The sequence below is a fragment of the Barbus barbus genome (assembly GCF_936440315.1).
Source record: "Barbus barbus genome assembly, chromosome: 13".
Lineage (NCBI taxonomy): Eukaryota > Metazoa > Chordata > Actinopteri > Cypriniformes > Cyprinidae > Barbus > Barbus barbus.
Window position 1 is genome coordinate 20,296,996 of NC_136741.1, and position 72,089 is coordinate 20,369,084.

Consider the following 72,089-nt stretch of genomic DNA (forward strand, 5'->3'; position numbering starts at 1 on the left):
AGCAACATCATATGACCCCTTTAAATGATGGATTGGAGTCATGTGGATTACTTATGTCTTATTGTGATGTTTTTATCAGCTGTTTGGACTCTCATTCTGACTGGACCCATTCACTGCAGAGGATCTTGAATGGCCTGAAGGTAAGTTAATTTTCAGCCAAATTTTCATTTTTGGGTGAACTATTTCTTTAACATTGCACTTTTTAATGCAGTGATAGTAAAATAAAAGTAAAATCAAATTTATCTCTCTACAGTATCTCTCTCAAAGCTATAATAGCACCTTTCCTTCCTTTGTTCCATTGCGAAAATTAAATTTTGAACTTTTGAACCTGCTGTATGTTACTGTAAAACAGAAGAAAATATTTGGTATAGTGGAGTGATTTAAAATCAGTTTGTATATTTCATTTGTATTATTTCATTTCCCAGACAACTCAAGGAATGAAGCTTGACACACAATCAAACAGACAAAACATTTTCAGCCAAAAAAAACACAAACCAAGACTGTTCGAAGTGACATGCTTTACTTGATCTAGTATCATCACAAGAACATGTCGGTGTAAACCATCAGAACATCAACACGTGAAATAAGCTTAAATAAATTAATAAACAACAAAATAAACACACATACATGTTACATTAAAAATATCACTTCTTCAGAGAAAATATAAATATATTCAGTGTGCGTATGTGTGTGGGATTAAAGTATTTTTAGATTTAAATTTTAAGGGAATCAATGAGAGACGTTTGAAGGCCGAGGCTGCATGCAGTAACACAGCAGGCATGTCTTAAGATGTTTTATCGAAATATATCAGTGTTAATGTGTACAGAAGTTACATTGAAGATAAGAAAAATAAACGATCATACTCTACTCTTAAATATTGCCCATTTAGAGACTGATTTACATTTACATGCTTGCCAGTATTCAGAAGAAACATTGACCATTCTATCACAATTGAAGGGAGAGAATATAGCCACATGTTACAAATAGAACTGGGCAAAGAAGCACAGTAAAGGGTCATGTTTAACTTTAGATGCACAAACTAGCAAGGAACTAGTTCGTCTTTTGACCTTTGTTATTTGATTATTCTCATCTAATTATTTTGTAAACACACAGACTATGCTATATTTTACAATTAAAGTCTGCTCAATATCTCAATATAATCTAACCAGGCAAGCAAATAAACATTCACTTTTAAACAGATTTCCTCTGACGGTATATCTGTGTCCTGTTCAGTAAGTCCTGATAGATCTTTGATCTTATAAACCGAGGATAGGAGTCTTTCTCCATGAGGCTGTACACTTTAGCTTGGACTTCACTGAGACTGTTGGGAGTTGGTTCCAGAAGCCTCTGTTTGGTTTCTTCTCTGGTCCTGTGGTCAATGTTAACCTTCGAAGATACAAGTTAGAGAATATTAAATTCTGTGCAATTGCTCTTATCACTTCTTAAAATTAAAATAATGTTTGGCAAAGCTACTTCACACAAAAACTATCACTATCTCTGGTGATCATGTTTCATGCTTCTAAACTTTCACAAATTTTAATCAGTTCATGGATTTTTTGAGCAAAGAGACCAGGATTATTCAATTTGGTAGGTACGTCCAATCTTAAAGGAGCTATTTGTATCTTCTCTGACCCACACAGTCAGGATGCTTAAGGACAGGGCTGTGCTTCCCAAATAACAAGCAGTGAATCACAAAGTATCTGAAGGTCATGCTGAACAAGAAGATGATCTTCAGGTTTGAAGCCAGGGAAGAACTGAAGTGAGTGTAAGCGGTGCTATAGTACAGACTCAGAGGGAGGAAAAGTCTTTATAGCACAGGCCTCAAACTTGGAAGTGCATTATATAAGCAATTTAAAACAGTACAGTTTTATAAAATGTTTAGATTATATTATAAAACTGCATGGTTTTAATAAATGTTAGTGTTAATAGTATATATACACACACTACCTTAAGTAAAAACAGTAATATTGTGAAATGGTATTGCAATTTAAAATAACTGTTTTCTATTTGATACTTTTAGAAACATGATTTGAAAAAAAAAAAAAATGCTAGGAAAGACAGCCCAATCTTTTAAGTTATGTTTGGCTGTAATGTCTGGAAATGCTGCATATATACAGATTGAAGTGTTTTTAATATACTCTGTAATTATTAGCAACATTATGTAGGCCTGTAGCTCTGGTGATTCAAACAAATTCCTTTCAAGCAGTAATGAACATACAGTACCCACAAAAGTACTATATGTTCAGGTGTAGTTGCTATGGTTTTATAGAAGCAGTCGACATACCTCTCTGGGCGCATGAACGTCAATAAATTCCTTGTAGATCTTATTAGCCTTAGACATCATCTTAGCAGAGGATTTGATCTTTTTATAGTCCTCACAAGCCAACCAGAACTCGATGTTTTCATCACTGAACTCTGTTTTGAGGAAGGTTCTGAAGGCTGCCAAACCATCTATGAAATAAAGATGAATAAGATTATGGATAGGCATCTTGCTATATTAAAACCAATATATCTTTGTCATGTCTAATATATCATATCTAAGCCACACTGGATACAGGAAATGCTTCCCAAGGACACCAAGCTAGTTGCTTTTATTCATCAAAAACATATATTTTCTTTGTCACATTTGCTACGTGTTTCAAATGAGAGATTATAGAAACACTGGAAAAATGTGCCTTTACCTATATTGTGACAAAACTACAAAACCGTACCTATAATTACAAATCAGCCAATGGCAGCAACATCTTTAATTAATTTTCACTCAAATATTGATTAGAAGGGCATGATTATTGATTAATTAAGACTTACTTTCGTGTGGTTCCTTGCACACACAATGTTATGACTACAAAATATTTTACCATAGTGCATATGTAAACTAATACATTTTGACATTTGCATCACATAACCAGCTTCACATGTATGACTTTTCTGATGTAGTAAACTTGCTCTTAAGCTCACCTGGTACAGAATTGTACTCATAATAATAGAACTCAAAGACTGGTAGAAGCAAACTAAAATGGTATGGCTGCTTCAGCAAATCCTGAAAAAAAGATGGTACATTATTTCCAAACACAACTGAGCATTAGCCTTTTAGCACCACTCACCGGACATTTTATTTCTGAACTGGCGCATGGAACATTGACAGATTCCTATTAATCTGTTCCAGATAAAACTGAACAAGCTTTTAGAGTGACTCACTGCACATTTCATTTTGAAAGTGTCACGAAATGTGATAGAAGCAGCATATATAATGTGTTCTGCAGAAATTTCGCCCCAGGCATGTTTTTCCATTGAGCCTCAGTTCTATTAAACACATTTTATGATCATCATATGGTCTTTTGTGCTGTAAGGCACATTTTTTACACTGTATCCTTTTTTCTGTAAGGTAGACTTCTCTTGGATACAGTTAAAGTCCATATAAACAGCAGGGTGGGTAAATGAGACAATAGTGCTTCTCAGGAAATTCAATGAAAAGACAATCAAGAGGCAGTACAGAGGCAAAATGTTCTCTTGCTGGCAAGGGAACAAAATGTTCTCCTTTAGCATGGCCATTGCTTGTTTTAAAACTGATTTTCTGCATGAAGTATCTGGCTCTATTGGACACAGGAAGCCATTTATATCTGAAATGCATTTAAAGATTGTGCTACATGAAGGAGAGATTTTACCCAGCATACACTGGTAATTAATTGACAGTCAGTGAAAGACACAGCCATAACAGTCAGTGAAAGACATAACATCAGTTATTAACATTATATCATCATCATTATATCAACAGTTTTGTTATTCAGTAGGACAATGAGTTTTTGTGCTTTGTTAGCTACATTATGTGATAAGATGTGTCTAATAGGTTGTGCTGCATTCAATGTCACAAACACGCAACAAATAGAGCGCAATAGAGAGTTTTTTATTCTCTTGTGAAAAAGAAGTACACTTTAGGATACTTCTTTTTTTTTTTTTGTTAGCAACTGTTTATTGAATTTTATTCTGTGGAACAGTAGTACAAAACGAAAAGCAGCTGTACAAATTTAGAACCCACCCCAACCCATCTCACCCCCTGGTAGACTTAAAAAAATAAAATAAATAAAATAAAATAAATAATAATAATAAAAATATATTAATTAATATTAATAGATAAACAAATAACAAAATATTTTTTACAAAGATTTTAGAAAAGAAGACACAACATTAAAAGCTAAATGCCATGAATTAACAGTTTTCACGTTAGATCCATGTATACGAGAAGTAGAGAGTTCCATCGAGATAATGTCCTACAAATACACAGTCCAGGTTCGTCAGTCCATTGTGTGAGGAGGATTCCAACGGTTGACCAGCAATTTGTTTGCTGCTGTGAGAGCAGCTAACAGTAAAGATCTTTGTTGGACGGGCAAGGTGAAGTCCCAAAAGTCATTCATGAAAAAATGGCGCAGAGTCAAAAATATCTCAGTCCCCAACAAATATGATAGGTCCAGTGAGAGCTGAGACCAAAAAGGTGAGAGAGAGGGGCACTCACCAAAAACATGTAAAAACGTGCCTAAAACTCCTTGGGAACAGAGATTACACTTAGGAGAAGACGACAGATTCATATAAAAACGTTTCATTGGAGTCAAGTAAACCCTATGCAACAATTTCCAATTAATCATTTGGTGATTACGGTTTTTAGAAAACAATTTAAACATACCCCATACCTGATCGGAAAATAAAACATGCACATCCTCATTAAGATCCTTAGCCCAAACAGTAGTAATAGACAATGGTTTGTATGACTGCTCAAGAAGAAAGAGATAGATGACTGAAGCAGAGGAGGGAGATTCCTCAGAAGGAAGGATTAGTTTGCGCAAAGGGTGAACAGGCAGTTGAGAGTTCCAATTCACCCCATATGCCTGCAGGGCCGATCGAATATGCAAATACATAAAAAAGGAGGTGCCTGGCAGATTATATTGAGTTTTAAGATTCTGGAAGGATTTTAAATCACTATCATCATAGATATCTCCCAGAGTGTTTACTTTATTATGAGTCCATTGCGGACAATGAAATGGAGTACTGCCTGACAAAAGGTTATTATTGTGGAAAATAGGCGAATGCCTATGCCACTTTGTAGCTAGTTGTGAACGTTTTTCAACATCCCTCCATGTGGAGAGGAGATGGGTTACAATGGGACCAAACCGAGATTTACACTGCCTAAGCAGAACTCCCGAAAAAACAAGATGCATCAATTTATACGGAAAAACAATAGATTCCTCAATTGCTCTCCAAGACAGAGAAGCGTCAGGATCAAACCAAACTGCTAAAGTGCGAAGGGAAAAGGCTTGAGCATACAGTCTAAAATTAGGGAAAGAAAGACCTCCATGTAATCTACATCGTTGTAAGGTAGTCAGTTTAATACAAGAACATTTCCCATCCCATAAATAATGTGAAAAACATGCATCTAGTTTGTTCCAGTAGCCAACCGGTGGAGCGAGAAAATAAATTGATACATGGGAGAACATTCATTTTAATCACCGATATACGGGCCTGAAAAGAAGTAGGAAGACGAGACCAATTTTCCAAATCTGAGGATACTTTGGCTAGAATACCATTATAGTTTTTTGAGACGATTTCCTGCAGGGAAGGAAAAACATCTATCCCCAAGTACTTCAAGTTTTGAAACAATGGAATAGATATAGAAGGGGACATGGAATCAATTTTAGAATTGAGTGGAAGTAAACATGACTTACTCCAATTAATTTTAAACCATGAGAGAGATCCAAAATGGTCATAAGGAATAGAATGTGACGGCTTCTCCAAAAACAATAAGATATAATCAGCAAACAAAGAAATATGATGAGTATTCCATATATTTATGGGAGAAATAGTTTCAGATTGTCAGACCGCTTGAGCTAAGGGTTCCAAGGATAGGGCAAATAACAGAGGAGACAGCGGGCAACCCTGATGAGTACCTCGATGTATAAAGAATGGGTTAGAGCGAACAGCACCTGTGAGAACAGTGGCTGCTGGATTGGCATACAGAACTTTTATCATATTTAAAACTTGATCCTAGACCCAGATGCTGTAGAACTGCCCATAAATAGTTCCATTCTAGCTGGTCAAAAGCTTTCATCGCATCTAGAGATAATACTGCACAAGGAGAGGACAAACTATTTTTTTGAATTAATAATACGATATAACCTGCGTAAGTTATCCGAAGCAGAGCGAGATTTAATGAATCCTGTTTGGTCATGATGAACTAGCCTATTCATACATTTCTCTAGATGATGAGATAGTACTTTAGCATATAGTTTAACATCAGTCCCTATCAAAGAAAGTGGACGGTAAGTAGAACAGGAAGTTGGATCTTTATCTTTTTTAACAAGAGAGAAATAACAGCTATATTAATGGATGGGTGAAATGAGCCTTGAGTAACTGAAAGATTTATCATATCTAACATGAGGGGGCCTAAATCCGACCAAAAAGTAGTATACAATTCGATTGGAATGCCATCTATGCTTGGGGATTTCCCCATGTTCATAGATCAAATTGCTGACTCCAGCTCCTGAAGAGAGATCGGTTCAGCCAGGTATTCCGAATCCGAATCTGACAGCCTAGGTAAATCAAGGTTGGACAGAAAAGATGCAAAAGAGTCAGAGTCAGAGTCACCATCAGCGGAAGAAGTATAGAGGTTAGAGTAAAAAGAGTGAAAGGCGATATTAATTTCTTTTGGGTCTGTCATAACGAGCCCAGATTGGGATTTCACAGCTGAAATATTAGCAAACTTTTCATTGTTGCGTAATCTTAGGGCTAAAAGGTGGCTTGGTCTACTGCCTTGAAAACAATAATTCTGCCTGGATCTTTGGATCAGGAATTCTGCCCTGAATCTCAGTAATGAATTGAGTTCGAACCTAACCGCCATGCTTTTACTGAGTGTATTGTCTGAGAAAAAAATGCTGATTATCTCTAGTCAGATTCTGGAGCTTTGATTCCAGTTCTTTTTGTGTTGGTTTTTCTGAAGGAAAGAGGCATATGCAATTGAGTTATTCCTTATAAATCCTTTAACTGCATTCCAAAGTGTTCGAGTATCATCCACTGAACCTTGGCTAATTTCAATAAACTCAGCAAATTTATTTCTGAACTGACTGCAAAAGTTTTCATCCTGTAACAATTTAGCGTTGAATCGCCATCTAGTGGCACGAGATGGCCGAGGGATCAAAGATAATCTGCACAAATTTCCATCATGATCCGACAGTGATAAGGAACAGATATCGGCATCACGAATAGCTGAAGATAAAGAAGTAGAAATGAAAATATAGTAAATTCGCGAATAGGATTTATGAGTAGCAGAAAAGAAAGTGAAAGACTTCAGAAGGGTTTAATAAACGCCAATTGTCCACCAACGAGGATGAGGTTACACATTGCCAAAGTTTGTCAGAACACAAAGCTTGAGAGTGTGATTCCTTTGATCAGGTCCAGATCTATCTAGGATATGCAACATTACAGAATTCGTATCTGCACCCAATACAATTTCAAAATCTGAAAACTTCAAGAGATAGGTTGACAAAACAGAGAAAAAAGTAGGGTCAGGAGTACAAGGGGCATAAACTGAGAGAAATACAATATTCCTATTCTCCACTATTTTTTTATATGTGTTATTCTACCATCTGTATCACAACCTTTCTCTAAAATAGTAATATTTAAAGTCCTCCGCACCATTAGGACGCCCTTGGTTTTAGTATCCGAAGATGAGTGAGATACCACTTCATAAAACTTATTACACATGTGTATATCCTCCTCTTTCAAATGGGATTCTTGAACTAACACTATGTCAATCTTTCTTCTTCGCAAAAAATCCAGAAAACCTGTACGTTTCTGAGGGCCATTTAGCCCATTAATATTACAACTCAGAATATTAAGGTCAGTCATAGGTATCAAACAGAATTACTGCATAATAAGACAAAAAACAAGTTTGAAAATAAAACCAGTTGAGTCTACCATTAAACCACCCCCCACCCTCCCCGTTACCATTAAAAGAAACATAAACACATTCCCATGAACTATGGCAGATCCAACCAAGAACAAACCATAGTTACATATTGACTAGGTAGTATTTCTATTTAAAAAAAAAAGAGAGAAGAGAGATAAAGAATACAACTAAAACAAATAAAATATCATAATCAGTAAGCGATACTGTATGTTTCAGCAGATAGACACAGGACACCGAGGTAAGTGCAATACAAGCAACAGGTTTATTGAGTAGTAGCAGAGGGGAGTGAGATGAGCAGAATGTCCAGGTAAGCAGGTGAGGTAATGGGAATGTCTCTAGGGGCTTATCTGAGTGTGAATGTCCTTTTTCATTTTCCAGGGGATCTGGAGGTAACCGTGGAGCGTGGAGACTGTGGAGAACAGGAGCGGTGGAGAAGAGGGATGGGAACACTGGAGCAACTGGTAAGTAGACAAAAGGTAAGTGGGTCAGGTTAGTCAACATGGAAAGTTTGAGACCAGACAGTGAGTGAATGGGAGGAGTGCAGAGATATAGTGCTGCTGATTAGTGCTGACAGGTGGCGGTGACCAGAAATCAGGGGATTGGGATCTGATGAGTGTCTTTGGTGGAGATTGCGGTGACTGTGGTGACTCTCTGACAGTATGCACAATGAACTCTGAATTAAGAAGTGAACATTAAAGTGAACAGTGAAAGACAGTCACGTAACCATTTAGAGCATCTCTTCTCCGATTAGACAGCAAATGCCCAGCTGGAGTTCACTAAGAGTTGGTGGATGAATGGGATCTGAGAAAATCTCTTGCTTCTTCTGGGGAGTGTAGCATTTTAGGTTCACCTTGATTGAGAATGACCTTCAGCGTTGCATGATAAAGGAGACAATTCTGGATGCCAGCGTCTCTCATCTCCTTCCTAATTGGCGCAAATGCACTTCTTCTTTTTGCGGTGACCGTAGAAAAATCTGGAAAGAAAGACAGCGTTGCTCCGTCGGAAGTTTTCACTGGGGAATGAAGTCTGGCAGCCCGCAGAATGAGCTCCTTGTCCGTGTACCACAGCAGTTTAAAGATGAAAACCCGTGGTTTAGCGCGATCTGAGGAGAGCCTTGTGTACACGCGATGCGCTCGCTCCACTTCAATGTCTTTGCCCGCCAGAGACGGGAGACACGTCGGTAGCGATCTTTTGAAAAAGCCCATAGGGTCGTCCTTTTCGGAACCTTCAGGCAATCCGACCAGACGCAGATTGTTGCATCTATTGCGATCATGCAAGTCCACAACCTGTTGCTCGAGCGCGGCTACTCACCTATCGTGATCTGCAACAACTTTCTTTTGTTCTCTCATCTCCCTTGTACGAAGATCCAGTTTAGAGCATAGCGACTGAACTTGTGAAAAGCGAACTCGTTCCGCATCGCCATCAACTCGGTTCTTAGAAAGTGTGTAACAGTGTTCGCCATCTTGTCCATCATATCGCTTGCGGTCGGTGGCTTGGATTTCTTCTTAATCGGAGAAGCCGATGGAGACAACTCCTGCTGTTTACGACTGCATGCCATCAGGTAAAGCACCACCAATGAATAAAACTTAAAACAAAATGAAAAAATCTGCAAAAAGAGGCCAAACGTATGGAGCTCTATACTTGAGTGCGACTAGGTTCATGAGCACGTCACGTGACTCTCCTAAGATATTTCTAAAAGACTTTTAAGAAACAGTCATGGATGTGGACTCTCTGAGTGTGCTTTCATTTTATTAATATTATTTGCAAGTACATTTTTTTAAAATATACTCTTAAGACTTTAAATACATTCAGTACAATTAAGTATTCCTAAGGTGCACTGAGTAGTTGTAAGTTTGTTGTTTTGTTGTTTTATCATCCACCACACTCTTCTCAACAATTTGCATGATTTGAGGTACCAGTCATGTTCATGGTATAACCAGGTGGGATTTCCTGCTAATAAATGACATCTGAATGATTTGTTGTCTGTCGTTTCAGAGTACTACTATTGACAGATTTCAGAAGTCTTTAGCATGAACAAATGTCCTGTTAACAGCACAGAGAGAGGCTATTTGTGGCACGTCTGGGGTGTCAGTGCTGTGAGATTCAGGAAAAGACACACACACACACACACACACACACACACACGTTGGTTTTTGTGGTTTATGGGGACTCTCCATAAGCGTAATGGTTTTTATACTGAACAAACTGTGTGTGCTATTGCCCTACACCAACCCTACACCTAAACTTAGCCCTCACAGGAGACTTTGTGCATTTTTAGATTTTCAAAAAAAAACACCATTTAGTATGTTTTTTTAAGCCTTTTGAATTACGGGGACATAGGCAATGTCCTCATAAACCACCTTCTTATTGTAATACCTCTGTCATACCCATGTCATTATACAAATTTGTGTCCTCATAAACCACATAAACATGCACACACACACACACACACACACACACACACACACACACACACACACACACACACAGTTTTAATTGAAGCTGGAATTAAGCCTGAGGAAATAAGGCCTGTCATTTTGTGAGCAATCGACAAGAGAAGTCACAGCCAAACGCGTGACTCACAGGGAAATGGCGTCCTTCTTATTAATATGGAAAGCTTCTTACATAAGTTGCTGGTGAACCATACAGTATCATGGTAGAATTACAGTACATCTCTGTAGACTTGCAACTGACCAACTAGCCAAGAACAAAAGTTTTAAGCAAGTCTGTTAGTACTGGGACAACATGTAGCATAATAATACTACATTTCATAATATTTCAATACAAACATCAGCTTTAAGAATGTATTGAAGTGTGGTTGGTGAACAGCCTTAAAATCTATACATTATGGTCCTATTTAGATTAAAATAAGCAATGTATATAAGTGGTTTTTGAATTAGGTAAACTTAAAATTTTTTACCTTAGGGTGAATATAAGGGGAAAAAATTTAACTAAAGGCCACTTAAGTGCACTCAAAGAATACACAATCTTTGCTGTTACATAGCAACACCCTGGCAACACTTGTGAAAAGGAGTGTGCTTAATTGTGTAGAATGTGGGCTTGTCACGTAATTCAAGTCTCAAAAGTTACTAGTCATACAGTTAGGCACATCAACTATAACTCCTTCAAAAACAGCCAGAAACCTTGGAGTTGTGATTGATGATCAGCTGAGTTTCTCAGACCACATTGCTTAAACTGCCCGGTCCTGCAGATTTGCTTCATACAACATCAGAAGGATCAGGCCCTTTTCTTTCGGAACATCTTCCGGAAATCCTTGTTCAAGCTCTTGCTCTGTCCAGACTGGACTATTGAAATGTTCTCTTGGCAGGTCTTCCAGCCAGTTCTATCAAACCTCTACAATTAATCCAGAATGCGGCAGCACGATTAGTCTTTAATGAGCCGAAAAGAATGCACGTCACATCTCTGTTCATCAGTTTGCACTGGCTACCAATAGCGGTTCGCATAAAATTCAAGGTATTGATGTTTGCCTACAAAACCACCATTGGCTCTGCACCCCTTTATCTAAATTCACTACATCAGACATATGTGCCCTCTAGAAGCATGCGTTCTGCAAGTGAACAGCGCATTATTGTGCCATCAGAGGCACAAAATCACTTTCACAGACTTTTACACTAACTGCCTCCTGGTGGAATGACCTGCCCAACTCAACTGAAGCAGCTGAGTCCTTAGCCATCTTCAAGAAAGGGCTAAAACACAGCTCTTCCATCTTTATTCGACCCTCTAACTCTAGCACTCTCTATTCTAATTCTATTTTATCTATTTGTTGACTTGAGCCTCTAACATTTGCACTCTCTATTTGTTTTCTAACTGCAGGCTTCTTAAAAAAGAGCCTCTAACACTAGCTTTCTCTATTCTTTTCTATTCTATCTACTTGTTTTCTTTTAGTTATATATATACATGAATATACGTGTATTGCGTTAGGCCAACCGCGACTTGTCATAGCACTTGCATTTTGTTGGTTTTGATTGCTTCTATTGTCATCATTTGTAAATTGCTTTGCATAAAAGCGTCTGCTAAATGACTATATATAATGTAAATGTAAAAGTATATTTAAACTGTACTTGCAGATAATATAACATTAATAAAATAAAAGACAACTTATGTGTACTCAAGCAGAGTGCACTTTCATGAGATATTCTTAACACACTTAATAAGTAAGCTTTTAAAATTTGCACTTTGTAATAACATCAAATTAAAAGTTTTACTTTAAATTACATTTTAAATAATTGTATTTTAATAATTTTAAATATAATCGGTTAAACTTTTATCTGTCTCTTTATCATGAATTTTAAGTGTTGAAATATTACATTTATCAGTATTTATTACTATTTTGAGCTTATACTAGATTATTTTGTGCATACAAGTGGGGGCGGGGGGAAGATGTCAGGGAAATTTTTACTTTTACTTCCAAAAAGGTTTTTAATTTTAATAATAATAATAATAATAGTAATAATAATAATAATGTAATAGTTGCTTTAACAGAGCATTATTGAGAATTTAAGTTTTTAATAAATGTTTTAAAAAAATATATATATTTATTGAACGTATGCTAAATATTTAAACATAGATGGAATGTGACTAGGTTAAATTTATTTTTTAAAGTAGTCAAAAGTTTCCCTAATTGAGCAATCACCCAAATGTGCTCAATAATTCAGACACAAACACATAATCATATGTAAAGCAACTTACATTTATTGGACAGCAGAGTGTCAAATGAATCTGCCCATCTGGTCACTTCATCAGTGGATAACCTAAGAAAGCCAAACATGATCAGCTACAGTTATAATACAGCCAATGAACACATATCCTAACTTTTTTTTTTTTTTTTTTTTTATGAAAACAATATATTACTCACTTCAAGTATCTTGTGGATCTCTCCTGAGCAGGAGGCAGGAATTCTGAAAAATCGCTGCATGAGTCTGATTTGTTAGACAGGCACCCTAGTCTAGTTTTCATGGCCCTGACAAAAATGAAAGAAAAACCAAGACAAAAGCAATCTTAAACAACAACAGATTAGCAGCTGTCAATAACATTAGTGTTTTCATAAGAGACCGGAGATGAGTTATTTTTAGAACGTACCAAATTACTGATAATAATAACAGCTCAGGTGTGCATAATAACCTGTTTAATTAGATTGTAGTGATGCTGGCAGACGTTACCATGAGCCTGCATTATACAACACACCATTACAATGTTCAGTAATTATCTGGAGATGTGGATTCACTATTGTAAACATGAATATTCCCTCAAAATGTGAATCATTGAAATGCAGCAGCGCACCTGGCCCTCAAATAAGGCATTATCATGGATTCTGCTTGTATATTTACATCATAGAAGAATCAATCAGGATCGAGAGTGAGACAGGGACAGACAGCGAGAGAAACAAAGATACACACATTAACTCTTACATAAATGACAAGATAAGTGGATACTCACTGAATGTCCTTGCAATGCAGTTTCTTCCCGTCGGTTGTACTGTAGGAGCAAGCGAAGAGCTGATTTGCCTGTGAAAATGAAAAAGATTTACACATATATATACCACTCCTCAGTGAGCATATTTTGTTAATCACTATTCCCATGGTTCACAATTACTAGCATGCCAGATGCTGCCTTTTCCCTTGATGCAATATAAAACATTTGGACCAACATAAGACACACGTTATTTTGCTTGTTATTGCACCTGCAGTTCGGGGCATGTTCAGTTCTTCTAAAGGAACATTTCCTCCAAAAAAACATCACTCTCTTACCATTTCAATCTATACATTTAGTTATTTTTAACTGGGAACACTGCATGAAATTCACCCTTTCTTCTTTTTTTCTGAAGGATCGTAAATTGCTTCACAGACACTAATAGGCATGATCAATGCATCAGTAATGTTTAAAAAACAGGATTTTGTGCTATTCTACACTTTGATGGGGATCAGAAAAGGAAGGTATGTCTACCACAGACATTAAAGAGAAGGTATATTCCAATTTAATTGGTGTGCTTCCTTATTAAATTCAGCTTTGGTATTAAAGTTCTTGTCATAAAAGATGGTTTGATAATGTGACTAATTAGTACTGAAGGGTTAAAAGTTCTCAAAATAGTTAAGAAGGGGTAAATTTTCCATAAACCAATTAAATAGTATTTTATATCTGAGGTATTTTATGTTATTTAGAAGCTGCATGTTGCTAATAGGATGCACTAAAACAGAGTAAATACTTTTCTAATGAGGCCTCGCAGAAATGATGAAACGTATTCTAATTGCAGACTGTCTAAACAATCCGAATTCTCTCAAGATGGGAATATTTTAATGATGCTCTGGATGCTTGAGGCTTATTCTTCATTTCCTTGCACTGGATGAGAACACGTGCCATGCTATTTATAAAATGCACTGACGAAATCTATCTAGGCAGGGAGAAGCCAGTTCATGTTCTATGCAGCCATGCAGCACAAATGGAGCTACAGGGAGTTTGCTAACTAAAAGATACTCTTATGTCTCATCCTTATAAAATCATCATGAGATGCCGAGCGAAATAAAAACATGGCTAACTTTCTCCTTCCCTTTTTGTGAGGGTTCGGCAATTTAATATTCTCGATTTGTCTTTGATGTTGGGATCTGAGTTTCTGTGCTCAGAATAATTTCATAGTTGTGGGTCCTGTCTCACATTTAAATAGGATGCTAATGGGCTGGAATGAAACTCTCAAATGCTGAATTTTAATTTGTTTAGGTAAGTACACTGTTGGAAGTACAGTTCATAGCAGGACAGTATAATCACAATGTAAAAAAAAAAAGTAAAATAAAATAAAATAAAAATGATCTGTAAATATACATATTTTAATTTTATTAACCATAGTATAATTCAATGATAAATCAATAATGTGAAAAGTGCACTGTGCACCCCACCCTCGTGCTCAGTAGAACATGTGAAGGTCCCTGTAGTGTTACTGTCTGATGGAGCTCAGCGAGATGTCAGGTTTCCCGCTGAGACTCCTACCCACTTTCAATGTGCTATGCCATCTGATCTTCTACCCTTACTTTTGCTATTTTTGAATTCCAGGCTCTTTGGCTTGTCCATGTTGAAAAATGATGCAGTTGCTTTTACCAGCCTTAAATTAGTTTTGCTTTCCATGTTCTTGAATAGATTCTGTAAATATTTACTTAACCATCAAAGTTCTCCAGCAACTCTAGACAATATGTTAACTCATGCATAATAAATTGCTTGTGATGCTCCTCATTTGTCAAGTCACTTTGGATGAAAACATCTGCTGAATGATTAAATGTAAATCTTGGTGTGAAATCCCACCAGCTTATACCAGTTTGAGATGCTTTGCTGGTCTTAGCTGGTTTAAACTGGTCTCCTGACCTGGTCAAGCCGATTTCTAAGACAGAATAACTTAAACTCTTAAAAAAAATACAGCATCTATATTTCAATTAATGGTTCCATGAAGGACCTTTAGCATTGCCTTTGTGTAAAAGGTTCTTACATTCTTAAAAAATATATATTTTTAAGAACTGCTCAATGAAAGCTTCTTTGGGGAACTCAAATCACTGCAAAACCCCCTTAAGGTTCTTAAAATATTTTTACAATGAAAATTGTATAAATTGTTCACTGAAAGGTTTTTGAGGAACCCAGAATGGTTCTTTTATGATATCAATGTGAAAACCTCCTTTTGGAACCATTATTTTTAAGAGTGCACTAAGAAAAAATGGTTCTTCTAAGAACTGTTGACTGAGAGGTTCTTTGGGGAACCCAAAAATGGTTCTTCTGGGGCATCAGTGTGGAAACCTCCTTTTGGAAGCTTTATTTTAAAGAGTGTGGGTTGAATTAAGCAATTTTTCAGTGTGGTATCATCCACCAAAAGAACATGTCTCCTAGGGGTTTGTGAGAGTGAGGGTTTAGCTCCTGTTTTAGCAAGGTGCGTCTGTGCCCCAGAGACATTACCTTCATTTACACCCTGTTTCACGCTTTGCCTTGACAGTTGCAGGGTGATGCCAGGTTGCAGCCCACCTACGGTTCTTTCTCTTCTATTTTTGTCAATGTCCTTTCCTCTTTGAGGTCCTCACGTATGTAACATGATGGCTACTGTCTAGTCAAATCACATTCGGTCCAACAAAACTCTGACGTTAAGGTCACTGTTGCTTTATTTAGATATCTTCAAAACTGCAAGCCCTGCTTTACTTTTCTAGGATAAATTAGTAGCGGTGAATTATGTGAATTATACTGAAAAATTAGAATAAGTGCTCCTTATCTGTGTGAGGTCTCATTAAATATGGGACAGAGAGACATCTGTTTGAAAAAGGTTAGCACATAGTGGCTGTTCTGCCAAATGGGCCATAATTCAGACAAATTGGATAGAACTGCAATTGTGTGAATGTGGTAGGAACAGTAAGCATTAGCATGGTTATACAAGGAACACTTATTCTCAAATACCACTGTCAAGTTTTAATATATTCACACTGTTGTTGCTAACAAGCCCAATTCAATGATGCCAAATTTAGTTCAGGGGAAAGAAAAGGTTCAGTCAAATATGCATGGGTAGTACTTTTAGTCAATCTAGTCAGTCTGCTTTTTGTGTCAAAGCTGCACGAGAATGGAATACTGTTCCAACAACTATAAGAGATCTAGACACATATGCTTTATTTAGGGTTCACCGAAGAACTGGTTAATTAGTACTCAGATTTGTCAACACTGGAATCTTTTATCTGCTAGCTATCCTATTATTGTTTGTATTTTGTTTGCATTGTTTTTAATTAATCCTATATTGTTTTCAATAGACTACTGTATGATTTGTATTGTGTAATTACTACATTTTCTAGTATGTATTTTTAATTAAAATTTCTTTAGGCTGACTTGTAACAGCTTGTCCAGGGACTATGGATGAAAAATAGCCTTTGGCTAATTCTGGTACATTTACAGGAATGTTTTATTAATGTACAATGTCCCTGTCAACTAAATAAATAAATAAATAAAATACTTTATAATTAAATGATGGTACTAAGTCATAAAAAAAAAAAACTTATATAAAACAGTATATAATCTGCTGTTTATACACTTATTTTGAAAGCACTAGTGAAAAATAAATATACTAAAGTGTATTTGAAATACATCTAATTTTATACTATATAAAATAAGTATACCATACATAGATTTGCATATTTATGTATTTAATAAATATACCCTGCTATTGTACTTCTGTCAGGACCACTATCGTCAAAATGATAAATACTTGGCATAAAGTTTGGTTAGTTTGGCGGTATGGTTCTGTTCTGGGCAAAAAACTCCCTGCCCATACATGCAGCCTGTCATGAATAAGCAGGGAGAGCAGCAATAATAATAACCCCCCAAGGTTTAACAGAACAGAACAAAGCAAATATCATTAATGTACTTAATGATATTTAAGTGTAACATTATTCAAGAAAGAAGCCTGATTCAGCAAGGAAAATCAGAAAGCCAAGTCCTGACTGTGCGAAAGGAGGAGTTGGGGATGGAGGATGGTAATTTGCTCCTGAGCAAGCAGGAAAAGCTGCTGATTAATACTGAATAGAGCTTATATAGGAATGCCACGATAGGTGTCGTATTCCTATAGGTAGATGTGATCAGCTGAGAATTTTGAGCTTAATACACTTTAATGTAGTGCTGAAATCCAACTAAAGATATACTGAAGTATATTTGATTGTGCTAAATTAGAGCTATTGCAAGTTAACTTAAGGTACTTTAAATATCTTGCCTTTAAAACTGATATTATTTAAATATCATACAATCCTCACCAATAGTGACATTACAACACATTTTATGCGTAATATTAAGAAATGTGCATTGTGCACAAGTACAGTAGTACTCTAAATAAAGTTTAATTATACATTTTTATATCAGTAAGTCTTGAGCAACAGTATATGCCAGTAAACATGTTAATAGATTTGAAATATACTTAGTATGAAAAGTAAATGCATTTTAAATATATTACATTTTTTTTTACTGGGGGGGAATGTGTGTAATGGAATTGTAAAATAAGAAACACTACACTCATTGAAAAAAAATATAAAAAATATGACAAAACATTTAACAAATGAAAGGGCCTTATAGCAGTGTATTATTATAGTAATTATAGCAATGTTTATTATAGTTTTTTTTACATTTTGGAATATATTTTTTTTTATTAATTTTAATTTATTAGGCTAATTTTAGTTTTAGTTAACCTGAAATAAAATATGTTTTTATATATTTTATATCCACTCATTGTTTTATATATATTTTATATATATATACAGTTTCTTTTAAAGTTTTAGTTTGAGAGTACGTGTACACAACAACAATGTACTAAATATGGAACAGTTTTTTCTTTGTGTATTTTAAAAGTTTCCCATACAGGCGACAATGTTGTTGAAATGATCCCCGTTCACATGAATACACGAAAATGGCTGTATTATTATGTCAGGCCAGTATTTAATACCGGCATTAGCCAGTATTTAATACCGGCATTAGCTTTTCAGCAAAAGCGCTCTGGTCTGCATGGGAGCGGAGCACGCATGGTCGGCTTTCGAGGGAGACTGTGTGCATTGCGAGCATCTTCTGATGCATTTGCTCTGCTCCCGGAAGGCTCTTTTTGATGCTGAAGGAGCCTTCACTAGCGTTTCCCGTGGTGCTGGTCCCGCTGCCACCGAGGCAGGGTGGCGTCAGCACTCGTGGGGATCGCAAGTGGATCTGTTGGATGGAATGGAGATGGGCGAGTCCCTATCTCCTTCCCCACCCATTAGATTCGGCGGCCGTTCTCCAGGACCGGAAGCCTGCTCTGCGGTTACTTCTCCCCGGGGAACGCTCCGCCCCCTGTGTCGCCCCAGTATGAGGAGCTGTTGCAGGTGATGTCTCAGCAGCGGGTCAGGCTGGTGCATGTGTGCACACCATGTCGGTGTTGCAGGCATACCAGGCTGACCTGCTGAAAGAGATGGATGAGCGTGAGGCCATGAGCTCTGATGACATCTTGGAGCTCAGGAGAACCGCTGATTTGTCCCTCCGCGCAACCAAGGAGACCGCCCATGCTGTTGGGTGGTCTATGGCAGCCATGGTGGCAGTAGAGAGGCATCTCTGGTTGACCCTGTCTGACATTAAAGATAAAGACAGGGTCTTCCTATTGGATGCCCCGCCTTGCGCCTCTGGGTCTGGGGCAATCCAGCGGTTCTTGCCTCGTCGCCTCCAGGTCAGGCGGCTGCTGGACAGGAGCAGCCCCAACCACGTGCCAGCTCCTCGTACAGGGAGGCACAGAGACAGAGCGTCGCCACTCGCGCTCCTCCGATTCGGGACCGAGGTGACAAGCGGCGCTCTGCCCCGGGGCCTTCTAAGCTGAAGACGGACCTGCGGGCCGTGCTTCAGGCCAAGAAGGCTTTGAAGAAGCCCTGACGCCCAGGGCTTATGAGGGTAGCCCCCGCTGGAGGGGAACGGTTTTCAGCGCAGTTCCCGGTGCCCGTTCCTCGCCAGTGCCCTCAGGAGGTCAGTTTGCCAGCCCTGGTGCTCCAGGGCGCAGTGATCTCCAGCGAGCATACATTTCAGTTTCTTCCGCCCAGAAGCATGGGACTGAGATGCTCGCCACCCCTTCGGGGGTCTCTAGAGCAGCTAGTTCAGCCGTCCCCTGCCAGAGCGCCGTTCCAGGGCACTAGCTGCTCTAAATACACCAGAAGCCAGTCTCGAGAGACTAGTTCCCTCAGTAGACCATTTAGCAGCTTGGAAACTACTGCCAACTGTATCATGATGGGTCCTGCAGACTGTAGAGAGAGGCTACAGAATCCAGTTCGGTTCTCCACCGCCTCGATTCAATGGGGTTATTCCCACTCTGGTGGGCCCCGAGCAGGTTCTGGTAATGGAACAAGAAGTAGACACTCTCTTGAGGAAGGAGGCCATCGAGGTGGTCCCTCTCCACGAAAGGGAGTCCGGGTTCTACAGCCGGTACTTCATAGTTCCAAAGAAGGATGGTGGGTTGCGTCCGATTTTAGATCTGCGTCAGCTGAACCGCTCAGTCATGCGACTGAAGTTCAAGATACTGACACTCAAACAGGTCGTGTCTCAGATCAGGTCCGAAGACTGGTTTGTCACGATCGATCTAAAGGACGGATACTTCCATGTCTCCATCCTTCCCACTCACAGGAAGTTCCTGAGGTTTGCTTTCGGGGGCAAAGCTTACCAGTATCGGGTTCTTCCATTTGGCCTAGCACTCTCACCCCGCAAGTGTGTGGATGCTGCGTTAGCTCTATTGCGCCTACAGGGCATCCGCATACTCAATTACATAGACGATTGATTGATTCTCGCTCAATCAGAGCAGATGGCGGTTCGGCATCGAGATGTCTTTCTTGCCCACATGAAAGTGCTGGGTTGAAGACTGAACGCCAAGAAAAGGGTGCTTTCTCCGGCTCAGAGAACCACTTATCTGGGCATGGTATGGGATTCGCTCACGATGGAGGCTCGTCTGACACCTGCTCGGATCAAGTTGATCCTCACCGCGGTCGCGAGGGTGAAAGAAGGCCGGTCACTCACTGTGAAGCAGTTCCAGAGACTGCTGGGTCTGATGGCAGCTGCGTCCAACGTGATACCTATTGTCCTGCTGTACATGAGACCCCTACAGTGGTGGCTCAAGACCAAGAGGTTTTCGCCAAGGGGAAACCCGCTTCGCATGATCAAGGTCACGCGGCGATGCCGCATGTGGAGGACATGTGGAGGAAGCCTTGGTTCTTGTATCAGGGACCGGTGTTGGGAGCTCCTTGTCTCCGCATGACGCTAGCGACGGATGCATCCCTCACCGGTTGGGGAGCGGTCATGAGTGGCCTTTCTGCCCGCGGTCTGGGGAGTGGTCGTCATCTCATGTGGCATATCAATTGCCTAGAGATGCTGGCCGTGCTGCGTGCACTGAAGTATTTCCTCCCAGACCTGAGAGATCACCATGTGTTGGTGCGCACCAACAACACATCGGTGATCGCTTGTATCAACCACCAAGGAGGTCTGCGCTTGCGGCCCCTGTACAGGCTGGCGCGCCAGATCCTTGTGTGGGCCCAAGGGAGACTCCACTCATTGATTATTGTCATAATATATCCCTGGGCATCTCAATATGGGAGCAGACGTCCTGTCAAGACAGGGGCCAAGGCCAAGGTCCCCCCAAGAGAGGTCTGCCGATGGATTGTGGATGCCATTAACATTTCTTTTGAGTCATCTCGGCTCCCCTCGCCGATGGGAGTCAGAGCTCATTCAACTCGGAGTGTGGCGGCCTCCAAGGCCTTTCTCGCAGGTGTCCCAATTCAGGACATCTGCAACGCTGCGGGTTGGTCCACCCCCCTGACCTTCGTCAGGTTTTATGGCCTCGATATGCGGGCCACTCCAGGCTCTTCTGCTCTCTCGCCCTCGTCGTGCTCCTGAGGGATACACACAGGGCAGGGACTTGGAAGTCTGGAAGCGTGGGCATCTCGTTCCCCAAAGCGTCTTACCGGACGCAGCTCGAGTTCCTGAAGAGGAACGCCTCAGGTTACGTATGTAACCCTGGTTCCTCGAAGGAACGAGACGCTGCGTCTCGGTGCCACACCTCCTGCATCCCTGCCAGCGTTTTGCTTCATTCCTTGAAGCTGATGCCGGCTGCATCGCACATGCTTTTATAACAGCTGGTCATTACGTCACCCCGTCCGTGACATCTCGCCCATCATTTGGACTGATTACACGCGATATTCAGAGCCACCCAAGCTGGAGACGTTCCCCAAAGCGTCTTACAGGACGCAGCGTCTCGTTAGGAATAAAAAGTTGTCAGTGACAGGTGTTCTAATTCTGTGGAAATCTGCAGAGCTTTTTCTGCATGCAAATTCAATGTGGGTGTATAGATCAGTAATTCATGCACAATCAATTATGAATTAATAAAATAATTATAAAAACAATTAATAAAAAATAAATATATTTGAGCATTCTTTAATTTAATGAATGAATGAATGAATGAATGAATGAATGAATGATGCATTTATATAGCGCCTTATTGTGTATTTCTGTACACCCAAAGCGCTTTACAATCATGTGGGGGGTCTCTCCTCAACCACCACCAGTGGTGGCATTAATAATGTTATACTATCAATAAAGTAGTGCCAAAATGTCACTGATGCATATAATTACTGTGTAAAGTGTTTTTGCTAATAAAACTCCCATTGAAATTACTTAATCACACATAATGCATACAATTATGAGTCTGTTACATTTTTATGTGCATTGTGCTTCCAATTTCATTTTAACTAATGTTAAGATGCTGTGCATTCTTCAGCATTTCCAAGTTATAATCATAAAATCCATGCAAAAGTGCTTTTAAATAAGAATTATGTTGCTGAGTCTGTACAGCAGAATGAAACAAATCTTCAATGTGTCTCAAAAAGAGCAGTGGGTGGTGAGTGTGGATGTTTCAAAGTCTCTCCTCAAAGTCTTCCCCTCGCTGACATTTACAAACCTACAAAGCCCTCACAGTTACTGCTGGAGAGATGGATTAGCTGCCCAATCCCTTCAACAAACACACAGTTTTCATTGTGCATGTAAGAAAATTAAAAACAATGTGTAGTTTAAGGTTACGAATTAGCCGAGTAACTGATATTATTTAAATGGGATACTATTTGTAGCTATACACAATATAACTCTGTATTAATTTCCTGCACTTTATAATGAAAAAGAATCTAGCATTTATGCAAACACAGATGAGTAACATTCACAAAACAACAAAAGACAATAAATTGCACACTTCCCATCATTCATAAATGTTACAATGTGAAAGCCAAATATATGATATGTTTTGCTTTGTTCTACTCAATTCCCTGCACAAGAGAAGACATGACAGGAGGACAGATGGTGAGTGCTGTACTCTATGACAAATATCCTAGATACACAAAGCCAGTGTGAGCAACTTATGCAACAGTCGATCATGGATATGAATATGGAGCCTTTACCTTTACAGTTCACTGACGTTGTAGATGACAGCTCTTTGATTCAGGCTGGAGAAACTGCTTTATCCGACGGGTTTAGCGTGGCTCTGTTCTTGTGTAGAGATATCTACTGTTGCCCACATGTAGCAATTATCACACAGCGTGCTCATCGGTGAAAGCGTGAGGGAGCGAGGAACGAGGGAGAGAGAGAGAGAGGAGGGAGAGAGATGAGACGAGAGGGGAGAAAAATAGGCAGAGGGAAAGGCTTTGTCAACACACTGGTCTCTCCGGAGATTCAAAGGGCATTACTATGCTGCTTTGTTTTGCTCCATCGAGGCTTTTTAGAGTCATGTTTGTGTTGTGAGGTCTCACGCTGTCAAACTGTCATTCTGCATGGATGTATGTCATAGACCAGAGGGAAATTTCAGGTCTTTTACGCAGGTTTTGGCCGAGGTAATGGGTTCCTTTGAGGAGAGGAACAAGAAGACTAAATCAAGCCAGCGTAGACATCAAAGCCGCCTTTTCATCCCGTGCTCACCGTGGCAAATCCTTGCTGGATTTAAAATGGGGACATGCTGGCCTCATTTGATAGCTGTTATCTGAGTATGGGCTGTAGACTAAATGCTTGAGTACTCAGCCTTCTCAGCTCTCCACTGGAGGCATATTATGTCCTCAAAATAGTGACGTATCATCTTAGATGCTCATATGAACACATACAGGCACACGTGAACAATGCACAGCGGCCATGCTGCATGAATTGGAGGTTGAACTATTCAAAGCCTTCATTAGAGCTCGTTCACTGAAGAAAGCGAATGCACTGCCACCGAGAAAGACCTACCATATTCAAATCACTGTTTTAAAGGGAGTTGTCTTTGTCGCATCAAGCAAATACAGACTGCTAACTAAGTTAAGTCATCCTGGCATTTTCACCACAAGGCTGCGCATGATCCACTTGAAATACTATTTATATTAATAGCCCCACAAAGGGTATGATGTGGAAATCCAGCCTGTGGGTTCTCAAGGATGATGGGCCTTTTGTGTAGCAGCTGTTTGATAAACTTTTCATGCATGTTAGAATTAGTCTCCCTCTCTGGGGCTGAAGAGATTTGCTCACTTTATGACTCATTTTTAAGGAAATGTCCAAATGTCCATGACAATAGACAGTGGACTGTCTAGTAATTAATTTTTACTCTTTTTTTTATTTTTCATTCAGTCTTACTGCCATTAGCATCAAACTGCATGTTGAGATTTATTTGTATTCTGTGTGTCGAAGAAATGCTTGATACTTATACGCTGAAGTAAATCCTAATATTATTGGCCCTGTCCCAAATGGCACCCTGAACCTCTGCGGTCTTCCTTTGAGTCCACACTTTCGTGACGTAATGCTGGTTTGACTGTCGGGTAGAAGTCTGCTGCAGAGCTAATCTCAGTGTCGAGGGCATACAGCGGCCACAAAGGGGGTGCTCGCTAGCACACTTCTTAAAGCTAAAATGACGAATGGAACCCCCTACATGGACTTAACAGAATCGAGCACACTGCTTCCACTGTAAGTCCACAGATGGTGCACACAGTGGCATGCACACAAATACAAAAGAACATGGTAACACAAATGACACTAAAATAATGAAATAAACAGAAGTTAAATGAAAAACCATTGAATGTGAAGTGTCACATATAGAATTCTGAGTATGTCAATTTACGGGTTTTCCACAGCTAATCATAAGATGACTTGTTCTTTGTCACTTCCAAAAACTGTACATTAACAGTATTTACTGTAAAATTCCATGTAATATCTCATTACAACTATTACATTATAATATTTATTATGATCTATTACAGTTTTTCACCATATAGAGTACTTTATTACTGTTAACTAATTAACAGGCTTTTACCGTTTTAGTATTTTTACAGTTTACTATTACAGTTATGATCATGTTTACAGTGTATCTCATCGATTATATTTATGTATGTATACCCCAATCCCCCACCCCCCACCCAAAAAAGAAAAAGAAATCAATGACTGAAATCATTGAACACAAAATCGAAGAATGATCATCAGAAAATAGGCAAGCGGTAAAGATGTGCTGAGTTACTGGACTGTATCAGGATTAAGCCCACTCATGCAGCTCAGACATTACACAATATGCTCTGCATTACCTATTTAGACTTTCTTTTTTTTTCGGTCAGTGCAGGTTGACTTACAGTGCAACACTTTCATCACCATTATCAGAATTACATTTTTATTCTTATATACACTAGATTACATTATCATGAGGTTACACAACAAGCAAACGCACTTCTGGGTTCTTCAGTGTATAATGATCAGTCATGCGTTACACAATGTACACTGCTTGGCCAAAAATCTGGATTTAAATAAGCAAATACTAAAGAGTTTAGGATTGGATCATTATTGCAGTGAGTAATATGTTTCAGTCTAAAGTCAACTCCAACACATCTCAAAGACTTTCAGTGCGGTAAAGGTCAGGACTCTGTGGTGGCCAGGAAACATATTAACCACTTCAATAATTCAGCTTTGCCATCACATGAATAAATTACATTTTAAATATACTGTATATTCAAATAGAAAACAGTTATTTTAAATTGTATATTCCACAATATTCTTCAAATAAATTAATTTACACTAGATATAAATCTATATATAACATCCCCCAGTGATTTTAGTCAGAGCTGGTAAGTAGGGTAGCCACATAAATGCGGTTATCTGGTCAGAGGGAACATCCCAGTTTAATCAGCTTCAAAGTAGGATTTACTAAGCTTTCAAATCGCTGGAAAAGCCTGATGAGATGAAGGCTGATGCTCTTTTGAAATGAAAAGATATGACATCATGCAGTATGATACAAAAAAAACATACAGTAAATGTCTAATTTGATGCCTTTGAATATAAAGTAACTATAAGATGCAGATGGATGCCACTAATTGCAATGTATAGCAATTCAATATACATTCAAATATACCAAAATCAAGATAAATTAACACGACTTCACATTATTTACCATATCTTTAATGTAAGAGTGGTTGTAGACATTTATAACTTGAATGTGTGAGGCTTACGGGGTCATTTTCTTCCAGTTATTTTACCTGAACAAAAACATGTTTTTGTCTGCTATGCTGCTTTATATTGTATTACAAACTTGTATTTGTTATCATATTATTTTAATTCAATATAATAATCATAAACAAACTGGTTTGCAGCGTAAATAGATTTACTTCACTTTGTTATTCTTGTTATTTACATATATATTGCCTTAGTGCCTATACCTACTTTTTCAACGGCGTTGTTTCTGGAAGTACATTTTCCTATTCATTATTCGCTTTAGATTACAGCCCGCAGATGTTACACAATCTAAAGTGTAAACTACTCATCAGTTGTAAATGTTTTACAAACCTTCCGGTTACAGGTTGTTTGTGTATGTATATCTATTTATGCACACACAACTGGAAACTATAAGGTTTGTAACACATTTACAAGTGATGAGTGGTTAACACTTTAGATTGGGGGATGCAGAAAGTGTTGTAAATGATTTATAATGTTTATTGAGATAATAGTACAATGTTGAAATTTCAATGATTTATAAGTGATTAATAATATATGAACTAGTAACTATTAACCATTAATGATCTGTTTGATTATTTCATAATGCTATTTTTTAAAGATAACTTATGACAGATTTGTAAATCGTTAGCATATTACTTAATAATTTGTGAATGTCTAGTCATGTTTTGTAAATGATTAGTTCATCATCATCTAATCACTTGTAAATGATTAATAACTTAATCTACAAAACATAGATAAGAATATTAATATATCACTTATTAATCATCTATGAATGCATAGTCATTTTTTTGTAAACGATTCATCATAAACTAATTAATTGTAAATGACTTGTAAATTAATTGCAAAACATACACAAATTATTAGCATATCACTTTTTTGCAATTGCTTATGAACGTTTTGTAAATGATTAGTTAATCATTAAATAATCACTTAAAAATTACTTACAACTGATTTGTTGTTCCGGTTATTTCCGGTTTCCGGTTATTATAAAGTGTTACCTAAAACTTTTATGTGAAGCATGAAAAAAAGGGGTGGGGGGGTGGAGAGGGGGGTCAAAAATATATATGAAAATCAGACAAAAAGACAATGGTAAAATGGTTATGGAATGAACTACAATCACATGAGGCATTGCGAATTAAAATCAATTTAAAAACTACGGTTTTACCAATAATTCTGCAATTAAACAAGATTATTTAAAAAAAAAGCATATACCATCACTTAACAACAATAATTATCAGTTATTGTTAAAAATCAGTGGAAAACCAACTGTTTTCAGAACCTGACTGTTGTGCTATAGCGGCTAATGAATTGAAAGTCTTCACACTTTTAAAGAAAATAGCTTACATCTGTGTTGCAAAATAAGGTTGATAAAGAATATACAGTATGTCATTCTGGAACAAGGGGTCAAAGGTTGTCTGGTTATCAAGATGCTGTAATTACTATCTTACCTGAGCATCTTTCTCTATTAATGGCTATTTAAAAATAACTGTGCATTTTGATGGAATATATTTTTTGCAACATATATTATATACAATATGACTGAGAATGCTGATTCGGGAATAGTATTAATGGAGAGTTGTTGAGCATTGAGAGCCAAGCACACTCAACCTGCCAATATTATTTCAGGAGTGATACATCCAAAAGAGATCCGCTCATGAAATTCATTATTACTTTAACAAGAGCGAGTACAACAATGACACTCAGGTATGTCTACTCAATGGGCTGCTTAACCCAGCTGTCCTCAGACAATAAAAGATCAGCACTTGTGTTATAATACAGTATGCTCCCCTGTTCACTCTGCTCCACAGTTCTCTTCCAGACTGTTTAAATGCCTTCTACTTTCTCTTTTCACTCTGGCGTGCCCCCTGCGACAAGCATGTACTCCCCTTGTAATTAGCCCACTCTTCCAGCCATTAGATTCCCCTCTTGTGTCACTTTCCATGCAGTCACTGATTACACGTTGGCAGGAATCCCACAAGATCACTAGTGAATGCACAGCGTTCAGGGAGGCTTGTTCATTGTAACATGATGACAGGAGAAAAGGGACAGTTCTACACCCACACACTGTAGGTGGAGAGAAGAGGAAGATGAAAGAAGGCCTTTCAGATGCCTCTGTATCAGATCGCTTTGTATGACCTTATCTGCCAGACTATACATTGATTTTTAACACTATTTATGTACAAATTGGAAAAAAAGGTGTCAATAATTTGTCTAAAGTTGCACCTGCACATAAAAACACTTCATAAATTTCAAAGAGTGAGAATTTTAATGAAAAAAATGGTTGACATTAAAACATGCTGAACAATGGCAATAGAAAAGCACTATAGTTTAATTATTACTATTGTGCTTTTCTCTGTAATACAATTATTTTCTGCTAAGTATTTTCTGTGTATAAGGTTATAAAGTAACACTTTCCATGAATAACAGGGTTCATTTGGTGTCAAATTACTTTCTGGAAAACATTAAAGGCACAACTCCAATAATATTCGCAGTTATAGGCCAACTATTAACTATTTTCTAACTATTATCTAACATAAAATGAACATAGAATAAAAAGCAATGAAGAAGCTAGTTTTAATGTCTATACAGCTCATTTAAATGGTTATTTTGGCCTGTCTCACCTCACTGATCATTTCCCGGCACTGTATCCAGCAATTAAAATCATGAAGTGTCATACATTTGACACACTGTTGTTTGCAGAATTTATATTAACTTATTTTAATTTAATTTAGTTTACCAAAAAATTATATTCAGCTGTGTCACACATGCACAACCCTGTCACTTCATTAATTTTGTTAAACATTCAATATAATTATGACACAGAATTTGACATACTTTGTAGTCTTTAAAGAGCATAACAGGAATGCTCTAAAAAAAAAAAAGAAAAAAGTACAAAATCATAAAATCATGACATTTCAAGAATCATTTCCAACATATAAAATCAAAAAGCTTAATAATATTTAGTTTGAATTCCTAATGTGGACAACCAGCATGTCTGACATTTATTAAAATGTACTATTTTTTTTTTTAAGAACCCTAATTTTTAGACGTGGAAGTGTACCTACTGCAAATAGTTCTTATGTAATGGTTATTAAGCTTAGTTAGTACAAACAAAATGACTATAACCGTTCAGTAAAGTAAATACAAGACATTAAACTGGATTATATTTGCCTGTAGATGACATAAGAGGAAGTCTTTGTCACAGTGCAAACTGGAAATAGAGATGACTGCATGTCGAAGCATAACATGAGGCAGTGTGATAACTCCATTCTTATTAGACTCATCTGATAAAAGGCTTCCAAGCTACTTGTTTAATGTTGTTCCGATAGATAGATAGATAGATAGATAGATAGATAGATAGATATATAGATAGATAGATAGATAGATAGATAGATAGATAGATAGATAGATAGATAGATAGATAGATAGATAGATAGATAGATAGATAGATAGATAGATAGATAGATAAATAAAGGAACAACACTTTTAAATTAATAAACTTCTAAATTGATATATTTCATGCTTGCATCAGATCTAAGAGAAGCTGATTTGGAGGGAGTGTGTTGAAGCTAATGGGCAGAATGAGAGCAGGCGGTGAATGACGACCCAAAGCTTTTCACCTGATCCAAATATCCCTAAGGGCCTTTTGCTGTAATGAACTGAGCTACTTGCACACCCACAGACAACTTAACTAGCATAGAAGTTAATAGAGAATTATATGAAAGACATGACTTTTCATAAATCTCCCTCCACTTACCATTTCAAATTTACCATTCAATCATCTACAGAGAATTTTCCATTGAATGAAACAGTGGCAATGTTGTCTTTGAAACTATTAGGCTTTATTAAGAAAAAAGGATAACAACTGCACTAGTGTAATAATGAATTAGCATTATTTTCCAACACAGGAGTTGGAAACACATCTTTTTTGTAAACGTCATGGTTGGTTACAATTATAATTTTTTCCCTATGGAAAAGAGTTCAGCTCAGGCTTGGGTATTCTTTTTTATTTTTTTGGCCCTAAACAACAAAGTGAAAAACAACATTAGTGTTCTTGTGGTTACAGCTGGAAGTAAATTATCGCTCATAAGACTGGAAGCTGTGACTATTTTTGTTACACAAATGTGGCCTTTGATGCAGACATTTGAACTATTGTTAGCATGGGTTGGCAAATAATAGATCATAGATGGCTTGTTACATAAACATTAAACAAAAGATGCTTTATTTTAAGACTTTTTTGGGGGGGTTTGGCTTTCTATAGGCCTGTTGATAAATTATTGAAAAGGTTACTGAAAAGCCTTTATGGTTGTTTCTTTAGAAAACCAGGTTATGCTGACGGATTCCACAGCACAAAATCTACTTACAAATTTATTAGAGAAGTTACTCTGCCCTCTAGTGTGCATAGAGGAATATTACTGCACCACCCCCCACTGACAGTAGGGTTATCAAGTTCATCATAAAAACCTGGAAATATCTGTTAGCATTCCTGTTCATCTCACTGGCTGTAGCTCAACTTGTGGATGTAGCCCTGGATGTGCAGTACGTGACCTTCATGCTTCCAACTTGGTTCTTGAGCATTCAGTTCTGGAAGCATTTTTTAACTGTGACATCAGAGGCACCTGACTGGGAAAAAAAAATTAAGCACATTTAATTTTAATAATTTGCCAACACAAGAGGGAACACCCATGTCCAGTGTCTTAAAGGCATAGTACACCCCAAAAATGCAAATGAAAATTTCTTCATCAGAACAGATTGTCTGCTAAATGACAAAAGTAAAAAGTAAAGAGTGTAAAGACCATGAACTCTACTGTGCGACTCCATCGGGCAGGGACACCGGCAAGGGATAGAAGTATCGCTTTTTATTTTAGTTTTTTCATTTATATGTTTATTATTGAAATGTTGTTATATGCATGTGTCAATTTGATTTAATTTCTTTATTTTCTTAAATATTCAAGTCAGCTTTATTGTCAATTCTTCCACATGTACAGTACATACATACAGAGAATTGAAATTGCATTACTCTCAGACCCTTGGTGCATACAGTTAACATTAAACACGTTCAGATACAGATAATACAGTTTAAACATATGTACAACTATACAAATATACAAATGAGGATATTGTAGAAAAAAAAAATAAGAATTAGATCGATAAGTGGCATAAGGCGCATGGCAGATAGAGTGCAAAACCAGTTAAATAGAAACAACACTGTGTAGATATATTTGTAGTGCAAAAGAGCTTATCAGTCTGAGGACATTGTAGAAAATAATAAAAAAAGAGAGATAGATAGATAAAGTGCATAAGGCACATGGCAGAATAGATGGAGTGCAAACCAGTTGAATGTACAACAAAACTGTGCAGATTTGTTTTGTTTTGTTATGAGTGTAGTGCAAGAAGAGCTTATCAGTCTGTTAAAGTGACAAGTTCGGATAGCTTTTTGTCAGACTATCCGAAGAGGTAATTTGCAGTCAATGTTGGATGGGTAGTGATCAGCCAATGCTGCACAAGTGACAGGTGCCGGTCACAGTTTGTTGGTCGGTGGGGGGGGGGGGGGGGGGGGGGGGGGGTCACAGAGTCAGAGTTCCTAGTGTGTTGCTGTGTTAAATGGGGGTGGAAGAGGGGAGGGGGGGCAAGGACGGGAGGGAGTTCAGCTTCCTGACAGCCTGATGTATGAAGCTGTCCTTCAGTCTGCTGGTCCTCGCCTGGAGACTCCGCAGTCTCCTCCCTGATGGCAGCAGACTGAAGAAGCTGTGTGTCGGGTGGGTGGGATCGCCTGCAATGCGGAGGGCTTTGCGGGTGAGACGGGTGCTGTAGATGTCCTGGAGGGAGGGGAGAGAGACACCAACAATCTTCTCAGCTGCTCTCACTATTCGTTGAAGTGACTTGCGGCAGGATGCGTTGCAAGCGCCATACCACACAGTGATGCAGCTGGTTAGGATGCTCTCGATGGTGCCTCTGTAGAAGGTGCACATGATGGGGGTCGGGGCTCTGGCTCTTTTGAGTTTGCGGAGGAAGTAGAGACGCTGCTGTGCTTTCTTGGCCAGTGCTACAGTGTTGTTAGTCCAGGAGAGGTCCTCTGTGATGTGCACACCCAGGAACTTGGTGCTGCTCACTCTCTCCACAGTCGCACCGTTGATGGTCAGAGGGGCATGCTGAGTGTGTACTCTCCTGAAGTCAACAACAATCTCCTTCGTCTTCTTCACATTCAGAGAAAGATTGTTGTCACTGCACCACCCGGCCAGGCGGCTCACCTCGCTCCTGTAGTTTGTCTCATCTCTGTTGCTGATGAGACCCACCACAGTCGTGTCATCCGCAAACTTAATGAAGATGTTGGAGTTGTGTGATGGTGTGCAGTCGTGGGTCAGCAGAGTGAAGAGGAGGGGGCTCAGCACACATCCTTGGGGGGCCCCAGTGTTCAGTGTGATGGTGCTGGATGTGTTACTGCCGACCCGTACTGCTTGAGGTCTCCCGGTCAGGAAGTCCAACAGCCAGTTGCACAGAGAGGTGTTGAGCCCCAGCTGGGCCAGTTTGTGAGTGAGCTGTTGAGGGATGATTGTGTTGAATGCTGAACTGAAGTCTATGAACAGCATCCTGACATATGAGTCTTTTTTCTCCAGATGTGTGAGGGCTGGGTGGAGGGCAGTGGTGATGGCATCATCGGTCGAGCGGTTGGACCTATATGCAAACTGGAAGGGGTCCAGGGAGGGGGGGAGGACAGACTTGATGTGGTGCAAGACTAGCCGTTCAAAGCACTTCATGAGGATGGGAGTGAGTGCTATTGGACGGTAGTCATTGAAGCAGGATGGAGATGACTTCTTAGGGACTGGAATGATGGTGGTAGCTTTGAAGCATGTGGGGACAACAGCCTGGTTTAGTGAGATGTTGAAGATGTCTGTGAAGACCTCAGTGAGTTCCACTGCACAGTCTCTCAGTACACGCCCAGGAATGTTGTCAGGACCCGGAGCTTTGCGTGCATTGATCCTGCTGAGGGATCTCCTCACACTGTCCGGGGACAGCGTCATCACCTGGTCGCCGGGAGGAGGTGGAGTCTTCTGTGCAGTGGTGCTGTTTTGTGCCTCAAAGCGAGCAAAGAAGGCATTCAGCTCGTTCAGCAGGGGGATGGTGTTGTCACAGGTCTGTGGTGAGGGCTTGTAATCCGTAATGGTCTGTATCCCCTGCCACAGGCTCCGCGTGTCTCTGCTGTCGCTGAAACGATGGGCTATCCTCCTGGAGTACTGTCTCTTGGCCTCTTTGATGCCGCGGGATAGGTTGGCCCTAGCTGTCTTCAGGCCCTCCTCATCTCCAGCTCTAAAGGCAGCGTTCCGAGCCTTCAGAAGTCTGTAGACCTCCCCTGTCATCCACGGCTTCTGGTTAGCCCGGACAGTGATGGACTTTGTGACCGTTACATCATCAATGCACTTGGAGATGTAGGCAGTAACAGTCTCTGAGTACTCTTGGAGGTCAGTAGTATTGTTGTATGTGGCAGCCTGTTTAAACATATTCCAGTCAGTGGTGTCAAAGCAGTCTTGAAGTGCCTCTGACGACCCTTCCGGCCACACTTGAATCTGTTTGTGAACTGGTTTGGTGACTTTAACGAGCGGTCTGTATGCAGGCATTAGCATGACAGTGATGTGGTCTGAGGCTCCAAGGTGGGGGAGGGGGAGGGCCTTGTAGGCTCCTCTCTGGGTGGTGTAAACAAAGTCCAGAGTGTTTTTTCCCCTTGTTGGAAAGTCTATGTGTTGGTGAATTTTAGGGAACACACTCTTTAAGTCCGCGTGATTGAAATCCCCAGCCAAGATAAGAAAGGCATCTGGGTGGGCTGTCTGCTGCTCACTGGTGTGCTGGTACAGTTCATTTAGCGCCTCACTCCTTATGTTGTTGTTGGAGCTGGGAGGGATGTATACAGCAACGAGCAGTATGGCTGTATATTCCCTCGGTAGATAGAACGGCCGGCACTTAATAATCATAAACTCCACCAGGGGTGAGCAGTGTTTGCAGACCACAACAGCGTCGCGACACCACGCATCGTTGATGTAAACACAAAGCCCGCCGCCGCGGATCTTACCTCCCTCGACGAGAGCTCTGTCAGCTCGATAGCATGTTAGCTGGTCGAGCTGTATGGCGCAGTCCGGTACGCTGTTGTTAAGCCATGTTTCCGTAAACACAAAAACACAACAGTCTCTTACAGTCCTCTGAGTGGAACGGAGTAGTCGGATGTAGTCCAGTTTATTGTCCAAAGAGCGTACGTTCGCCAGTACGATGGTGGGGATAGCTGGCTTGTGTGGGTTGGCCGCTAGCCTAGCTCGGATACCTCCGCGCTTACCCCTCTTCTGCTTCCTCTCACGCCGCTTGTAGCGCCTCCGCTGTGGGCGAGATGCAGTAGTGGGGGTCGGTGATGGAGAAGGCCTTCGGAGCAGACCGAGGTCCCGCAGCTCTTCAGCGTGCGCGGAGTTTAACTCTAAAAATGTGGTTATATAGTATTTATAGGCCCGGTTTCATAGACAGGGCTTAGAGTAAGCCAGGATTAGATCAAAGTTCAATTAGGACATTTAAGCAATTTTTATAAATGTGCCTTAGAAAAAACATTACTGGTGTGCATTTTGAGACAAAATAAAGGCACTGATTTATTTTAAGATCAGTCAGAGCAAGTTTCTTGCAGTTGAAACAGCTCAGACTTAGATTTTAGTCTAGGAATAAGCTTAAGCCTTGTCTGTGAAACCGGGGGATAGAGTTGTAACTTTTAGTTTTAGTTACTTTTTCTTATTTGTAAGTCACTTTGGACAAAAGCGTCTGCTAAATGACAAAAGTAAAAAGTAAATTGTGTAAAGAATCTGGAGGTAAGCCGCATACAGAGAAACTGATAAAGTTCTGGGTAGTGAATTATAGATCAGCCGGTGAGTGACTGGAAGGAGTGTGCTTATCAATGGTGACTTGATTGCTGATGACAGGTGCAGGGAATCAGAACAGAAGTGATGGTGATTGAGAACAGGTGAGAGCCGGGGAGGGTTCTGGGACATGGAGTCCAGAGCTGGTGACTGGTGACAGAGACTCCCTGACATGAACTAAGGTGAAAACAGAGCATTTATCATCTGGGGTAACCAAGTCAGGGGTCACCAAACTTGATCCTGCAGGGCCTGTGTCCTGAAGAGTTTAGCTCCAACTTGCCTCAACACACTTGCCTGGAAGTTTCAAGTATACCTAGTAAGACATTGATTAACTGCTTCAGGTGTGTTTGATTAGGGCTGCAGCTAAACTCTGCAGGACACCGGCCGTCCAGGACCGTGTCTGATGACCCCTGATCAACGTTGTCACGCATATTTTATTTTGTGGCACAAGGACTCTTGGAGGGAACTTAAAACTTTGTTCCGTTCCCGTTCTAATGATAGGCTTTGCTTTCCATTTGCATTATATTATATTATATTATATTATATTATATTATGTTATGTTATGTTATGTTATGTTATGTTATGTTATGTTATGTGCTACGCTACGCTACGTTACGTTACGTTATCATTTAATGTTATAAATATACAGAGCCCTAAAATAACTTTTGCATCGGTAAAAATACAGAGACTTTAATATGTGTGCAAAAAAATAAAAACAAAAAAACAAAAAATTTAGACAAGAAGATGTCTCTCGTTTTTTCATGCATAGACCTACAACGTTTTTTTTTTTTTTTTTTTTTAACCTACAGATGTCACTTTAGGTGCTCCATAAAATCCCATTCTGATATAATAAATTATTTTTTAAACCCAATATGGGTTGTCTACTGTGGTTACATACTTGAGCCAAGCTGCAATATTCTTTTGTTTTTGTCTCAATAGCTGTTCTGTCTGCATTCATGAATAGGATTATGTCCTGTTTATGTAATATTTATGATGTAACAATAACAAAAAACTAAAATCTCAATGTCTTTTTTTTTTTCTTTGATTTTACAGCACGATGTGCAGTATTCAAATCCGTTACACAACTAGAATTATTATTCTGAATAACATGAGTTACTGAAGTGAGCGCTTCTACCCTTAACAGCTAGAGGTCTCTCTTGACAGCTCTTTATATTCAATGGTTGACCTAGCGTTTCAGAAAGGCCTACAGGTCATCAACCACTAAAGTCAGGATCATTCCTGTATCTCCATCCAGTGTGAAATATCAATCTGTGAACCACGATGTTGGAAGTGAAAAAGGCTCCCATTTGCAAAGAAAGTCAAGACATATAGTATTTCCTATATTCCTTGGAATATAGCTATCGGTCCAGAGCAAGGCATATTATTCATTGTCTCATCCTACCCCACTGGATCAATACTAATTGCATGCGGTAAGTAGTACTGACCACACACTGTATGAGGTATGCGCTTAATCAATCCTTATGCCCTAGATGAAAATAATGAGCTTTAATAGAGATGATCTCATTCAGCACCAGAGGTAAAGTAGGAAGTAGGTCAGAGTACTGAGCTGCTAATGATCTTTCAGTGGGTTTAATATCTTCATGAGAATATGATAATGAAATAAATGAGTCAGCACAGACACATTTGTGGTTATTAATTATGACAGGCCTTGCGGGGTGTGGTGCAAGATTTATATGCTAATGTATGACAAACAAATACTCAGCAACAAGTAAACTTCTTAAAATTAGATTGATGTAAGGTGGTCAAGTTAAAGCATTAATTCAGTGAAATTAATTATAAAGAAAATTGTCTTTCTTAAACTCAATTAATCCTGCCCTCTAAGTAACCCAGTCTGTAATAAGAGATTTTGAAGAATGTTGGTTACTAAACATCCATGTATGCACAAACACCGAGACATTTCTCAAAATATTTTCTATTATGTTCCACATGAAGAAAAACAACAACAACAACAACAGAAAATAAACAGGTAGAAGTTTGAAACGGCGTGCCGGTGAGTAATTTAATTAAATTTTTTTTTTTTTGTGTGTGTGAACTATACCTTTAATAGAGCAAACTAAGAACTATATTGTTTACTTTAGTGTGTGTGTATAAGAAGTAATGTATAACACCACTCTTGTGCTTTTTATTTTATTTCTTATTTCAAATATCTTATTGACATGTTATTTGGATTTCGCTCTTACTCCTTTCAAGTAGCCTACATAAGAGTTGTACTTGCATAATGCATTTCTAGAAATAGCTGCCTGTGGGCGTTATGAATATGGCTGCAGACTGAACTGACTTGCCTTAAAGGGAATTTGACCACACAGTGATTAAATTACTCTGCTGTTGGTCTTTAATACAGTCTTCTGGCACTCTAAAGTTATTAGTAGGCTATGTAACTGGCCGTCTTTTGAAAAGTTATAGTTGGATGTATATATAATTTAGTAGAAACTTACAGTTGTGTAACAGTACAGTAGGCTAGTTCTTCCTTGCCAGTAAAAACAGGGGAAAGTGTTTGTAAGGGAAAATAAACAGAAGTGCTTTATACATTATGAAAAAGATGTATGAATCAAACTCTTAATGGCAACATCTGATACAGTTTTATGCATAATGTTGATTATACATCATAGTATGTGGGCAGAGACAGATGAAATCACTTGGAGTAACATTGCAGTCGGCATGAAATATAAATTCACCCTTTCTATTTTCTGCCAGTCTTTTTAATTTTAATGATCTGAACAATTCATCTCTGCATGTTGCATTTATTTATTTATGTATTTTTTGACCTTGCAATTTTTAATAATATAACTTATGGTGAAATAATATAACTTCTCTCTGGTGACACATGCTGAAATTTCTTAAGTTGTTTAGTCCTCTTAAACCTTGTTCCTTATACTTTCAGTTGAAAGCTCTCATTCAAATCTACATCCATCCAATCAACAAGAGATGAACTTAACCATGTCCCCATATCACTTTTTTTTTTTTTTTTTTTTCCACTCATGTCACAACATATCATGGTTTTAACTATCTTGCCTACACCCAGCTACAGTTGAGTCATTTGAGTATCTTATATCTTATATCTCATATCTTGCCTACTCCACTTCGAGTTGAGTCATTTGCATAAAGTCAAACTTTGATAATGACCATATATGGACATATTCTCAGATATCACTATCGCTCCATCATGAATCTTTATGAATCTCTGTGAGAATGCTAATTTTCATAGAACGGTTAAAAGCAACATGCAGGAATTTTTTAAACCCCAAAGAACTGTTTTCTGGAAATTTCAATTAAAAAGTTAAAATGATATGGGTACAATAAACTAAATTATTTGCAAAGTTGTCCTTACCCAACATCAGGCATAAGAAATCTGTGTGACATGATTTGTTTACTGAAACTTTTCCCACTGCTGTGGCAGACTGAAGAAGTTCAAGTGAAAATCCCTGGAAGGGTGTTTATTTTGTTCAAGAGAGTAAAGTAAGGGTGTCCGCTGCTGGAAAGGAAAGTTAGGTGTTGTTGTGTTGGGTAGTGTCAGGGTTATCGTGACTTCAGGTGCAGCTGTGTGGGGCAAGCAGGTGTCCCAGATTTCTCACTTCCTTCCAGAGAGGAAAATCAGTTGTGTATGAGAGTCAAAGCTCACTTTATTGAGACGCAGCCACATATTTTGTTCTCTCCTTCGATTATGACTGATGGGGCACAGATATCTCTAGCTCATCCACCGCTCTTGTCCATATGACCAGACAATTATTGTTGCCCAGGGCATCGAGTCAGCTTGCAGTGACACTGTGAATCAGATGGTACGAAGTGAGTGTTTTCTCTGCCTATAAATATACAATGTGTCATTGTACTAAAGTAAGAATTAATGAGGCTATGAATTCAGAATTGGAGTTTTCTGGCTTTTATTCCATGTGTGATAGATCCCGAGATTGTAAAATTTGACTAAAGCATTCATTTTGGAGTTTTAGATTAGCAATTTTTCTCTTACAGGTTCTGGTTTTGTTGTAAACTAAAAGGCTATTGGCTGCTTAAAAAAAGGGGAAAATCTCTCTTACAACTGCAGGTTAGTATAAACTATATTATACTTTGTAATACAGTTTATATAATTTCTTTTCTTTGTGATGGTTCTTTTAATTGTGATGATTTAGGCTCACATTTAACAAAAACTCACCAATTCACTATCTCAACAAATTAGAATACTTCATAAGACCAATAAAAAAAAAAACATTTTTAGTGAATTGTTGGCCTTCTGGTAAGTATGTTCATTTACTGTATATGTACTCAATACTTGGTAGGGGCTCCTTTTGCTTTAATTACTGCCTCAATGCGGCGTGGCATGGAGGTGATCAGTTTGTGGCACTGCTCAGGTGTAATGGAAGCCCAGGTTGCTTTGATAGCGGCCTTCAGGTCATCTGCATTGTTGGGTCTGGTGTCTCTCATCTTCCTCTTGACAATACCCCATAGTATACCCCATTCTCTATGGGTTTCAGGTCAGGCGAGTTTGCTGGCCATTCAAGCACAGTAACACCATGGTCATTGAACCAGCTTTTGGTACCTTTGGCAGTGTGGGCAGGTGCCAAGTCCTGCTGGAAAATGAAATCAGCATCTCCATAAAGCTTGTCAGCAGAAGGAAGCATGAAGTGCTCTAAAATTTCCTGGTAGATGTCTGTGTTGACTGTGGACTTCAGAAAACACAGTGGAACAACACCAGCAGATAACACGGCAGCCCAAATCATCACTGACTGTGGAAACTTCACACTGGACTTCAAGCAAAATCGATTCTGTGCCTCTCCACTCTTCCTCCAGACTCTGGGACCTTGATTTCCAAATGAAATGCACAATTTACTTTCATCTGAAAAGAGGACTTTGGACCACTGAGCAACAGTCCAGTTCTTTTTCTCCACAGCCCAGGTAAGACGCTTCTGACGTTGTCTCTGGTTCAGAAGTGGCTTGGTAGCCCTTTTCCTGAAGACGTCTGAGCGTGGTGACTCTTGATGCACTGACTCCAGCTTCAGTCCACTCCTTGTGAAGCTCTCCCAAGTGTTTGAATCAGCTTTGCTTGACAGTATTCTCAAGCTTGCGGTCATCCCTGTTGCTTGTGCACCTTTTCCTACCCAAATTCTTCCTTCCAGTCAACTTTGCATTTAATATGCTTTGATACAGCACTCTGTAAACAGCCACACTTTTCAGTAATGACCCTCTGTGACTTACCCTCTTTGTGGAGGGCGTCAATGTTCATCTTCTGGATCATTTCCAAGTCAGCAGTCTTCTCCATTATTGTGGTTTCAAAGAACCCGGAATTTATACTGTAGGGATGGTCATTAATTGAAACTCAAAAGTAAATATTCTAATATTTTGAGATATTGATTTTTGACTTTCATCAGCTGTAAGCTCTAATCATCAAATAAAAAAAAATAAAAAAAACATTTGAAATATTTTACTTTACATGTAATGAATCTAAAATGTATGAAAGTTTAATTTTTTGAAATAAGTTACAAGAAAAAATGAACTTTTTCTACGACATTCTATTTTATTGAGATACATCTCTCTCTCTCTCTCTCTCTCTCTCTATATATATATATACACTAACCGGCCACTTTATTAGACCCGTTCAATTGCTTGGTAACACAAATTGCTAATCAGCCAATCCCATGGCAGCAACTCAATGCATTTAGGCATCTAGATGTGGTGAAGACGACTTGCTGAAGTTCAAACCTAGCATCAGAATGAGGAAGAAAGGGGATTTAAGTGACTTTGAAAAAAGAGAAAATATCCAGTGAGCGGCAGTTTTGTGCACGAAAATGCCTTGTTGATGTCAGAGGTCAGAGGAGAATGGGCAGACCGGTTAGAGATGATAGAAAGGCATCAGTAACTTAAATAACCACTCGTTACAACCAAGGTATGCAGAATACCATCTCTGAACGCACAACACGTCGAACCCTGAAGCAGATGGGCTACAGCAGCAGAAGACCACACCGGGTGCTGCTCCTGTCAGCTAAGAACAGGAAACGGAGGCTACAATTCTCACAGGCTCACCAAAATTGGACAATAGAAGATTGGAAAAACGTTGCCTCGATTTCTGCTGTTTGATTTCAGATGGTAGGGTCAGAATTTGGCGTAAAGAACATGAAAGCATGGATCCATCCTGCCTTGTCTCTATCGTTCATGCTGGTGGTGGTGGTGTAATGGTGTGGGGGATATTTTCTTGGCACACTTTGGGCCCCTTAGTACCAATTGAGCATCGTTTAAACGCCACAGCCTACCTGAGGATTGTTGCTGACCATGTCCATCCCTTTATGACTACAGTGTACCCATCTTCTGACGGCTACTTCCAGCAGGATAATGCACCATGTCACAAAGCTCAAATCATCTCAGACTGGTTTCTTGAACATGACAATGAGTTCACTTTACTCAAATGGCCTCCACAGTCACCCGATCTCAATCCAATAGAGCACCTTTGGGATGTGGTGGAACAGGAGATTCGCATCATGGATGTGCAGCCGACAAATCTGCAGCAACTGCGTGATGCTATCATGTCAATATGGACCAAAATCTCTGGAAAAAAAAAAGGAATGTTTCCAACACCTTGTTGAATCTATGCCACGAAAAATTAAGGCAGTTCTGAAGGCAAAAGGGGGTCCAACCCGGTACTAGCAAGGTGTACCTAATAAAGTGGCCAGTGAGTGTATGTATATATATATATATATATATATATATATGTATATGTATATATTATTCATTTATAATAAAAAATGTAGAGGAATTTCCTTGAGCATTAATTCATAATTTTATAAAGTATATGAGGTTTTTAAAAGTAAATATATATATCTATGCATATAAAATAAATCAATTCTGAAATTGTGATATCTTTAATATCACAATTTCAGAATTGATTTATTTTTGGTAAGCCAAGGGAGGGACTGACTGACTGACTGAATGAATGAATGAATGAATGAATTAATAAATAAATAGTAAGTAAATAAGTTTTTTGTTTTCATTTTTATTACTTGTCTCAGACTCATGTATCCATCTTTGGCCAGTATACACTGTTGGTGTGCATTTAAAAATATTTAGATTAAGTTAGGTTGGATTTAATTTTTGGTCTTGTACTTGATATTAGATTCACTGAATAGGAGCAAGAGGATTTCCGATACTGCTGAACAAACAAGCAGTCATTTGTCTTGCAGCTCTACAACAATATCAAACAACCCACAACATTTAGAGACTGGAGGCAAAACTCCAAATTACATTTTCAAACACTTTAAATCATTGTCCAGCTACATCTCTTCATGACGAGCCGGCACCTTTGCCCTTTTTAGACTCAGTAATCAATAGTGTAGAGGCATTGTGACAACATACATCTCATCTTTATCATGCTTCTCTCAGCAGTAGGACGTGCCTGACAGTGGAACTATGTCACCCTACACGCCATGCTACATATGACCCATGACACCTTTGTCAGACTCTAACATATGCCAGTCCTCGGGTACATTCTGGAGCCTGAGGTTCAAACTGTGACAGGTAGGCGAAAAGGTGAGCAGCACTTCTCGATCCTGGCAAAGCTAAAATAAGGCTCCCCACTGTGAGTGCTAGCTTTTGTAATTCACACGAGGACATTGTCCTTCTCCGGCTTGCTTTTGTCAGCTTCTGTTGTCGTTGAAAGTCTGCTTTGTCCTTCTTCAATTGATGATATGTCACCACAAAAGTCTGTTAGCACAGCCCTGTAAGAGTAGACAGGTGGCTTTGCACAGGTGTTAGATTGTGTGAAGACAGCCTACTTGCAACTTCGAGAGTCTCTCACATGAGCACGCAAGCAACACATGAACAAAAACATTTGTCAGCTGGTTAGAGACAGATTTGAGAAACAAATGAACAGCTATAAGTGAGTAGAAGAACCTTTTTTAAGAAGTAAATATAGCAGCTGTTTCCTAAAGGTGTATAGCACTAAGGTGGCCCCTTCACCCCACATTTATTTTAAATGATTTTATAAAGTCAAGTCATCTTTATTTATATAGCGCTTTTAACAATACAAATTGTGTCAAAGCAACTGCACAATATAAAAATAGTAAAATAGTGTGTCAATAATGTAAAATGACAAGATTAAACACTCAATTTACAGTTAAAGGCATTTCATTATTGAATTCAGTGATGATTTTATCCTCATCTCATCTCCACACATTTATTGAATTGTTATGCACTTATCAGTCTTGACTTTTTATGTGAATATCAACAATTTGAGATCCATCCATCCATCCCAAAAAATATTCTGTTTATGTATGTATGTACATGTTAGGCCTATTTCACTGTTATTCAACTAAGTTGCCAAAACACTTAAGTTTACATGAATATCTGATTGATTTAATATTAATTAAATCTTTTTCCAAAAAAATCATGAAACGCATGCATTTGATTTTTTGTTTTGTTTTGTGCAATAACTTATTTAGCACATTTTTCTATAGACTTCTCCATATAATATATTGAATGATGCATTATCATCTTGCTAAAATTCTTAAATCTATATTCTAAAATCTAAATTTTAGCATCTTATTTGTCTGTATAATACTGATATAATTTTCCTTAAAACACATTGTGTTTTCTTTGGTACAGTCTGTAACAATTCCATAGCACGTTCACAAGGAGGCACTGTTGACACATTAGCGCTGCTTCCATTTGAGAGCTGAAACTTGTCGTTCACCTACCAATATTCTAAAAACTACCTTAAATGATTCATTTGCAAACGTTTGTTTAGAATCCAATGCATCTTCAAAGACTGCTAGTGCCATCTGCTGACTAATTTCACTTCAGTGGCAGAAATGCTCCACTGATCTGAGTTTAAATGAGAAGAGTAAAAACAGTTTGGTTTTAAGTTACTCTGTCGGTGGTCCTGTGCCCGAGTGACACATATCTTATTATACTGACAAAATCTTTAAGGATGAAGGGCAGCTTAGAGTGTCTTCAACCTAAAGCAAAGCGAGGGATGTGTGCAAATAACAAATATAAGCAACACCAGCCAGGGATTTCCACAAAGCTTCTTTGACATTTTGTTTGATGTACCACTGGGTCACTTAACATTTGCCATGAGTAGCACTTATCGACAAACACCTGGATTTCCAAAGCTTTGGTTTATTCAGGGTATTTGTCGACTGCGAGTGCACTATTCGGGGAACATGAAGCATACGACTCCCTCTAGAACCTTGACTTCATTGTCGTCAATAACAAAGCAGGATAGGGACAGGCTCTGACTAATGTCGTACGAACAACCAGGCGTAAACCTTGAGAGGATTGTTGCTATTGACAAGTTATTCAATATTTAAGACACCGTGGCCTTTTAATTTTGCTTTGTTTGCTCGAAAATTATCGTTAATAATAAAATGAGAAAATATAGTGCCTTGGAGACAACAAAGTGCCTGGTAATCTCATTGTGGTTTAAGATTTTATTGAGTCTCAATGCTTTATTATTTTTTTATCACCCATCAGTACTTAAATTAGTCTGTTTTTTTTCAGATTTCATTTTTCCAAGTGATTTTAAGATGCTTCATACTACAAAGTCTTCATGCTGAGAGAGTCTCACAAACTAGCTTGAACAGAAATAACTTGAATTTAGTAGCTCTCGTGATTCTTTCAAGCTGTCAGTCTCAGGCAGCATCGAAGTCCTATTTTCGCAAAACAAATGGACAATCAACATGATTTGCCACAGTTCCCAGATATTAGAAGTTTATTAATCACCAAATGAATCATAAAATAGATTTTGCATGGTGATGTTTCTGCCAATTAAAAAAATATCTATTAAAAGTTGGGCATTAAGCCTCATTATGGATCATTAATATACAGCGAACAGCCAGGCCTAATCAATCAAGGCCACTATAGTTATGATATCCTACTTGGAGCGATGTAGGAATAGATAGCCACCATTTCATAATCATCTAGGTTCTTGTGGAAAAGTGAAACTGACTGAGAAATCTACAGTGCTGCAGATCTCCTGGCAAGTTCTCTCTGGTTTCCATACAGTGTTTTTGGCTTCTGTGAATTTTGTATTTAGTGATAGTAAAAATTATGGATTTTTTTCTTACAAACATGCAAGATGTTAATTGATGGACTGGAGTCATATTGTCATGTTTTTATGAGCTGTTTGGACTCTCATTCTAATGGCACCCAATCACTGCAAATGAACCATTGAGGAAGTATTGTTATGCTAAATTTATACAGATTTGTTCTGATGAAGAAACAAACTCATCTACATTTTGGATGGCTTAGGGTGAGTACATTTTCAGTATATTTTCATTCTTAGGTGAAATATTCCTATAAGTGTACAGTACACCGCTATTCCATCTGTGTTTTCAATATCACAGAAATCATTGTGTCCTAAGTACCAGGGAAGACCTAATTTGAACTCCACATTATTTAAATTGCATTTCATGCACAGAAACTGGGGATTTTTAGTAAAGAATTGCTTGTAAAATGGTCTCCTGTTTCCACAGGCACTATTCCGTGGTGGACTTCAGTAACTGGAAAAAATAGTGATAATCCAATGTGGAAAGCAAAATTTATTTGCCGCTCCAGGCAGTACAGCTGCATAACATTAAATTATTATACTAAACGATAATTGAAAGTAGAGACAGGGGAGAAACAATCAAAGAGACCATGAGAATCCTCAGAGACATCCAATTGGCTTTGGAATGCCAAATTTATTATCATAATTAAAATAGACCTTTCTGTAAATAGCATAAGGTCAAATTAAGCTCAAGGCGGATACATTTTGAATTGGAATTCATTTATTAATCATATTTCTCTTTTTGAGGGGTTGAAATTTGAAACTCGTGCTTTTCTGACCTTGCTGCTGCTTTGACTCTTGCCCCTCTGTTATATTTTCTGTCAGAGCGGTGTAGGATTTTAGATTAGCTGACTAAATGACACAAATGACTTCACTTCCTCTCTCAGGTCTGCTCTACACATCCACTGGTTTCTTGTAACCGTTCACATTCCAACGAGTCCAGCATTCATGCATTTTACATCACTGCTCGTGGCGGTGCAGCTCTTATAAATATCTGACAATTACTGATGTGCTTCTCTGTTTGTGGCTGCTGAAAATCATACAATCCCATTTCGTGATGACTACACATTTTTTCACCTCCTTCTGCTTTCCCTCTGTTTGGTGGTTAGAAAAGCCAGCAATTCCTAATGCGGTGTCTGTATACAGTGCACAGCAGATTGGCTGTATATTGATGAATTGCTCTGCCGGGCGAGGGTAAAGCAGCAATAATTAGTGCTGGACTTCAGCCCCTTATGTAGGTTCAGCTAGGTAGAGATGAGAGCCTCCCCTTGCTGTCTTATCTGTCCGACCAACCGAGGCCGGGGGCAGAGGGGGCTTGTAATAGTGCCACAACATTGGTAGGTGATTGCCTGCTTATTAAGAGGGTACTGGAGTGGAACATAACATTTTCAGTTTCAATTAAGTCTACGAGAGCATATATAATGCATTTTAAGACCTTACTGCATGATGAGAGTTTTGAATTCACATGAGGTTGTTGTTGATATGACACTGAAATTAGCTCAGCGCGACTGTTCATCAGAGCCGTCAGTCTTGAGTCAGAACACTTAATGTGGTGGTGTATACGTCTCCTTGCATAGGAATGGTGGTCTACACTCCTTGTAATGAGAAAAATGCACAAATCCTTTGTTTCTGACCATCAGCTGGAAAGACAGATAATAAATACAAATAATAGATGGCATTGATATGTCTCATTGTACATCTTTAGTAATTCATAATAATAAAATATTATGAATTGCATATTGTTTGTGTATATAGTGTTATTTTAGCATTATATATATAGTATCTTTACTAAAGTATTATTAAATCTTTAAAAATTAAATAAAAAAAATCCTAGTGCGTTTATATAGTTACATTTTTAAAGAAGAATACAGAATTCAAATTGTAGCTAATTTATTCATGTTAATTTCTGGTAAAAACTTTCTGAAATGGTTTCATCTGAGAGTTTTGAGCGTACACTGTAATACATCACACATGTTCACTGAATTGGGATATCACTGCGGGGGAGGACTAGAAAGTGTTTTACAATGAATTATTTGTTTTAGGCAGTCAAAAGTAACCAACAGAATGTTGTGTCTTCCTTGCTTAGCATAATTGCCATTATTTGAACTATGGATCTGAAAAATATGATTATGTTAATTCTGACAATGGACAAAAACAAACTCAAGAGCTAACTCCGCGTGGAATAATAGCTTGGTAATACTTCATTACCGATGTGGAAGGCATTATTTGTGCAACAATAGATTTGACTTCAGGCTTTAAATTGTTTTGGCACTGTTTTTCAGGAGAGATGACTGCAGCAATCCATTTAATGCATTTGCATGTGTAGCAATAAAAGAAGAGCATGTTAGAGCTTCAGATGTTTCATGAAATAAATTCACTGAAACCAGCAACGCGTAGAAAGCGCATATTACGTACAAAATTGGTGTGTTCATTCATTTCTCATTGTCATTCCCACTGATTTGTGCATAAAACTCAGGTACTCCAAGTAATTTTTTGTGTTATGCCGACTGATAAGGAATATGCATGTATAAAGGATTCCATTAAAATAGCACAATTTTCAACATTAATAAGAAATGTTTCTTGAGTACCAAATTAGCATATTTGAATGATTTTTGAAGGATCATAATGACACTGAAAACTTAAAAAAAAAAAATTCAGCTTTACTATCACATGATAAAAAAAAAAAAAATACTTCTTGCAAAAACAAAAAAAAGAAGTCCAAAGATAATAACATTATTTTACAATATTGATGATGATGATGATTCATTTGTGTTTAACTAAATTATATATTACATTATTTACTTTTTATTGATTAGTATAGTGACGCTAATAATAATATAGAATTATATTTAATAGTTTAATAATTTTGAATTACATTTATGTATTTTTAATATAATACTCATCTAAACTGGAAACAATTAAGCAATGCATCTGCTAAATCAAGGTACTATATTATCAGATGTTTCAAGTTTTGGTAAAATGTTTTCTTCTTAATAAATGACCCGTGCCACTTTTGACACCGGGATAAATGATGGCCAAAATTGAGAAAAAATGTTGCGCAAAACCATAAAACCTTGGAGCGTGCATAAAATTTTATGGACTTATGTAAGTGCATAATGTACTGATTAAATCCAAGGCTCTAACTGCTGTCCTCCAACTGCGGTGTCTTGGGGGGGAACAGAGGACTCTCCATTGGCAGGCATCAGCCGAAAGCTGCCAGCTTCCATCTCTGCCATGTCGCCCTACAATCTAACTAACTTTCAGAGCCCGCTTGACTCCTAGGCTGCTCCTCTCCCCTTTGATGTCTGTTCTCTTTAGCCAAAATCATTTGCTCCTCTTCCTTCAGAGCTTCCGGCTGTGCCCTCTTCATCCCTCCTTTTTAGTAGCTCCTTTGCTTGTTCGCTTTCCCTCATTCAGACACCTCTTTTTGTTTTCACCCTTCATCTATTCTTCCATTTCTCAATCGCTGCCTCTCTATCACTTAGCTCTATCTGGCATTATTCTATTACTCTCTCTCTCTCTCTCTCTCTCTCTTTCGACCCTCTTTTTCTCCTTTTATTGCATTGTGGTCTCTCTATCCCTTACCTCCCCCCTCTCCTCATCTGTTCCCCTCTGCCTCCACTCCAAACTATTCCCTCACCTCACGCTACATCAGAGACATTTCAAAGCTAGGTCACCGATAGCATTCCTATCGATAGCTGTTGTGTCCTCACCTCGTTAGATCAGAAGTCCAAGCATGTCTTTCTTTTCTAACACTCTCCCGAGGGCAGACAGCTAATCTCTTCGTTCAACCCACTCTATTCTCGATCATTTTTTTTTGTAACGGTCGATTTCATTAAACATGCAGCGACGTTCGCATTAATTACAGCCTTGCACCATATTGGGCATCCGAATGGTTTGGCTGAACCCAGATGGATGCAGTCTGACAATGTTTGGTATCTTCTATAATTGCATGCTTTGGCAAGTGTTGGTGCTAATTTTTTTCCCCCTTAGCGAGAGTGTGATTATCTCGGTTTCTCTTCCAGTGAAAGTGTGGTGATTTTATCATGCTGTACCCCTTGTTTGTTAGTCTACACAGTCAGACATCGGACATTGTGTATTTTCCTAAGGGGCCTTATTATCCCTGCTGTTTGTGGAGACCTGTATTCATCTTATGTCAATAATTTTGCACTAAGTTTGTAGAAGTGAAACAAATCATAAAGGCCAGCAGCACTAAGATGGGAATTCTTCATGATTTACATGTACTTCGGTATCATTTTGGCCCTTGTAATTGGCATGTAAGGGTTGCAACGACTTGGGAGGGTGAGCGCAATCTGATGTAAGAAGGGGAAAGAGGGGAGCATGGCTTTTCTTTTAGCCAGAGCAGAGGACAACATTAATCATGAGTCGTATCCCTGAATCCCATGCAAAAATGTAGAGTTGTGGGTGAGATAACACGCTTAAAAAAAAAAGAAAAAAAAGAGCTGTGGTACCATTTATTGAATCATTGCAAATGCATCTCCCTTAGGTTCCACCGCACACTTTCTTTGAATCATAATATCTCTGTGTGTTTGATTTCATTGTCAGAAATGATGGTGCATACTAGTACATCTGTTCTCTCTTGATACTTCCTGAGAGCCTGTGTAGTTGTTTGTCTTCTGTAATGATGACTGAGGGACATCACACACTATCAGTTGGTATGCCAGTCCTAATACTGCAAAGCCGTCTCTGAGACAGGGCGATGTCTCAGTGCCTGCTCCCCTCATTGAATACTGCTCACGTCTCTCTTTATCTCCTGCAATGCATGGTACTGAATAGAGAGCACTGTGATTGTGAGCTTACATAACTGTGATTTGGATGATTACTGATTGTTTTTGTAATGTTGTGGGTCATGGGTGAAATTTTAAGATATTATTTAGACATGCTTAATTGGAGAGATGTTTAAAACGGTATATTTTCAAGTGGGTGGGTCATCTGAAAGATTAATCCATTTTAAAAGTGCCACTTGATATTTTTTTGTAACATTTTCTGCATAATGAATAGTGTATCTCTTCTCTGAAAAACAAAGTGTGATTTAGTATAAAAGGGTACTTATGGAAATAAACTTTAAAATAATTTAAGTGTTAACTGAATGTAATGTGTTTGGACACTTATTTGAATGTTAATTGCAATTAAATGACAATTTATAAGAGTACATTTATATTAAATGCAAGTTCTTTTTTTTTGGCCGACTTAAGTTAGACTCAAGTGCTTTGTATATGATTTCATAATTCTGCTGTGTTTATAATATGATTAAATTGTACTGCTGAATGTGTTTATGGTAAATGAAAGCATACTTTATAATTTCTGAAATAAAGTGTTACCGTACATATGTAATATGCGTGCGACTCCACCGGGCTGGGACACCGGCAAAGGATATAAGTATTGCTTTTCATTTTCCTCTTTCCTGCAACTTGTTTCACTTCTGTTTCAGTTTTTATAACCATTTCTTACTATGTGTAAGTAAGTTGTTGTTTTAAAACGTGTGCTTGGCTCAGTATTGATGTCTGTATAGGTTGTTTATTCAGTTTTAGTTTTATTTAATTTACGTATATGTATAGGTGTGTGGCTGTTGTTGTATGCATTTGTAAATTTTATTTAATTTCTTTATTTTCTTAAATGTGTGTATATAGTATTTAAAGAGTTTTGAATTTTCTTATTAGTAAGTCGCTTTGGATAAAAGCGTCTGCTAAATGACTAAAAGTAAAGTAAAGTAATATCAAACAACATACTACAATTCAAATTATAATCAACTGCTTTACTAAGTCAACACATCAAAATAAGTATGCTTCTTTAAAGCTTGACTAGGGGATTTTAATCTTGAAAGTAATGTTTTAATGTTTTAATCTTGAAAGTAAAGCTTGTAAAAATCCACATTTTTACATTAATTCAGCCCCCCCTCCAAAATGAATAAATAAATACAATAAATAAAAATAAATAAATAAAACCTAGACAATATAATCAATGAAAATGTACTCTCTTTAGGTGTACTTAAGAGTATTATGTAATATTATTGTATTATCTGTAATCATGTATCAGTTTCAAAAATTTTACTTTTTTTAGATTTGAAGCACACTACAGGTTCTGAAATATATGAAAGGTTATGAAAGATATGTTTAAAATAATGTATACTAAAATACACTGTAGTCACATCAGTAGCCTAACAAATGCTGATTTATTTTACATGGATTGGGTCGCCCTGCAGGGTCTGACATGTTGAGATCGTATGACCAGCTGAATGTCAATCACTTAAAGCTCAAAATACAGCATGAGGCGCAACACTAAACATGACGGCTAAAGACGTCTGTCTGAATGTCATTAGCTGTAGCAGTGCTGCTTTAAATAGGATGAATTTAATGACACAACTTTCAGAGAGCCCAAGCTGCCGAACAGCTAAAGCACAGCATGCTAATTAGAGCTAATTATATGAACTTAGCCTGACCTTCTCCCTAAAGAATCATTTTATGCAGATGCTTCTCTCTTACACTGACTTTTGTAAATGTCCACAAGTTGAAGTCTCGAAATTTTGGAATAAAGTATTCATAAGTTGTCTGGAGCAGACCCCCCCCCCCCCCCTTTTTTTTTTTTTCCCTGTCTTTTGTTTCTTTTGGGAAATGTGATGGGATCAAATTTGCTGACCTGGGGTACTGAATCCAACATTAACCCCCTACCGATTTTATCATTACGGCAATTACTCAGTTAATTACTGAGGAAGGTGGGGAGTTCCTCTTCATAATTCCATAATCACACTTTGGATCAAAGTTCATTGCCATACTTCACTTTTAGACTGTGTGGTCTTTGTAAGATTAAAAGAACGTTAGAAGAGATTGTGTTGATATTTCTGCAATATTCTCTGTATCCAGACCTTTTTGAAAGAGAGATTTCTGTAATTATTTGACCTTCTATAGCTTCCAGTTATACATTTATTTTTAGATGTTTCTTTGTATTTATCACCAGTGGCCAGCCTAAAAAAAATAAATAAAATCAAATCTTTTAATTACAAGGAACTGATAATTTTGCACAATACTTAGTTGCTTAAAATGTTTGACAGAAAATGTGCATTTTCCATTAACAAGGCTGTTGGTGAATTTTGTAATCAGCCAATTAGTCAATTTTGAGAATCACCCAGTCAGGCATAGTTAGTCCACAATGATCTCAAAAATGTGCAAATATCGGTCTTTATATCCACCAATAGCTATTAATCACACTAGTTTTGATAATCCCTCTATAGAGATTCCATTCAGTAATCATCTCTGGTCTGCTTTCAGCAGTCATAGAAAAGGTGGGGGATTAATTAGACTAATTAGAGTTCTGATATGATTTAATCATTGCCATATGGCATTTACTTTCACTGAGCAATGACCAAACTTTTATTTGAGTTTGAGTTCAAGACTCTAATGGACACGAGGTGGGGGACAACGAGGCCTGGCGTTGAGGTATAAAACAGGCGCTAATAGGTAGGCTTATGCCCCAGGGGACCGTCTTTGGCTTATTGGCCATCCATTCACAAGACAGCAGCCTATTCTCGCCATGGACAATCAGGCAATTAAAGTTCCATAACCGGTAGCCATTCAATGCAAACGTTCTTTTACAAGAGCCTTTCAGCAGTCGCAGACCTCTCTTGCTGACATTCCATCATAACAATGATGAATAGGGCCACACATTTATAGTAGCACAGCTGTAAACGCTAATGAAGGGGTGTGTTACAACGACTCTGATATATAACTTTTCAAGGCCACATAAAATCCAGCAAAATTATCATAAGCATCAGAGAGGAGATTGAATTGAGTAATAAACAGGTTATCGTTTAATGAGGAGAAAGAACAATGAAAACCAAATGCATTTCTGCACTTATGAAGGGCGATCCTCACGAGAGAAATGTACTCAATAAAAGCAGAAGGACATGACTATTGTGGCATTAACAAGTACTAATCGATTTCCATAGGCTATTGTTTTTCTTCAAAAACATTGCGCAGCTTAACACAATCACAACACGTTTAGAGAATGCTAATAGTGCTTTGTGAGATCTCTTATATACAGTAACTTCCAGATCATTTTCACTCATATACAGTAAATTTCCTCTGATACTACCATGAGTTCAACACTGTTGTTAAACATATGGTGCATTAATTTTTAGAATGTGAATGTACAACTTATGTCAAAACTTATGTCTTAACCAAAAGATTTCAAGTCACAAATTAACAATATCTTACAGAGGGCTCAAAAAGTATTTGAGAAATTATGTCACAATTAAAATATTTTCATATGCTGGATGTATTGTATAATGTAAGCTGTAGTTCATTACAATAACTATGGATGTGTTCTGATAATGTTTGACAACTTAAAAGTGCTCAAATATTTATTGTCTTTTCAATTACTGTATTTACTTATTTATTTTAAAGTATGTCTTAAGTGTCCAAATACATTCTTAAGCCAGTGAAGTGATGCATGAAAGTATTTAAAGTATTATTACATCATGTGCACTACCGTACTACCAAAAATAATACTTCTGCAAAGATTCTTTAAATTGATCTGAAGTGATGGTAAAGACATTTATACTGTTACGAAACATTTTTATTTAAAAATAAAATGCTTTTCTTTTGAACCTTTTTGTATTCATCACTGAATCCTGACAAAAATTTGGAAAAATTGTATTATTGTTTTCACAAAATAATAAGCAGCACAACTGTTTTTAACATTGATATTAATAAGAATAAACAACACCTTTACAATGTATTAAAATATAATAAATTGTAATAATATTTCTCATTATTATTATTTTTATGGCATTTTTGATCAAATAAATGCCTCTGTGAACGTAAGAGACTTTAAATAAAAATAAACAATTATTTCAATGGAAGTTTATATTCATGTAGATTAACATTAGCTCGACATGAAACTAAAAACAAAATTACATAATTCAATAATCTGACATTGTCTCGTGCTCCCCTTGACCTAGTTTTACCTTGTGTATGCCCATATTTGGTTTTCCTGTTCCTGTTCCCATTTAGTTAGATCAGTCCCACCTGTGCTGTACCTGTGTTGACCAAGAGTCCAGTGCAGGCTCCCGCCCCCTGACCTGAGTCAAGTCATGTCCCCTGAAGTATTGTCCACAGGAACAATTTTAATCTTGTCTGTCTTGTCTTGTCTGTTGGGGTTCTCGTTTTGCCTCGATGGAAGCGGTTCCTGAGTACACCCCTGAGAGGGCTCCTGTTCCTGAGTTTTGCCCACGGAAGGCTCCTGTTCCTGAATTTAGCCTGCGGAGGGCTCATGTTACTGAGTTTATCCCCAGTTTCTCCCCAAGTTATTTTTTTGGCAGGGCTAATAGGATCTGGTCATAGAGGCCTGGGCGAAGGATGAGGCCACGGTCATGAAGACTGCCTGCCATGGCCTCCAGAGCTCCCTGCCTCGCCAAAGCTCCGGAGTCCCCTGATCCATCCTGGAGGCCTCCCCCGTGTCTGTCCTGAGGGGCCTCCAGAGTGCCCACCCCCTTCCGGGAGAGGGGAGTACTGTCAGACCTGTGTCCTGTCTTGTGTTGTGGTTTTCTGTCTGGTGCTCCCCTTGACCTAGTTTTACCTCGTGTATGCCCATATTTGGTTTTCCTGTTCCTGTTTCCATTTAGTTCAGATCAGTGTTAATTTCGTTGACAACGACGAAAAATATTCGTCGACGAACCTTTTTTCTGTGACTAAAACGAGACGTTGACGATCTAAAACTAATATCTGATGATAAAAACTATGACGAAATTTATGCGCGTCTTCGTTAACAAGACGAGACGGGACTAAAATGTTATTTGAGGACTACCGGACATTCAAAATACATCCTATAGGCTAAGTTAACTGTCTTGTCTTTCAAAATGTGCGTCTCTGTCATTGGAAAAGGGGCGTTTGCATATCTAGTCTCAGTATGGCAGCCGCAGTGGACGGATGGGCTACCAAAACGCGAACTAGCGATCTGAAACAATGGCCTCAGCAACCGAAGGGTTAGGGAGTGGGTGACCAGACGTCCCGTTTTTCCCGGGAGTCACAATTATTGTCGATTAACTTAAAGTCAGTGAAGGTGCGATAGGCGGAAACGCGCTGATAGAAGTGCTCTCTCTCGCGCGCTCCACTTCTTCAGTTCTCATACAGCGCGCGATCAGTTCTCAGTGCTCAAATACACACACAGCAGTCCAAATGTCTATCATGCAGAGTATCTCACGGAAATACAGTGCGTTATGGTTTAAGTGAGCTTAAACAGGTGGGTGAAAACTGAATGTATGTCAGTAGGCTATTACATGCATACCTACCGTCTTAAATGGACAGCATTCCTAATTATCTGTCATAAATGTTAACCAACAAAAGATGTTAAATAAATGTATACTTGTTAAGTAAACCTACTGTATCTGAAAAATGAGTTTAATTTATATTTCTACCAAAAAATGAACATTTATTCCAGTTTTTCCAAATTCAATCCTTGATTCAAATTTCTCATAACTAAGGTTAATTGATTTGGTCTAAAGAGAGAAGAATTGATGACTATTTTTGTTAGAATAGCTACTACATATAAAATAGCTACCAAAATAAATGTTGGTAACTGCAGTTTGACTAAAAGTAATGACTAAAAGTTGACAAAAATGCAATGACTTTTCGTCGACTAAAACTAGACTAAAACTATGATAGACTCAAATGACTAAAATGTGACTAAGACTATTAAGCATTTTCGTCTCAAGATAAAGACTAAGACTAAATTGATAGACTAAAAATGCCTGCCAAAATTAACACTGGTTCCGATTTAGTTGGATCAGTCCCACCTGTGTTGTATTAATTAATCTCGTTTAGTATATAGTATTTTAGCCCTGTGTTTCCCTGTCTCGAGTGTCCGGTATTAACGTCGATGTCCTGTTTCTTGTGTTCCCTGCCTTGTGTACCCCATTTTGGATTAAATACTGTTGTTTTGAGTTTACTCCTCGTCTCCTCGCTTCCCTTGTGTGTTGTATCGTGACAATAACAAGTCTAAGTCAAAGGTATTTATGTTCGGTAGAATCTGCTTGTTCTAGTGGTGGAGTATTTATTGCTTCTTTTAATGGTATCTTACTCAATGGTGAATATTTCACTATTGATTTTTTGATGCCTCTGAACTACTGGATGGTATTTAATTGCTTCTACAGCAGCACAGACGTGGGTAGATCTAAAAGAAATATCAGACCTAAAGTTGTTTGATGTGTTGTGCTGTCTTAGAAGTTGTTTTACAAGTTGCCATATATACACACACACACACACACACACACACACACACACACACACACACACATACACATATATATATATATATATATATATATATATATATATATATATATATATATATATATCTCCTTTCTCTAATCTAAGTTGTGATTTCATCAAATGCTATGGAACCGAATCAGTGGTCTGATCCTGAAAATAAATTATTTGGTTGGTTGAGGTAAGAACAGTCTGAGCCATCATGCAAAGATTTGTTTTCCTACATTTCTGGCCAACATGCTCTGCTCTATTACTATTCAGCTCTTGCTATTTTTAATGGAGGTTATGCTCTGGCTAGCACAGTCCAATTGAGGAGAGATGGAGCTTGTGATTTCTGCTGTATCTACTGCAGGTGCTGCTGTCCACTGTGAATAAAAGACACATGAGAAAGAACAGGCGCATGTGAGGCCTTATCGCAGCTAGCCAAGGGTGCAACAGATAGCTATGCATACAAGCCACAGACCAATCTTTACCGGACAGATTATTCTTGTGGTGCTTCTCAAAGTCATAATAAAAATAGTAACTGTAAGGAAGTTTTGTTCTACTAAAACTTTGAAGTTGCAGAATCAGGAGTGGACTACTTTATTTTTCAATGCTGAAAAAATCTGAAAGCTGCAGATCTTTGTAGTAAACTTTGTGAATAGTAAGTTGGAAGGAGCTGAAAAGAGAACTATACATTGGCAGTTATTTTATTGCATTTATAGCAGTTGCTTCCTTATTCCTTATGCAAAAATTCATCTAATCATTGTTCCAAACCCATATGCCATATATATATATATATATATATATATATATATATATATACACACACACACACACACACACACACACACATGTATATGCATACTGTATACAGTGCCTTGCGAAAGTATTCATACCCCTTAATGTTTTTTCAGGTTTTATGTTGTTGCCTTATGTTAAACTGCTTTAAATTACTCTTTTCCACGTCAGTATACACTCCATACACTATAATGGTAAAGTAAAAAAAAGAAAGAAAAGTTTTTAACATCTTTGCAAATTTATTAAAAATAAAAAACTTAAATGATTCCATGGCATAAGTACTCATACCCTTATCTGGGACAGTTGGAATTTAGCTCAGGAGCATTCACATTGCTTATAGGTGTTACTAGACTTTGAGTGAAGGTAACCTGTGGCAAATTCAATTTAATGGGTATGATTTGGAAAGGCACACACGTCTTAATAAAAGGTCCAACAGCTGATAATGCATATCAGAGCAAAACCAAGCCCTGGGGTCAAAAGAACAGTCTGTAGAGCTCAGAAACAGGTTTGAGTCAAGCCACACATCTGGGGAAGAGTTCAGAAAAAAATTGTGCTTCATTGAAGGGTCACAGAAGCATGTAGTCTCTGTTACCCTTAATGGAAGAAGTTTGAAACAACCAGGATTCTTCTTAGAGCTGGCCTCCTGGCCAAACTGAGCAATCGATGGAGAAGGGCTTTGGTTAGAGTGGTGACGAAGAACCTGATGGTCACTCTAGTTGATCTCCATGATCGTATGTGGAGATAGGAGAAATCTACAGAAGGACAAACACCACTGCAACACTCCACCGATCTGGGCTTTATGGTAGTGTGGCCAAACTCAATCCTCTCCTCAGTGTAGACGCATGAAAACACACTTAGAATTTGCAAAAAAGCACCTAAAGGACCCTCAGACTGTGAGAAATAATATTATCTGGTCTGATGAACCTCAATTCCAAGCATCATGTTTGAAGGAAAGCAGGCACTGCTCATCACATGCAGAGTACCATCCCAAAAATAAAGTGTGCTGGTAGCAGCCTCATGCTGTGGGGTTGTTTTTCAGCAACTAATCCAGCAACTGAAATCTTGTGTTTATGTTGATCAGGTAATTTTGTACTTCATAATTCCATTTTATGCTTCAATAATTATGTCTTCAATAATAATATTTGTGAAATTTCCACACAATGTAAGTGTTATTTTAATATTATTTAAATATGCTACTCTTATAGTTTAATTATAGTTATATATATATATATATATATGACTTATTAGGTTTCTTTTCTAATTATTATTTCCAGTTAGCAGTTTTAGTGCTTCAGTGTAAACTGAAAATCTGAAATATTTTAGAAAATGTTTTATTTCAATTAACAGAAATGTTTTTTTTTAAATATATTTTTATCTTACATTTTATTTAATAAAATAGCCCTGCTTTGTATCTTTTGCTCTTAAATGGATGGTATTGAACTTCCCACTTACTATTGTACAAGCTAGTGAGCGTTTTTCTTTTTTTCTAAGAATTGCAGCCCTATGCCCCATTTCCTCATATCTATTTTTTTGAGATAGTTGCCAGTCAGCCATTCAAGCTTCATACATACATTGACTGTCTTTACTAGAGATGTGCATGTGCACTGTATCCCGTGCTGCCTCAGCCCTTTTAACGTGCCACTTTTCCTTCAATTGCATCTGCTCCCAGCAATACAGCCTCAATTTTCTGATAAGAGAAACCTGAATTCTGTCAAGAGATACTTTTTTTATAGATATAAAGTAGATAGAGAAGGTAGTAACTCCTATAGAAGTGCCTAATGCCTTCATCCTCTTTGTATGAAGAGAAAGGTGCGGTCTGCATCCACCGATAAAGTGATTGTAAGTGACAGATTTAGAATGGCTGGCGGTGTACTTTTATTTGCCATTGAATTAGAGGCCCAACAGAATGGCTAGAAAGGCCTTCAGACTGACCCTCTGCAGAAAATCCCCAGACCTTTGAACTGCACTGAAGGCAAGGTCATCTGATCAGATTTGGGGTTAAAACTGCAGCTCTAGTAATAAACACGAGAGCATCTTATTTCTGAACGATTATAAGCTAAATGTAGAAGACCTGTAACAGAGTTTTGAATACTTCTCATCTCTAGCCCTTTAATTATTGCATTAAAGGGGGATAGTTCACCCAAAAATGAAAATTCTGTCATTAATTACCCACCCTCATATCGTTCCAAACCCGTAAGACCTACGTTCATTTTCGGAAACATAAATTAAGATATTTTTGATGAAATCCGAGAGCTTTCTAACCCTGCCTAGACAGCAATGCAACTGAAACGTTCAAGGTGCAGAAAGGTAGTAAGGGCATAGTTAAAATAGTCCATGTGACGTCAGTGATTCAGTTTTATGAAGCTATGAGAATGCTTTTTTTGTCTGCAAAGGAACCAAAAATAACGACTTTATTCAACAATCTCTTCTCCATGTCAGTCTTCGATGCACGTTCAACAGTATCATGATGTATGCATGTACATTCCTTTAAAGTCTAAATAAAGTCATTATTTTTGTTTTCTTTGCACAACCATATGTCGCATTTTAACGATAAATAAATACAAATACAATTTTCAGTATTTAAAAAAAAAATCTAAACATTCTTAAATCGAGATACATTTACTTGAGATTCAAAAAAAAGTTAATTGAATACTTGTTTTCTGAGAAATTGAACAAAGAAATTATTTTATGCTTAAAACAAGACTAATATTTGATTTTGTGTTCAGTGTCTTGAGAGAAATATCTCGCTGGAAAACAAGACAAAAATACTGAGGAACAGTGTGATCAGAAGGTACAGTAAAAGTTATTTCCATATTATAGTTAAGCTACTTTTTGACGTATTGTGACACTTTTTTTTTGTCCTAAGATAGTCTGAAAAGGTCTTAGATTTACCTTCATAAATCCTACAGTAACCCAGGGTTTATAAATTTTTGATAGAACCAAACATGGTTGGGGTTTAAATGGAAATTTTGTAGAAAAATTCAAATATTGATGAACTCTTATACATTTATATTGCAGTGTTAATATTTTGGAAGCGTTTCTCAAAATCAGAGCAGAAATTAAACAGAATATTTAGCTTTTTCTTCTCTTTGTTGTCCTCAGTTCCTAGCCTCCTTTGGCAGTTATGGGCTAGTCATGCTACCTCTGTAAATCTGTCTGGAAGCCCCTCCTCAACTCTCAGAGCAGCAGAAACACAGTTCTGTGCATCTCCAGAGGTCAGGCTGGGCTTTCAGCCCTGAGTGGGCTTTTCTGTGAATCCTGGGATACGGCCAGATTTAGTGGATGAAATCCACTTAGCCCATTTGAAGGCGCTACAGAAAGTCACAGAGGCATCCGTTCTGTATTTTATCTATGCTTGTACGTACACATGTGCAAATCATTGTGTGCCAGGAGCCATACTGCCCCCTTGTACCAGTTTGAGGGAGAAGGGAGAGAAAAAAAGGAAAATGAAGAAAATCTTGCTTTGGCAGTATAGGCTTTGACCCAGAAATGTCAAATTACTTCTCTATACCTTATGCTCAGAATAGAGAAAATTATGCAAGGACAAAATCATGTGGCACGAATGATCAAGCTCAAATGACTCCATTCGGATTCACTGCGTAGCCACTAATTTGGGGAACTGACACCAATTTCCAGCAGGCCATGCATTCCTGCCTGATGTCGCCACCTCCCTCTTCTTATTTACTCCTCTTAAATGCCAGAGAATCATTGCCTTGCTCTGCGTGGCATGAGAGGAACAGTTTTAATGAGGTCTGTTTCACTTGTCCACGGCGTCAAGGAGAATTAAAAACAATTGTGTCGTAAGAAAAAGGTAGACGTTTTTAATGCCGTCTTGAATTTTCCTAACACGACTGAAGTTTTTGGCATTGGTGGTTTATATCCTCTTCATATCCAGGCAATTTGACAGTACTTGCAAAGGTGGCGTTGCAAATCTCACTAGGGATGAGTTCCTCCACGAATGGATGAACAACAGTAAGCGTTCCACCTGTTTGTATGGTATGTAATGCGCAAATCTGTGGGCAAATTCCACACGGAAGTGTACAGTGCTGTGTCCTACTCACAGAAGGGCAGTATCAGGCTCTTGTGTGAATATAAACATTACTGCTGTTTTGTTTTTATCAGAATACTATAAAAAAATTATCTGACTGAATTCAAAGGATTGAATTATTTAAATGAGCCATAAATGAAAAAAAAAATGCTACCTAAAAGCTACCATAGTATGTCTGTCAGTGTCATATAAATCATGTACTGCGTTTTTAGGAATGTACTTTTTATGTTGATGACATTTTGGATACATATGGTTTAAAATGTCATGTGATGTAAACATAAATTAAAAGTTATAACATATTTTCCTTACACTTGATGCATAAATGTAAATATCTCATTACCTCAAAATGTAATATTATTTTTAATTGAAAGTATAATTTTTTTAGTATTATTATTTCATAAATAGAATTCATAAACATTAATTCATAAATATTATTCAGTTGGACCACATGCGATTTTACAACCTGAACTAACTTGGTTCGTCTAAAGGTCAAATGATCAGATATTTTATGAAACAGTTAAAAAAAAAATGTTTATGGAAATGGCTGAACATTATAATTAAACAATTTACTGGTACACAAATTGTAAATAACTATTTAGAAAGGAAAGTTAATATGTTAGAAATAAGTAAATAAAAAAAGGGGCACTACAAAGAAGTTTCTCCAAAAATCTAACACTGTGTTATTCTTTTTTTCGTTGTTGTTAATAATTAGCATTATTTTTTAGTGTAATATGCCATGTGAAATGTTGAAGTTAATGACATAAACATCTTGCTTACATAAAAGCTTATATAATCTTTCAAAGAACTTGATGTATTCATAAGAGTCTGCAGGAGTCCTATGATATAATTTCCTATTTTTGTTTCTTCATGCTTGTTGGTTGCCCCAAATATTTTGGAAAGAGTTTTTCAAATATTAATAAGCAGTGAAGCAATGCTTTTTTCCCTAAGAAATAATTATAAAATACTATGTCAAATTAATACATTTTTTATATAATATTATTTTTTAATAAAGCCCTTCTCTTCATTTGATATCAGGACGGTTGTATCACCTTGACATTTTTAACTTTTGAATGACCCTATGAGTAGCATCTCTTTTCTGCAGTTCCCTTCAGGAGCTCCAAAATGCCATTTGCAATTCACTCAATTCATCAGATGCTTAATGACCTGCTGTCTGTTCTGTAAACTTTGCTAAACTATGTTAAGTTCTCACTTACCCCTTCATCTTTAAAAGCACAAGAGAAATTTAGCTGGCTCATCATCAGCATGTTTAACACCATCTGTGCCTATACTTGTGTATCCGTGCACTTTGATGAAGTTTTGTGAACCCTTAAGGGTGTTGGAATGAGAGAAAGCTACAACATGTCTGACTTCTCTAATTGGTGCAGACTGTCCTGATTCCATTTGTTTAGGGATTTACATGGAACACCGGCTTAGGAGGTTACCGTGCGTCTTGGAAACGCTCCCAACTTAAACCTCTTTAATGAGCCTTCCATCCTTCGGCCAACACGACTGCTGCAAAGTTGTGATTGGATTGTAGAACGTTATTAAGGTTTTTGCCTCATAATAGTAGTAATTTATCCTCTAATATTATTCAAATGAGGGCGGGATGACAGAATCTCTCATTGGTTGAATGAATGGATCCCGCGGGCATTAGTGCACTGGAGTGTCCCATGTGGTGCAGCATGGCGAAATGAGAGAGGTTTAATATCTTATCCTCACTAGAGACATTAGGATATACTGCACCATGAAGGAATGGCACCACTTTTAACTTCCTGCCAGTGGTATATACTTCATCAGCATGCGGCATGCTGATTTTAAGACACCATTCGAATGCACAGAAAGCTCAAAACTATTCAGACAGTCTTTATTTAGTTTGTCCTGTTTGTGCTCTCTCAACCTTCGGGGGTCCTGCTGCTTGAAAGCATACAGCCAAGAGGGGGCACTCAATGCTTATCAGAGGGTCTCACAGAAACTACAGGACTGTAACGAACTGTGTCCCTCGCATACCAATTCTGCTCCATAATGGCAAAGCGGCAAGCTGTCCGCAGCTTTCCTATTTGTGCATCAGGGTCCATTTCTCGAACGCACCGCTGAGCACCTGCCGGACCCGCTGTCCTTACGGAACACCCAAACCCTTGAGCTTTTGACATGAGCGAACATCCAGGTGGGGACCTCACACTCGGCTCTGCTCTGCTCTGTCATTCCGCAGATAATCTATTTCGAGTAAAGGTTAAAGGCAAGGACACGACGGGCGTTGGCTGGTGTATGTCTCCTCATTAGGAGAGCAACACCAAATCAATCCTTTGTTCACCCTCCACCCGCACAAAAACTCTCTCGCACAGAGCCCGGAGGCTCTCAAGGGGCGCGTACTCTTGATTGCTTATTTTACCTAGGCTCCAGCTGGGGTTGTGCGCCATGCTGGCATGCTGTACGGCAGACTCAATCAGCCGCTGCCCTGTGGAAACTCTGCCAATCACTCGACTGCCTTTGATCCTATCCGGCGTTCATGCCATTCCTCTGCACGCCATTGCGCACATGAAAAGATGTTGGCTTTCACTTGTCTGCAGGTGCCTATCGCCTACATGCAGTCTCTGTGGCTACATATTATTGGGACGTGGTGGGAGTAAAAAACAAGGTCAAAGGAAATAATTGCCCTTGCGTCGGTGCCGCGTACAGAAAGTCTACTGTTGTTTACCTCAAGGTTGTCCTACAAACTGGGACCACTACGGTCGGTTGTAACCCAAGGAAATTTAAATTATGCGTGAACCTTGTAAATAGTGGCTTGGAAATTAATTGGGCTCAAGCTTGAAGAACCATTATTGTTGAAGAGTAACTGCTCTAGATAATTTAAATTGGGTGCTTATGTATCTCTCCATCGATTTTACTGCACGTCTATCACAAATCTGAGCACGGTGAATGAAGCACGCAATTGTTCCGCCGGAGTCATAGTGAAGTAGGAGCTCTTTTCTGAAAATACCAGGTAATAATTTCAGTGAGGACTGATATTGATAGATGGGGGTTGTAGAAGTTGGAATGTCATAGACAAAACTCAAAAAAGCAAATGATTCAGTGGCAGGCCACCAATATCAGTGACCAACATCATACTATTAGTGGATTGAACTTTAAAGGAAAGTATAGCGTGTTGGGAGATGAAGTGTTGTCGATGAACATGAACTCTTGTTTATGTAGATAACCCCTATGTTTGATGGCTTCTTTGAACAGACTATAAGGATATCAGAACTCCTGATTAGTGATATAATGGTATATGTTTTAGAAATTTACCGTTGAACTCTATTGTAATGCAGCCATGTGATCTTAAGAGGATATTCACATCCTCACAAAGTCAAATGGGGCAGTGAATACACATCATGAGTTTCATTTGCTTTACAGTTTGGTCCAATAATGAGATGTGTCTGTGAGTTCTTCTTTCTGTTCAGTGTTATAATTGGCTGAAGGGTGTAGTGATCTGTGAAATTTTTGTGTCCACTGGGAATTTTATGTCTTAAGCCCGATTCGGACGGTAATTGTTTCTCATATGGACGTCTGTAAAAATTAATTTACATATCACCTCAGTGATAAAACTCATGGATTCAGACAGCGATTTATTCACAGTGGAGGACTGAGTTATGTGATCCTGTGAACCAGAGAATGCGCTGCTCACGTGGCCAGTCACGTGATTGTGTGCTGTAAATAAAATGAATTTAATTTACAAATGTATTCTTATTATTGTGTAAAATGTATTTTAAAATACTTATTATGTAAAATATATTCTTATTATTCCAAGCATATTTTATAATGTATAATCCTATTTATTATTTGATTATTTAAATCTCCTGTTTAAAAATAGGAAAATACGCGCTATAGTTGTATATAATTATACGCGATATATATCCATTTATAATACACATTTTAAAATTGTATTGCATACTTGCCGCTGCCATAATAAAGACCCATTTCGAATGTTTACGTGCTTTTCTTCTCTTTCTGCTCTCACTTGCTGTGGTGGAGCAGTTATGAAGTATTGTTCTTTTAAATACTTTCCAGCATTTCAGAAATAAATATGTATGCAAATTACACTGAAGTACAACAGTTACCGTACGGTGTTCGGGAGTGTTCAAAAAGGGTTTAAACGCTGAATTTTGAATCGATTTCTTCTCGTAAACTCAGAGATGTGGATTCGGACAACAATTAAATTACCACACAACCTTGGTGTTTGTCAAAAAACAGTAGGTAATTTGGCTGGGGATTTTCATGGGGGTGGTGAGAGAAAAACACAGAATTAATTATTAAATCGCAATTAAATCACCAATCACCAAAAGCACGTAAACATTCGAAATGGGTCTTTATTATGGCAGCAGCTGGTATGCAATACAATTTTAAAATGTGTATTATAAACATATATATTGTGTATAATTATATACAACTAGCTCATATTTTCCTATTTTTAAACAGGAGATTTAAATAATAAATAGGATTATACATGATAAAATATGCTTGGAATAATAAGAATAAATTTTACATAAGTATTTTTAAATACATTTTCCACAATAAGAAGAATAAATTTGAAAATAAAATGTATTTTATTTACAGCACATAATCATATGACTAGACACGTGAGTCACATGATTATGGTTCGCATGATTATGGTTCTCTAGTTCGCAGGATCACAGAACTCGCTCCTCCACTGTGAATAAATCGCCATCCGAATCCATGAGTTGATATGTAAATTTATTTTTACAGACGTCCATATGAGAAACAATTACCGTCCGAATCGGGTTTAAAACTCCAAATTCTCTTGATCTTTTGACATTTATAATATATAAAGTTTCAGAACTCAAAACTTTCTCATTAGTCTAAAAACAGCTTATATTAAGCCAATCTACAAAAATGACAAATTGTGGAAGGTGCCACTTATTGACGTAATAGTGTGGCTAAACACCGCCTCCACCAAAGAAGATCAACACTGCCTATTTGGCCCCACCCACTGATTCCCACATGTAGTGTGTAAATAACGAGAGCGGCAAACGGAGGTCTACATAGAAACCAAACGATAAACTTCATTTGATTAACTTTATTATTAATGAAGTTCCAGACTAGTCTTTGATTCACTTCATTTTACCATGGATTCGTTTACAAACAAGGCACAATTTGATGCAGGATTTTCAGAAAGTTTGAAACTAAAAGACGATGCTTTGCCGACTATATTGGATCTGACATAAATGTCACACCACACAAGTGTGATTTATTATGTGATCGCTATTGCTTTGTCTGTTATTACAGATCGCTTGAGTATTTAAAATCACAGCAGCGTTCAACTGTGTAGCATAATAGGCTGTCAAAAATACATAACTGTTAGCCAATCATATTAGTGAATGTGTACTTCAGAGTCCACAACCCGCCATGCTTATTCAAATGGAGAGTTCTGATTAGGGGGGTCAAAACAGGACAGAAAATCGACTGTTACTTCTAAATTGTGTTTTTATGTAAAAATCTTGATATCATTGTAAGTGGACCTTGAACACTGAAAGATGAAACAAAATAAAGGCAGTTCATGACACTTTAACTTAGTTTTATTGTGAAGTTACTATTTTAAATTTCTGTGCTTTAGATGGATTGCACTCTGAGATAGAGATTAATGCGTTATGATTTATTCTTTGTTCAGTCTGTCAAAAAACAACATGTTTTATCCCTCGTACGGAGACATATATGTAAAAAATGTATTTTTACAGACTGAAATGATGACAATTCCTGAATCCAGTGCCCCATCCCCTAAAGAGATATGAGATATATTTCAGTGCTCAAATGAATTGTTTGATGATGAATACATTTGTGAACTGATGACATTTACTGAAGATGTACACATATTGCTCAAAGGAAAATGCGTTTAGTATTGAAGATCACTGGTGACTGAGAGAGCAAGATTTTTATTAAAACTCGAGCAGAAGACATATAACTATAAACCCTGAGGCGCACATAGAGGATATTACCAATATTTGTGGTTCGATTACATTAAAAAAACTGTTTACATTTGCTATTTGAACCACACTGGGGATATTTCATTTTTTGCCCTGAGGGAAATAGCTTGATATTACGAACCAGCACTTGACCATTCTTAGATGCCAGTGGTATGAAGATGAAATATGCCTCATTCGAGATGGTATTGGTGAGTGGGGGCTGTTCAAAACATGAATGCTAATGAATGTATAATTCCTGGTTCCTGAAATTGGCTGACATGGGCGTCCCATCTGGTACAAGTGTGTACTGAACACATTGTTTGCCAATTAGTGTTTGAAAGTATCTGAATGTAATTTTTGAGTCTGAATTGTTGAATGGTAATTAACAGAATTCCATCAGTTCATCCAAATGCCAATACATGCAACATAATTCTCTTTTGGGGTTGAGAAAACTGCTTTATTTTTTCCTATTAACACGATGGCGTTGCCATTGACGGTGCTTCTCATTTTTATGGCTTCTGCTAATAAATCTGTCACTATGACAAGAGAAACCATTTTATAAATATCTCTGAAGGTGACAGAAGTGACCCCAAAAGAATGAATCATAGCAAAATTATTTTAGCATCTGATCATGTGGTTTATCTCTGCTACAAATCATCCAGGCCTGTAATCTGAGACTAGAGAAATTAGTGTTTGAGACCAAATTATACATGAAGGAAATTAATATTGCCAGTGGAAACTTAATGGTAAATTAAAATGGCTTTGATTCTAAAGAGATTGTCTCTGTCTTTGAAAATTCTGAATAACTAAATGTCCCTTGGCTGTGTGATTAATGTATGTAATTTACTTCACCGCATTTTATGGATGATTCGTGTTTAGCATATAGTGTACACCCAGAAGGTTTCTTTGACACTAAGCTTATTATGATGATTAACTGTAATACAGATCAAAAAGCGACATAAAAAGTCAATTTAAAAAAAGACTCGATGAGACATTCAAGGCAGATATGCTCGTCCAAATAATATTTTATTTACATTGTTATGCATCTTTTAAGAACTTATACTCTGTGTATTTACATATGTATTAAGTATAAATAAAAGTTTATTAATTTGATCAAAAGTAACAGTGAAGATAAATAATAATCTTAAAAAAATATATCTATTATATTAATCAAATAATCTTAAAAAAGGAGCACAAAAATATTAAATAGCACAACTGTTTTCAACCTTAATAATTAGAATATGACCACATGATTTATGAAAAATAATTTGACACTAAAGAGTGGTAAATTCAGTTTTGTCCTCAAATAAATAAATAACTTTCTAAAATACATTAAGTATACTTGTATGTGTATGTTAATATAGAATTGTACACTTAATTCTAAACAATCAATCCATAAGACTTGCAAAATTTAATTACTTACACAACTAAACATTGTTAAAATGTCAACGACATCAATAAGCTCTTTAAAATTAGATTTATTATATGAGAGAGTGAAACCATAACATCAAATGTATCTTCTTTTCTTTTGACACCGTGCCATCTATTCTTTATCACACCCCCGGTTCCTTGTTGTCGCCCACAGTTTCATTGTTTTGAAAAAGCTTTCTGCACCAGCACCTTCTCCCCAGTAAGATAATGCTTGTGTAATGGTGTTGAGACATCATATCAAATTTATCATTCTAATGGCTCGTTATACATCTGCCACATCTGTAATGACAACGAGATAAAAACTGCCGCTTGATTTACCTCACTGACATAGTCCATTGGATTTTAGTTTGGGGAGAATATGCATAAAGTGAACAGCGTCAGGACCGCAAGGGTGGAGGGGCTGAGCCATTTAAAAAGTGCAGAATCATAAAACTTGCCCCAGGGTACAACATATTAACAATAAACCCACCAGGAGTTTATGAGCGTAGCAGAGTCTTTCTCTTATGGACTCTTGAGAGGTCCAAGGGAGAAAGCGGACATTCAAAAGAACTAAAAGTAGGGTCCAATAAGGGCTTTATAGCTAGCCACCAAGATGGTCCCCTGAAAAGTAAATCTACCGCTAGGGTCATTTTCCTGGTTGCATTCGCACTCCCGGTAGGAACTCTGAAGTGACGCAAGCCGGCTGACAGCAATGTCATTTAAGTGTGATATTCACAGTGTGAATAGAGAAGTGGCTAAATTGCGGTGTCTGTCCATCTATCACTATTGTCCATGTTCATGGTGTTTGTTCATTGAGTTAGTATATATAAACTGTGTGATAAGATGGTTTTTTATGTACGGTATGTTTTGGCAAAATCCTGCAACAGAGATTTACTGTTAAAATTAAAACCTGCAATGTGTGATTTATTCTTTAATAAAGTGAAACATTAGTAGAAGTAGTAGTACAGTACATTGTCACAGTGCACACACGAGGAGGAAACAGGAACGCGCAGACGAGGACATAAACTCAAATAATAGTCTTTAATGTAGACATCAGGACAAGACATGGCAGGACAAGGAAAGGCTTACAGACAGGAAACACCGGGGGTAACGAGTAGACCAGACGAAATCTAACTGAACAGACAGGACTAATATACAAGGGATAATCACAGACAATGAGACAAACACGGCTGGACAATAATTAACTAATGATTACATTTAACAAGGACAGGAAACAAACCAAATATGGACACAAGAGGCCGGAACACATGGCACACACGACAGAGGACTGACATACATTCTATTGTACAATAGCAATATATTTGTCACCATTTTATGATAATTGTGGAAATCAAAGGCCCTATTAAATACATACTGTAAGTTGACTGATACCCCAAGGTAAAAGACATCAATGACCTTTGGAATTGCGTGAAACTCTCTTCTAGAAATGTTGTGCTTTGGAGTAATTGATATGAAGTTTAGAAATTTTATTTTTAACCTGGTATACATGGAAAGGTCAAATGCACAAATTTAGCTAGTTATTATGCATAATGTTTACATTTGCTATCGCTTTACAGTCCTACAGTCTAGCAGTACGCTAGACACTGAAAATCAATACATAGCAGGCCCACACCAATATAACACTTTTTATCTAGACTAACTTCTCAATCTGATAATGACGTCAGGGCTTTTTCAGAGGTCAGGATGAGAGGAAAATATTGAGTCCTTCCCAACAGCGGATCAATGCATTTCTTCATGAACGGAGTGAAAACAACTGATTTGATAACTCTCCTGCTAGTTCCAGATGCTAACTGAAAGCAGAGCTATTAGTATAAGAGGGTCATAGCAGAAGTCAAGTACCATTTTTCCCCACATAGTCCTTTTGTTTGGACAGCTGATGGAGAAACAGAGTAGCTAATAAACACATAGTTATAGCTGAGTCGTGTGCTTAATGAGTCTCACTTCTACCAGAGGTGAAATCCCATAGGCTTACTGTAAACATTGGTTTTGACGAAACGATGGAGCCACAGCTATGGCAATCCAATGAGCAACATAAAGTATCATTAGAAAACAGGACAGTTCTGGTGCCAGTTTTCAAAACATGACACAATCCCTCATGGCCTGGTGCACAGTTGAGTGGTTGAGAGAAGTAATGGCTTATGTCAGCTTAAACACTTATTGTGTTGAGCGGAAGACTGCAGTCAGCCTGACTTGGCAGTCTCAGATAGATCCTCTTTCATCCCCGGAAAAAGGCTGGCCAAGAATTAATTTTCTGCCCAAAGCCGACTGCTGACTGAAAATGGAGGCCGCGCTAGAGGAGCAGTCATGCTTGACATTTAGCATGGTAAACCATTGACCTGTCTCTTGAAAACCACCCATCATGCAGTTTGAATGTACTAGATGCTCGCAAACCCCCTAAACTCCATTTTAGAAGACGGCATCCGATTTCCGTTAAAGCTCCTCCAATGTGGGTTTAGGAGTGCTGACTCAGAATAAAGTTTCACACATACTGGTGCTGGTTAGAGGTTCATATGCAAAACTACATATTTGACGACGCACTTGTCATCTATAGAAAAACCTGAATAATTAGGGCCTCCAAGACCCTACTCTGACATTTCTTGAGATGCAAAATTGTGTTCAGAAAAATAGTACAAACTAAATTCAACAGTGTGCAGCCCTTTGCAGACATATATTTATCGAATTAGCAGGTTAAAACGTAACATTTTATTGGCAAAAGTTTTGTTGTTTGACATTTAAGAAATTATTAGTGGGTCATTGTATAGTTTTGAATTGAACATTTTGTAGTTTTCCTGATAACAAATGGAGATGTTTTGTGGCACGTTATTATTTGGAATTAAAGCTGTAACAGTGACGAGGCTACATAAGTGACTGGGCGGTCCTTCCAATGTATTTATGTAAAGATTAGTAAAAAGTGTTTGTTCACACATTAGTTCCCAAGTGTCAGTGTTGGGAAGGTCACAATGGAAATGAGTACAAGTTAGTTACTCTATTTAAATGTAACTAATTACATTTGATTACTTTTTGATACATTTCTAACAAATGATTTTTTAAAACATTTAAATCAGGTTGGGTTAAAGACAACTCTGTTCTTCCCGTTGCGTCAGACTTTCAAAACACTTCTTCACTTGAAATAGAATTAAATTTTAAAGCACAGTCACCACAAAATCAGACTGTAGCACCTCTTCTTTCTTTGTTCTGAGATTAAATATAGATTTAAAATCATAAGATATAGTTTAATAGTTATGATGCTGTTTTTGAAATCAAATCTTTGCATTACTAAACGCTAGCATCTAACAATGCCTTGGAAAAAAACAGTTAAGGACATTGCACACTGAATTCCGAAATTTTCATCTAAAATTTTCGCTTGTTGAAAAATAGATACGACCATGATAAAAAAAAATTCAGATCAGGTTAGATTTTCTGCATTTTTCACATCCGTAGCAAGCATTCTGAGAGGCGTTTTAACAATTCAGAGCCACCATAAAAGCGAACGCCAAAATCCAGAATGACAACGAGGGAGTAAAATCTTTGCGTCAAGTTCACTTTGTCTCACAGCACAAAGCACCGTAAAGATCCTTGTACACCGAGTTCACAGAAATTGGTGGTCTTTTTTTTTATATGTGGCTGTAGTATCACATGCATAGCATCAAACTGAGCCGCTGACATCCTGAAGTAAACTTTGAATCGCCGATGATAATCCCGCT

At 37.9% G+C, this 72,089-nt stretch overlaps 1 protein-coding gene across 2 annotated transcripts; it reads right to left on the reverse strand.

The window, feature by feature from the left end:
* Positions 1–499: 499 nt before the first annotated feature.
* LOC306878962 (regulator of G-protein signaling 8-like) lies at positions 500–23,514 on the reverse strand. 2 transcript variants are annotated; one of them, XM_079431598.1, is made up of 6 exons: positions 22,906–23,514; positions 13,412–13,479; positions 12,831–12,935; positions 12,665–12,726; positions 2,285–2,451; positions 500–1,386 (listed from the first exon to the last, which is right to left on the reverse strand). In XM_079431598.1, the coding sequence occupies exons 3-6, from the start codon at positions 12,929–12,931 to the stop codon at positions 1,192–1,194; spliced, it is 525 nt and encodes a 174-aa protein (XP_079287724.1). In that variant the 5' UTR covers positions 12,932–12,935; positions 13,412–13,479; positions 22,906–23,514; the 3' UTR covers positions 500–1,191. The 2 variants fall into 2 exon arrangements, with proteins under 2 accessions (XP_079287724.1, XP_079287725.1); XM_079431599.1 differs by having other exon boundaries at positions 506–1,386; positions 12,665–12,749; positions 22,906–23,043.
* Positions 23,515–72,089: the final 48,575 nt, after the last annotated feature.

Excerpts from the sequence above, each read along its gene's own strand:
- LOC306878962 (XM_079431598.1), bottom strand. The coding sequence starts at position 12,931 with ATGAAAACTAGACTAGGGTGCCTGTCTAACAAATCAGACTCATGCAGC. Across the intron at positions 12,727-12,830 it reads AGATCCACAAGATACTTGAA|GTTATCCACTGATGAAGTGA; the intron begins GTGAGTAATATA and ends TGGCTTTCTTAG. Across the intron at positions 2,452-12,664 it reads CACTCTGCTGTCCAATAAAT|ATGGTTTGGCAGCCTTCAGA; the intron begins GTAAGTTGCTTT and ends TTTATTTCATAG.